We start from the raw sequence: 72,089 nt of genomic DNA, 5'->3' as shown, positions 1-72,089 counted from the left end.
AACCAATATCGGGACACTAAAATCCCCTCATCCCAAAGGGAGAGAATAGAGAGTGAAAGAACATCTGTGGAACACTGGAGTGGGTTGCCATTTCCTTCTCCAATGTATGAAAGTGAAAAGTGAAATTGAAGTCACTCAGTTGTGTCAGACTCCCAGTGACCCCATGGACAGCAGCCTACCAGGCCCCTCCATCCATGGGATTTTCCAGGCAAGAGTACTGGAGTGGGCTTCCCTGTGGCTCAGAGGGTAAAGCCTCTGCCTACAGTGCTGGAGACCAGAGGTCGATCCCTGGGTCGGAAGATCTCCTGGAGAAGGGAATGGCAACCCACTCCTGTATTCTTGCCCACCCCACTCCCCCCAAAAACAAGGGGCTCAAAGAAATCGGCAGCTACTGAATCACCTAATCAGAGGACTGATAGAATAAATTTCAGGAAGTTCACGTCAGCAAAAGTTTGGAACATGGGCTAGGGAGAAGCAGCCTGGAAGGTAAGGAGAGAAGCAGTTCACAGTGGTTCCCAGCTAGCTCCGACATGCACCTGTCCTTTAGAACATTAGACTGGGTGTTTAATGGTGTTCCCCACCACGGTGTTCCCCCGGGTATTCCCCACCTCCACTACTACCGTGCTTTTTTTTTCATTTTTTGTGTACATCTCACCTTCTAATATGCCACACACTTTACTTGTTATGGTTATTGTTTCTTTTTTAAAAATTTATTTGGCTGTGTTGGGTCTTAGTTGCGGGATACAGGCTCTTCACTGCATCACGTGGGATCATTTGTTGAGGCACACAGACTCTCTGGCTGTGATGTGTGGGTTCAGTAGTTGCAGCGCGAGGCATATGGAATCTTATTAGTAATTCCCAGCTGATGCTTTTGAACTGTGGTGTTAGAGAAGACTCTTGAGAGTCCCTTGGACTGCAAGGAGATCCAACCAGTCCATCCTAAAGGAAATCAGTCCTGAATATTCATTGGAAGGACTGATGCTGAAGCTGAAACTCCAATACTTTGGCCACCTGATGTGAAGAACTGACTCCTTGGAAAAGACCCTGATGCTGGGAAAGATTGAAGGCGGGAGGAGAAGGGGGCGACAGAGGATGAGATGGATGGCATCTCCGACTCAATGGACATGAGTTTGTGTAAACTCTGGGAGTCGGTGATGGACAGGGAGGCCTGGCGTGCTGCAGTCCACAGGGTTGCAAAGAGTCGGACATGACTGAGTGACTGAACTGAACTGAACAGACCAGGGATTGAACCAACGTCCCCTCCATTGCAAAGCGGATTCTTACCCCCTGGACCACATGGACCACCACCCATGTTTATTATTTATTTATTTGTCTGCCCTACTAGAATATTAGCTCCTTAGAGAGAAAGGGACTTTGTGTGTTGGGTTTCATGCTTTCTTCCAGTGCGTGGCACGTAAGAGAGGCTCAAGGAAATGAACTTCATAGGAGAGCTCACCCCTTTTGCAAAGGCTGGTCCTTTCGCCTGGGTTCTCTGCTCCCATCCCACCTCTCAGACTTTGCAGATTTAACCAAGGCTTCCCATTCCTGACATTCTTCCCTGACTCTCAACCATGAGTGACCACTATCTGCTCCCTGTGGTCCCCTGGCGTCCTCTTGTCACAGTGCTTTGTAATTGCTGCATCCTCTCCTGCCTTTCCCATAAACTCCCATCTCCTAGTGGGCAGGACAATGTTCTCCATACGACACAATGCCTGATGTGTTAGAGCATCCATATAAAGTGGTTGAATTAGTGAGCTGATGAACAGTTATAGAAATGAGCAAATATTGCTCAATTAATACTTGTTACATGAAAAAACAGGCTTTCCAGGTGTCACTGGAGGTAAAGAACCTGTCTGCCGATGCAGAAGACATAAGAGATGCAGGTTCGATCCCTGGGTTTGGAAGATCCCCTGGAGGAGGGCATGGCAACCCACTCCAGTATTCTTGCCTGGAGAATCCCATGGACAGAGTAGCCTGGTGGGCTACAGTCCATAGAGTCGCAAAGAGTCGGACATGACTGAAGCAACTTAGCAGGCACACACAAATGAAGAAACAGAAAGCAAAACACAAACGTCTCGGAGAGTTGGTTTCCTATGTCGCCATCCGAATACTCCGTAACAGCAAACAGAAAAGATGACACAGCTTCACTGAGTCCTCCCTGGTTTACGTCTTGTGCCCACAGCCACTTGCTCTCTTGACTCATTAATGGCAAAACATTTCTCTTGAACTGTCATTTGAGAGTCTCTGACATAAAATCTGAGCTCTTCTTAGCCAAGATGCATTTGATGAAGGATGAAACCAAATCAATTCTCTCTGTGGCTGCAGGATGGTAGCTTCCATGGAGCCAGGTGACACCAGGCCCATGTCTGCAAGGACAAGCATGCTAAGCGGCCTCAGCGGGGCTGCCCAGGCTGGAGCCGCCCGCAGCATGAAGACCATGCACAGTACTTCGTTTCCTCACCCAGCTGTATTTTCCACAAATCCCTAGGGTTTTGTTTCTTTCTTCAGACTGTACCTAGAAAGCCCATCTGGCAAGGCCAAGGGCCCTGGGTCTGTCTTCCTCTCAGGAAATTTTCTTTTCTCATGAAATTACAGATATTTTACAGCTGGAAGGAATTTTCAATACCAGGTCAACCATAATTTGTCACATGTAATAGATAAAAAACACTGAATTGGAGGGTTTAAGATGGCAACACAGCATATTATCAGTATTTCTGATTACCAAGAAACTCTCTGGTTTGTGGCCTGAATTTTATCCCAGAATTCTAAGAGTAGAAGTTCAGATGGATCATAAAAAGAAGACTGATCCTGGATGGGGGAAACCGTTCTTTCCAGACACCAAAGCAGTAGGTGCGTTCAAAATCCTGCTCAAAGACATGCTGCCCCAAGAAGCCTTCCCCAATCATTCTAGCCCACAAGGACCTTCCTGTCCCCGAAGTGTTCAGTTAGAACCAATTTAAAATGTCGTAATGTCTGGCATTTCAGCATTCTCTGCTTCACAGGCATGCCTTCTCCTCTGTCTCCTGAGTCGAAGTCTGAGCTTTCTGAGAACAGAAACCATATAAATATTTATTATAATTCTCACAGTGTACAACACAGCTTCTGACACAGGATAACTGCTCAATAAATACATGTGGATTGATCATCACTGGGGGAATAAAACCCCATGCAATGCCACGACCTGTCTGTGATGAGGCAGCCCCTACTCTCTTTGCACAAGGACAACATTTTAATAAATGATAGTGCACTCAGTACTGAACTTGATCTGTATTCAATATCACAAATGATCTGAGACCTCTGAACAACTTCCTCTACTGTTTTCTTTGGATTTTGTTTTATCCCCTAAAGAGTCAGACAAGATTTTTTACTTTATTAAAGATAATTACATTTTACTCTTTAAATGAGCAAACCTTTGTTGAATGCCTTCAATTTGCAAAAAACATGGTTTCAGGTAATTTGGGGATACAATGAGAAATACCAACTAACCTCTGCCCTCAAAGAATTTAGTCTACCAGAAGAGACAAATGCATACATAAATCAACACAATAAAAGGCAGAATAAGATAAACTGCTTGAAAGAAGTTGAAGCAAAACACATTGGAAACAGAAGAATCATGAGAATATAGAATTCAGGATTTAAAGGTCTTTAAAAGTTACCTAATCTAACTCTTCAAAGGCTACTCAAGTCCCTCTATGATATAATCAAATAACCATCTATTTACCCCAAGTGTGAACAGCTCCAGGGATAGATCTCATTACCTCCCAGACTCATAGTTCTTTTTTGTGTGTGTTTTGCTGGGTTTTTGTTGCTGCTCAAAGGGGCTCCCCTCTAATCATGGTGCATGGGCCTCTCACTGTGGTAGCTTCTCTTGTGGCGTTTGGGCTCCAGGCCGCACGGACTTCAGTAGTTGTGGTGTGTGGGTTAAACAGTTGCAGCTCCCTGACTCTAGAGCACAGGCTCAATAATTGTGGTGCATGGGCTTAGCTGCTCCATGGCACGTGGGATCCTCCCAGGTCAGGGATCAAACCCAAGTCTCCTGTATTGGCAGGCAGATTCTTTACCACTGAGTCACCAGGGAAACCCCAAGACTCATAGTTTTAAGCCTAATAATTTTTTTCTCCTCTCAGTGGATACATGTAAGATCAAATGTCTGACCGTTGGGGTGATTACTGGGGTGCAATCCACTGGGGTGCAAAGTCCTATTCTGTATAGCCTGGGGCACACCTGTCAGTGGGTTTCCCAGGTGGCTCAGTGGTAAAAGGATTTGCCTACCAATGCAGGAGATGTAGAAGACATGAGTTTGATTCCTGGGTTGGGAAGGTGCCTTGGAGAAGGAATGGCAACCCACTGCAGTATTTTTGCCTGGAGAATCCCATGGACAGAGGAGCCCGGCAGGCTACAGTCCATAAGGTCGCAAAGAGACAGACATGACTGACGTGACTTAGCATGCACACACGGATGTGAAAAAAAATTTAATATCTAAAATGTCTAACTACTATTGGAGTCAGAGACCTATCAGATAGAGGAAGCATTAGGAAATCAATGGGCCACTCAGGATCTCACAGGGTGGAATCATCATTGTTGAGGATCTTCCCCTTACATTTTCATGTCCAGCAACTCGGTTCGTTCTGTGCTTTCATGGTGAAGCGGGCCTGGGCATTGTGAGTGACATTAACAAAACTTAGAAAGGAATGGTGTATCAATAAGAACACCAAGTACAAGGGTAAAATACAAATCAAAAAAGAAAGAATAATTCCGTCATACAAAAAGCAAGACCCGCCAGCCCTCTCCTTTTTGTTTCAGCACTTACTTTAGAAAACATAAATTCTTTTTCTGCCTCTCTGAGATGAGTGTAAATTTTTTTTTTTTTTTTTTAAGCTGAATAAGCCTCTTGCCAGCTTTAAGACCCAGGAATACTTTCTCAGGAACCTGGGAGTCATTTCTGAAATGTATTCATCTAGGAGGACAAGGCAGCCAGTTTCTGTAGGAGGGTAAGAACCTAATTTTAGTGGGCCACCTGACTCCCCAACTTGCAAACCTACCTCCTGTCACAAGGATGTGAGAAGTTTTATAAGTCCTGGGGATGTAACATAGAGCATGGTGACTGCAGCTAGCAGTACTGTGCTGTATATTTGGAAGCTGCTGAAAGACTAGATCTTAAAAGTTCTTATCACAAGAAGACAAATTTGTTACTGTGTGGTCACAGATGTTAACTAAACTTATTGCGGTAATCACTTTACAACATATACATAGGTCATTTTGCCATAAACTGACACAATATTATATGTCAGTTATATCTCAATAAAACTGGGAGGAAAAGGAGATAAGACATTTATTTCTCCTTTGGATAAAGCCAACATAGGCAGTCACTGCAATTACTAGCTAGCAATTATTATGTGTGATAAATAGCATGCAAATAATGAGCTGCATCTGCTTAACTATATAGGCTGAGATGTCTCTGCAATCTCTTAGCAGATTGCTTGTGATACGCATCACATCCTGATTGAATGCTTAGTGATAAAAATGTTTCCATTCTCCTTTACTCTTGTGGACAGGTTTTTTTTTTTTAATTGGAGGATAATTGCTTTACAGTATTGTGATGGTCTCTGCCATACATCAGTGTGAATCAGTCATAATTATATATACATAATTATGTATATATATATATTACATATAATATATATGTATATAATATATAATACATATAATTATAGTTTTTTTAATATATATATATTTCCTCCCTCTTAAGCCTCCCTCCCCTGCATATCCCACCCCTCTAGATGGTCACAGAGCACCAGGCTGGTGTCCCTGTGTTACAGAGCAGCTTCCTGCTAGATACCTATTTCACATGTAATAGTGTATATATGTCAATGCTACCTTCTCAACTTGTCCTAGCTTCTCCTTCCCCCTCTGTGTCCACAAGTGTGTTTTCTGTGTCTCCTTTTCTTCTCTGTAAATAGGTTCATCAGTACTATTTTTCTAGATATCATATATATGTTAACATATATATTTGTTTTCCTTTTTCTGACTTCACTCCGTATAACAGGCTCTAGGTTCATCCAACTCACTACAACTGACTCAAATCCATTCCTTTTAATGGCTGAGTAATATTCCATTCTATTCTCATCAGGTGGCCCAAGTATTGGAGTGCAGGGGGAGATGGAGAGGAGAGAGAACAGCTGACTCGTTGGAAAAGACCCTGATGCTGGGAAAGATTGAAGGTGGGAGAAGGGGACAACAGAGGATGAGATGGTTGGGTGGCATCACTGACTCAACGGACATGAGTTTGAGTAAACTCTGGAGTTGGTGAGGGACAGGGAGGCCTGGCGTGCTGCAGTCTGTAGGGTAGCAAAGAGTTGGACACGACTTGGTGACTGAAAAACAACAAAAATATTCCATTCTATATATGCACCACAGCTTCTTTATCCATGTGGACAGGTTTTGTGGGTTGACAGGGAGTTTTGGTTTCTGTCCCCAACATGAGTCACTCACGGGCAAAGAGAAGAGCTCCAAGTGCTTGCTTCCCGTATTCTCTCTGCATAGGAGAACCTTCAGGGAAGCCAGATTTTCTCCAAAAGATCCCTTGGTGAGTATTCTGGTTTGAGCTGTGTATCCCACAGAAGATACACAATACAAATGTGTATCACACACACAATACAAATGTCCTAACCCCTATAAATAAGAGAAACAGAGTCTGTACAGGGGTAATCGAGTTAAAATGAGGTATCGAGATGTGCCCTAATACAGTGTGACTGGCATCCTTATGGAAAGGGAAGTTTGAACAGAGACAGGTACGCCTAGAGGGAAGATGACATGAAGAGGACTGCCGTCTATAAGACAGGAGCAATGCCTGGAACAGATCCCTCCTCCACAGCCCTTAGAAGAAAGGAACCAACTCTGTGAATGTGAAGTCGCTCGGTCGTGTCTGACTCTTTGCGACCCTACAGTCACAGGCTCCTCCATCCATGGGGTTTTCCAGAAAAGAGTACTGGAGTGGGTTGCCATTTCCTTCTCCAGGGGATCTTCCCGACCCAGGGATTGAACCCGGGTCTCCCACATTGCGACAGACACTTTACTGTCTGAGCCACCCGGTAGCCACCTTGGTTTTGCAGTTTCTAGTCTGTTCAGAACTGTGAGACGATGCATTTCTATTGTTCAGGCCACTTGGTTTGCGCTGCTTTGTTATGATCCTAGCTAAGTAACACAGTCGGTGTGGAGTCAGAGCAAGGAAAGATTATTGCAAGAGTTAAATGTAAAATGCAGTTGGGTATATGGTCTGAGGTCCTCACTTTCATGATGGGAATCCTCCTAGCCTGAGAAAAAGACAGGTCAGGTCACTGTCCACCACATGGCCTCCATCCTCACCCCCAAAGTACTGAGACACTGTGACTCATCTATGCTTTATGGGATCCTTTTTCTAGCTCCAGCAGACCACTCCCAGGTCATTTGCTCATTTATATACAGGTGTGAATTTGTTACAAGTCCAGTGCAGAGCCGTAACTGCCAATATATGACGATACCTTGATAAAGAGTTCAGATTTGTGCTTAGAGATGGCAAGAAACTGTATTCTGAGGTCTGTGTCCCCAGACAGAATAACTTAGCTTGATCGTCTGCAAATAAATTTAAAATTCATAAAAATAAAAATACATAACACCCTTGAGCGCTTTGGGAGAATATACTTTTAAATGTAGTTACCTGTCCTGAAAATGAAATGGAATCATACTTCCCTGGCACCTGCAGCATGCAAGGGTCAGGCCAGTTCTCCTATCCTCCCAAATGTGGCTTTGTGATGGAAACAGCCCCGCAGGGGCCTATCTTAGTCAACTCCAGCTGCCACAACAAAAGACCACAGACCGCTAGTTTAGCTTAAGCACAAAGGGAGTTTTCACAGTTCCGGAGGCTGGAAGTCTGAGATGAGGGTGACGGCAGGATGGACGTCTGATGAGAGCTCGCTTCCTGAACCGGGGAAGGTGGCCGCCTCGTTGTGAGAGCGTGGGTAAAGAGTGAGGGTGCCTCTGCTCAGAAGGGCAGTCACGCCATCACGAGGCTCCACCCTCATAACCGCATCACGGCCCAAGGGCGCATCTGCGTCTGCGCCCCATTGACCGCGGGAGCGTCCACGTATGAGCTGAGGGGTGCCAGGATGCCGCTGAGACCATCGCCGCGCCTCTGAGCAAAGAATGAGCCTCCTCTTCCGTCTGGGCAGATGCAGTCCACCCCTGAGCGTGGCCTTGTGAGCCACGTGGGGGCTAGGTTCGGGTCCCCTTTGTCCCCCCAGCCCCCACCCCTGGGATGCATTTGGGCAGTGTGCAAATTATACCCAGACTGAAAACTGCCAGCCTCCGTAAAAAGAGGTTAATCCACCGTAGCGATCAGTCCCGCTTTCAGTAACAGAAATATGGGAAAGAGAGGGGTCTCAAGGTAAGTCAACTCTTCCTTGAAGGTTTTTTTTCACACTGGCCAGGCTGTTTCGTAAGCCGGGTCTCCATGAGGTACGCTATAGGCCCCAAGGCCATTTGAGGAGATTCCCCAGGCCTGGCCTTCCCCGCTTACGTTCACAGGTTCCTGTTCTCCGTCTGCCTCTGCTAGGATTTTGTCTCTCTTCAACCCCCAGCTCTTGGGGCGTGACCCTTTGACTCGCATGCACTTCCTCAGTGGGGCCTGAGGGTTTCTCTGGGATACTCCGACCTGACGCGTCACTCAGGGCGGGAACTTTCCAGTCCCAGCCCCAGTTTCCACAATCCACATCCGGTTCCGGGTCACTCAGTCCGTCGGAGGTCCACGCCCAGCCCCTGCGGCCTTCCTTTCTCTTCTCTTCCCTCCAGGGTGGGAGGCGATGCCCATCGTCTCCAGAGGGAGTGGAGTGGGGTGGGACACTTGGGAACTCGGGCTGGTAGCTCCGCAGCGGGAGGTGCCTCTGCCCTGTGCAGGTTGTCCAACCCTGAGATTCAAACACTACGTGTGAGCAGTCCTTTTGTTTTTAAAACTCTGTTAGCTCTAGCACAATCACTATTGTGTTTTTCTGTATTTTTTACATCAAATAGTTCGATACCTGATCACTGCCTAAAAGTCTTAAAACAGTGATATATTTTGAAAAGTGAGGGGGAGAGGGATAAGTTAGAACTTTGGGATTAACATTAAAAAAAAGAAAATTTAAAGTCCTTTCACATTTGTGTTTTTTTTTTTAATTTAATTTTTTATTTAATTTATGTAATTATTTAATTGTCATAAAGTCTTTGGGAAGAAGGTATTATTGTTCCCAAAGGAGAAACAGGTGCTGCAGAAGGGGATTTATAACTCCCACCCAACTTGAGGTTGCTGCCTTATTGAGGCCCCGGAGTTTTGACCTAAAATTCTGATTTAGTTCCCCTAAAAACAGCAACAAAATCACTGGTAGAGTAATTTCCCCTTTTGTTTCAGGGGAACATGTGTATCAAGCTCTACCTTCTGAATAACAAAACTGATCTTTATGAAGGATGTATTTCAGATGAATCAGGAAAATGCAGTGTCCAAAGCTATTTCAGGTAGTCCTTCCTTTTTGCTTATTTAAAATTTTTTCTAATATTGAGATGTAGTCAACATAACATTATATTAGTTTCAGGTATACACCATAAAGATTTGATATTTGTTATGTATTGCAAAATGATCACCACTGTCGACAGAAAGAAAACTTGCACAACGTGAAAGCTGTGAGTTAAATTTTATTTGGGTATCTGACTAAGGACTATAGCCCAGGAGACGACCTCTCAGAAAGCTCTGAGGAACTGCTTTAGAGCAGCAAGGGAGAAGCCAGGATATATAGGAACTTTTTTTGCTGGGAGAAGCATGTAGTCAAGCTTCAAAAGTACTGCTAATCACTAAAAGAGGCATCTCAAGTTAATAATTTTACTGATTTTCTATGTGTAAGAAGATGTAAAACTCTGTGGTCATTTGAAAATTTTCCTTAGATAGGCATCTTAACTGTCTATAGGCAAGTATGATTATGGCTTTTTTGGGGCTGCTCCTCACAACTTGCATGATCTTTGTTCCTCCGACCAGGGATCAAACCTGTGCCCCTAGCAGTGGAAGTGGGGAGTCCTAACCACTGGACCATCAGGAAAGTCTCAGGGAAAGTATATCCAAAAAACAGAATATTTCCTGTTTTTCTCCATCCTGACTTCCCTTAAGGGCACACTGTCGGTGGGCAACTGCAGTGACTAATGGCTTTATCCTTGCAGAACTGGAATGGCAGGCAACATTTTTTTCTTAACAGTACAATAACTGCATTTAATGTCTATCAACATACGTAGTTACAAATTTTTTTTCCTCATGATGAGAATTTTCAATGCCCCCCGCCCCCCCGGCTACTTTCAAATATGCAATACAATATTACACACAATAATACAGCATTCATTCACCATGCCGTATACTACATCTGCAAGACTCAACCATTTCAAAGTTGGAAATCTCTATCTTTGACCACCTTCACCCATTTCACCCACCCCCTGCTTCTTAGGTGGTCTTTCTCAATTGTTATCATTTACTAAACACCAAGTCTATTTTAGAGGACTAGAGTACATTTTTTCATATAAAATTCATTATTTTAATGGATTAGCTCCATAAATAATACCAGGTATACTACATTTACCTTTGGACTCTTCTACATGAGTGAAAAGTAAACTTCTATCTTCCTTAAGCTTCATTATTTGGGGATTTTTTTTTTCTTTTGTATTCTGTTTTGCATGCTCAAACTTATTCCTAATTAATAGTTTTTAGGAATCCATATGAATTGTGTTCCTGCTGAGGAATGTAAATCTTTATGCACAAGTTCTTCTGAAACTATTTATTTTAAAAAAATGAATGATGATTGTCTGACTTACAAAGTAGTGGGTGGTTTATCCTAATAGATTTTCTGGAATTGTATGGATCCCTTCGCGATTGTTCAGTGCCGACTCTGAGAGGGTCTCCGTATTGCATGAGAGGAAGTAGGCAGAGAAAAGAAACCCCCTGCTTTAGGAGCACTTATGGTCTAGCTCTGGAAGCAAAGGTGTAAAAATCAAACTGTGAAATATAGTAAATATTATAATAGAGAAGTAAATGTGTTACAAGGACAGTTAAAAGAACAATTCATTCTGCATGGAAGAATCCAGACAGCTTCATGGAAGTTGCATCATTTCTCCTGCATCTGGAAGGATTAACTAGTGTTTCATGGGGACTAAGCAAAGTCACAAAGTAAGAAAGAGCCCAGCAACAGTCCTGTGTGGCTGGAACATGTGGAAACTAGAGAGGATGACAAGATATGTCTGGAAAGGGCCCAGGAGCCGGATTCTGACGCCTCCTTAAGGAAACTCAGGAAACTGTTGGTGGCTGGGGTATGATGGGTGATTTTCTGTGTCAACTTGACTAGGCCATGAGGTGCCCAGATATTTGGTTAAATATTATATTTCTGAGGGTGCCTCTGATGGTGTTTCTGGATGAGATGAACTTTGGAATTGGTAAGCTGAGGAACACAGATGGCCTTCTCTGTGGTTGGTGGGCCTCATCCAAACTAGTGAAGGCCTGAAGAGAAGAAAAGGCTGAGGAAGAGAGAATTCTCTCTCTGCTTGTCTACGAGCTGGGGCATTGGTCTTCTCTTGCCTTTAAACTGGGACTTACATCACTGGCTGTCCTAGTTCTCAGACCTTGAGACTCGACACAATCTTGTGACCCAGTTCCTTACAACAAGTCTCATTACGCACATGTGCACGCACACACACACACACACACATGCACACACATGTACCTACCCCATTGGGCCTATTTCTCTGGAGTATTCTGACTAACACTGGGGTAACCCTGTCACCCTGTCCTTCTCATTGTCTTCTCTCCTTGCCAGTGACTTGGTATTTCTAGCCAAGTTGTGTTTCTAACATGTACCAAAGCAGGCCTGGCCCTCTCTTGATATTCTCTAGCTCCTACCTACTTAGAGTTCCCAGTGCCTCAGTTCAGTCGCTCAGTCGTTTCCAACTCTTTGCGACCCCATGAACCGCAGCACGCCAGGCCTCCCTGTCCATCACCAACTCCTGGAGTCCACCCAAACCCATGTCCATTGTGTTGGTGATGCCATCCAACCATCTCATCCTCTGTCGTCCCCTTCTCTTCCTGCCCTCAATCTTTCCCAGCATCAGGGTCTTTTCAAATGAGTCAGCTCTTCACATTAGGTGGCCAAAGTATTGGAGTTTCAGCTTCAACATCAGTCCTTCCAATGAACAGCCAGGACTGATCTTCTTTAGGATGGACTGGTTGGATCTCCTTGCAGTTCAGGAGACTCTCAAGGGTCTTCTCCAACACCACAGTTCAAAAGCATCAATTCTTTGGTGCTCAGCTTTCTTTATAGTCCAACTCTCACATCCATACATGACTACTGGAAAAACCACAGCTTTGACTAGATGGACCTTTGTTGGCAAAGCAATATCTCTGTTTTTTAATATACTGTCTAGGTTGGTCATAACTTTCCTGCCAAGGAGCAAACGTCTTTTAATTTCATGGCTGTAATCACCATCTGCAGTGATTTTGGAGCCCCCCCAAATAAAGTCAGCCACTGTTTCCACTGTTTCCCCACCTATTTGCTATGAAGTGATGGGACCGTATGTCGTGATCTTAGTTTTCTGAATGTTGAGCTTTAAGCCAATTTTTTTACTCTCCTCTTTCACTTTGATCAAGAGGCTCTTTGATCAAAGTTCTTCTTCGCTTTCTGCCATAAGGGTGGTGTCATCTGTATATCTGAGGTTATTGATGTTTCTCCCGGCAATCTTGATTCCAGCTTGTGCTTCATCCAGCCCAGCATTTCACATGATATACTCTGCACAGCAGTTTTTTTTCTTTTTTTTAAGATATAAGTTTATTTATTTTAATTGGAGGCTAATTACTTTACGATATTGTAGTGGTTTTGCCGTACATTGACATGGATCAGCCATGGGTGTACATGTGTTCCCCATCCTGAACCCCCCTCCCACCTCCCTCCCCATCCCATCCCTCAGTGTCATCCCAGTGCACCGGCCATGAACACCCTGTCTCATGCACTGAACCTGGACTGGCGATCCTTTTCACATATGATAGCATACATGTTTCAATGCCATTCTCCCAAATCATCCCACCCTCGCCCTCTCCCACAGAATCCAAAAGATTGTTCTATACATCTGTGTCTCTTTTGCTATCTTGCGTATGGGGTTATCATTATCACCTTTCTAAATTCCATATATCTGCATTAGTATACTGTATTGGTGTTTTTCTTTCTGGCTTACTTCACTCTGTATAATAGGCTCCAGTTTCATCCACCTCATTAGAACTGATTCAAATGTATTCTTTTTAATGGCTGAATAGTATTCCATGGTGTATATGTACCACAGCTTTCTTATCCATTCATCTGCTGATGGACATCTAGGTTGCTTCCATGTCCTGGCTATTAAAAATGTATTCTTTTTAATGGCTGAGTAGTATTCCATGGTGTATATGTACCACAGCTTTCTTATCCATTCGTCTGCTGATGGACATCTAGGTTGCTTCCATGTCCTGGCTATTATAAACATTGCTTTGATGAACACTGGGGTACACGTGTCTCTTTCAATTCTGGTTTCCTTGGTGTGTATGCCCAGCAGTGGGATTGCTGGGTCATATGCAAGTTCTATTTCCAGTTTTTTAAGGAATCTGCACACTGTTCTCCATAGTGGCTGTTCTAGTTTGCATTCCCACCAACAATGTAAGAGGGTTCCCTTTTCTCCACACCCTCTCCTACATATAAGGTAAATAAGCAGAGTGACAATATACAGCCTTGACGTAGTCCTTTTCCCAATGCCTACTCTAGAGTAAAAAGTACTTCAGACTCTAACCCCAGCCTACTGGTTCAGCCTTCGTTCCTCTCTTTCTCCAGTACCAACACAACCATTTAAACCAGTTATGGTCTCTGAGGCATTTGTGCCTCTTGCAACCACTGTTCCCATTGTCTGGAGGGTCCCTTCCCCTTTCTCTCCCTTGCTGGTTGACCACTGGTTAGCATCCAAGTGCCACCTTCTCAGTAAATCCATCCCTGATTCCCCAGAGGTACACAGCTGAGCCCTGTTCCATTTTGTACCTCCCTTCATTGTGGCAGGCATTCCATCACACTGTACTGGTTCATGAAGGGTCTATTTCTACCAATGGACAATGCTTCTCAAGAGCATGAACCATGACAGTTAAAGTTTCAGATCCTGAGGGTCTAGCATGCAGTAAGGACCTGAGTCCGTAAGTGTGGAAACATCTGGGCATGAACATCTGGATAAAAGGATAGAAGAGACAAAGAAAGCAAGCGTGACAGTGTAGACCCCAGATTTCACAGCTCATCCTCCTCTTTAAATGTCCTAATAAATGAACATCGTGAACTCCTTTCCTGTCAACATTTTACACTGTGTTCCAACAACAGCCAATAATCAACTTTGGGATTGTTTTCATAACATTTTTTTTCTTTTATTTTTATCAAATTTCATCCAGTTTCCATTTGGGCTTGAAGAACCTTGGCTAATTTCAGACACTGCTATTATCTCTCCTTCTCTCTTCTTATGCTTTTATTTTGTACTGGAGAAATTTCAAGAACTCATTCTGGTGTTTTGGGAACATTCATACATAGCATTGTTTAGTGTAAAGTTAACATTTTAGGGAAGGCAGAATTTCTGAAAAGTGTCCTTTGATATTTTGAGTAAATACATGTTGGGAGTTTTAAAATTCAAGCTCTATAACTTGTGCCAGATTGAGGAAGTTATGCTTTTAATGAAAGTTGGAAAAATAAGAAAACAAGATTAAGGAGCAGGCAAATTTCTTGTGAGTATAGAATCTTTAGAATGAAACTGCAGCAGGGGCAACAGAAATTGGTTTAATGATTTTAAAAGCCACACTAAGACTGAAAAATGTTTTTAACATTCCTAGCACGCAAAAAGAGTTGGCCTCAATGTTTTGCTCCTGAGCAATTGGGAAAATGAGTATTTCCATTGTGGCCAAAAGCCTGCACATTTCTGTTATGACTCATCTTGTGTCTGAACTCTAAAAGCCTGACATGCAGAAGAATGGGGAAGTGCCACACCCTCATTTCCAGTTAATTCCTGTCAATATAAAGTCAGGCACACTTCAGGAAAAGTTTTGTTCTGAGCTGACAATTCAGTTCAGAATGTATTTTCTAAGGCCCTTGATATTTGGGATAAGAAATAATTTTCAGTTCTAAATTTTAAAAAATGGAGACATTCTGTCGTATGTAAGCAAACAGCACCAATCCTTGACACATATACCCCTCTTGCTCTCTATGCTGTGGACTGATTAAACATCAGTATCCTGACCTTAGGGAAGTAATTAATATTTCTGACCTTCATTTTCCTCATCTGTAAAATGGGACCAATATCCACCTCATTAGTTTGTTGCCAGAGTTAAATGAGTGAACGTATGTAAATAGCTTAGCACACTCATTATTCAATAAACAGTAGCTGTTGTGGTTGTTGTTGATATTATTAGCAATGTAATGGAAAGAACATTGGCCTGGAAATCAGAAAAAGCGAAGTTTTCCCGAAGTAGCTGCTTAACCAATAATCTATTTTAAGCCATATTTTCTCATCTTAAAATGAAAAGTTTGGCCCAGATAACTTTCCAAATTTAGTGTTTATGACTCTATGAATAAACTGGTCAGAATAGTAAAGTCCTCTCAGCTCTATCCCTTGAAGTTCCTGCATCTTTTCTGAAATATTCTTCAACTACATGTTAGTTTTATGTCTGAAATTCCTCGGAGCTCTTGGGTCTGAACTCCGTGCTGGCCAGTTCTATGTGGGTGCGCAAAAGCTCTGCAGAACTGCAGAGGAAAGAATTTTTAATCTAATGATTTTTAAATCCAAGGACATAATGTTTAGAAAAGTTTCTAGTACTAGTGGGTACACAGATAACATTCAGACTTGTCTCCAAGAGATACTGTTTATTGTCAGTGAGAGTGGAAGGTCGATGCCTTTATGCCACAGTCCTTGATGAAATTTAACCATTTTAACTTGGAAGCAAAGAAATTTTCATCTGGGGAAATAAAGTTCTCCGGAATGACCCCCAGTGAGGGTAGACAGCCGTAACAGCACAATAACTGCCTCTTGCAGCTCTATGGTTTGTTGCCTCTGGAAAGCCCTTTGTCATACATTCTGTCATACATTATGTCATGCACTATGTCATACATTATGGCCCCACAACAACCATATAAGGTAGATATTGATGGTCATGAGTTTGAGCAAGCTCTGGGAGTTGGTATGGACAGGGAGGCCTGGCGTGCTGCAGTCCACGGGGTCGTAAAGAGTCGGACACGACTGAGCGACTTAACTGAGAGATGCAGTGATTATTCCCATAGCTAAAATAAGGAGGTAATATCCAGAGAGGTCATATGACTTTCCTGGAGTTGCATGGCTCACTGGGCATGTGCTATGCCAGAGAGAACTGTGGCTTACTGGATGTGGAAGGCACCTAGACACCCCCTTCCTGTTGCATCTGAAACATAGTAATTCTGTCTTCCCCACTGGTCTTCTTGAAAACTGGCATCTCTGTCAGATAAAATTAAGCAAAGCAAAGATCTACTTTGGTAGATCAAAGAAAGATCTACCAGATTGGCTTCTCCAGGTGTGTTGGAGGAATGCAAAGGGCAAGAGGTGGGGAGACGAGGCCCTGCTTCTTGTCCGTATATCATATAATCCTGATCAATAAACACTTTTAAAAGGGCTATCAAACAACTTGCATTCCAAAATGCACAAAAATCACCCATGGAGAGTCACACTCAGTTTGAAAGCATTTAGGACATTTAATGGAGAAATTTGTCTGCTTATTATAAAGGAAAAATAGCATTTTATTAATTGAATAAATCAAATGCTACAAGAAGAAATTCAGGTTCATGTATCAGGAGGAAGATTAATCTTGGCCTGTTCATAATTCTGCTTAGTCACTTCTGCAGATACAAGATAATGGCATACAATTTGCTTCTTTGCTTGGCTTTGAAAATGAAATGATTCCCTTCTGGCTTGTCTTTCTCACATTCCTGAGTTTGCCCTGTTCCCCCAGGACTCGGGAGTGGAGAGCAGTGGCTGACAGGTCTGGGGTGGTGCTGGGCTTGCCCACCATTTACTCTGAAAAGAGACTGCAGACAAGCATTGTTGGGTCTTGAGCCTTCGAGAAGCTGGACTTGATGACCCCAGAGGACCCTTCCAGCTGGAAAGGCAGAGATGTTCCTTTCCCTTTCCTGGGAATGGGCCAGCTGAGAGTGTCCAGATCATCCTTTTGCTTCTGGCAAGGATTGTATAAGTCCCATAAATAAAGAGAGAGAAAGGTGAACCCCCCAGAGAACCTCCCTCCATTTCCCCCTCACCTTGTCATAGTCAGGCCCAACAGTCTGATGAGTTGGTATGCACATTTCGTTGTTTGTGAGTAGGTCTCTTAATTCCCCAGAGGGAGCAAGGTTTGGGACAGGCAGAATCACCCCTAAGCTTTGTCTCCCAAGGTACACCCACTTGGGAGGACCCTCCCAATGGTGTCAGGCCCAGAGGTGCACAAGAGTACGAACGGCTCCACAGCTGGTATATCCCTGAGCCCACTTAACCAGCTTGCCAGGAATCGGGATCCCTTTGTTCCAGCTCTAGAGAAAGCCCTCAAACTGGCTCTTTTTCACTCCTGATTTTAATCTGTTCATCTTTGCAAAGCCTAGCTTATCAAGATCTGAAGGCATCTGAACAAGAAGCCTACAAAAAGATTGTGGACACGCCACTGTCCACCAAAGGGCAGATTTTTCAGGGGATCTTGATGTCCGCTTATCCAGGACTGATCCTAGGCAGGAGTGGTCCTGCACTTAACCTTGAGGAGGTGTGAATTCTATTCCCACTTTACAGTTGAGGAAATAGACTCAGATGTGTAGGCTATGTTTACATGGGTAGTAAAAGCCAGAGGCGCCTGCCTTTAACCACTGAGCAGCATTGCCTCTGGAAGGACTAGAAGAAGGATCAGAGTTTCTGAAACTTGAGACCAGCTCATCGGTGTACTTGAGCACCTCTTCATTCACTTACTTTCTAGTGCCTCCCCATCGACTTGGAACTGTATCCCATATGCTACAAATGCAGTAGCCCCGTGACTCCTCTTAGAGACATTAGGAAATGAAACATGGGCAAAACCTGGAAGGAAGAAAGTTTAAAAGATTCATGGGGTGGGATGGGGGTCAGTATGACAATGTGTGTGTGTGTTTCATGGGGGTCTTGGGGGTCAGTATTAAAGTGTGTGTGTGTGTGTTGATGGAAATGTGTATGTGTGTGTGTGTGTGTGTGTGTGTGTGTGTGTGTGTGAGCCTGCAGTAGGGACTGGCCCCTGTACGCACGAGGCAGGGAGCAGGTCCAGTGAAGGCTGCCCAGAATAGCCTTGGCCTGGCTCTAGCCTCATCACGTTACAGAGCAGCATCTCCATCCCACCGTCCGCCCAGTTGCTGTTCAGCCTCTCAGCTGTCCTTTCTCTCCTGACCTCTCTACCTTTGCTGTGGATTAGCTCCCCACGGCTGGATGGGTTTGTACTTCCCCAAACCGAATCCCAGTTCCTCCCCTCCCGCTTGCCAGCAGCGCCTTTGGACGTCTGCTCTGGTTTCCGCCTCTGGTCTTTGAAGCACCTGCTGTGCCTGCTCTCTTCCAAGTTATTAAGGAGAGATGTTAACTGAGGACAGCCTGGACCAGGTCCGGCTTGATACCTCCCTGGAGGCAGCTCCTAGCTCGTCCCTGCGATGGGCACCAAAATGCCAAGACTCAGCCACTCAGGCACGCTCTGAGTCCCCAGCTCTGCCACCTGGCTAGTGCTTTACCTCCTGAGCCTCAGTTTTGTTATCTGTGTTATGGGTACAGTAATTCCCTCCTCGAAGACTTGGAAGTAGTTAATGAGATAATGGTATACAATCCTCAATATGTGACAGCTACTGAAAAAGTTCCAGCTATCGTTAATGGATTCATCATTACTTGACATGTTCCTCACCACTCAGGTGACACAGATCTTCCTCCGTTTTCCTGTCCCTTCTCCAGTATCTACAGTTGAAAAAAATACATTGTCTCAATAACCTTTACAAAGGGATGTTATCAGCCCAATTTATAGGTAAGGAGTCAGATCACAGACAGGTTGCACCGCTTTCCCAGGTCGCATCATGTGGTAACGGCAACTGGGATACTTTAGTTCCCTCTCTGACTCCTTCAGGAAATGTTTACTGGGAATTTCTGGTGCCAGGAACAGTGTTTGGGGTCGCGGAGACTGTGGTGATCGGACATGGGCCTGAGCGGGGACCCAGCAAACGGAAAAGCGGTCAAGTACTTGAATAATGACAGAATCGTAGACAAAGTTGTCCAGACAAGGAGCCAGGGACCCAGGGCACCCCCCAGGTAGCAGGGCTCCAGAGCCTGTGGCTTTTTTCACCATCTCAGAGTTGACACGGTGCCAGCTGGACTGTGTCCTGGGGTCCGGCACGATGGGGCACACTGGGGGAGAGAGTCGTTCAGACAGGGGACAGAGGGAGCAATCTAAGAGACCCCACGGGGCAGGCAGCCTCATTCGAGATGGGCTCAGAGGTCAGGACTTCAGCAGCATTTCTGAAGGCAGCTCACCCTTCACCCCGTGCAGCAGCCGCCTTTCTTCAAGGACAAGGAGACCCTCCCCTGGAGCCCCCTGAAGACCATCTCTCTCAACTCTTTGGCCAGAATCACATCACGACCCTGTGGAATCACCACAATTGACTTAGGACAGCAAAACATACTCATAGGCTATGGGGGGGGGGGCCTGTGAAGGGGAAAGCAAAACGGGGGTTCTGTTAGCAAGGAGGGGGGGCTGCCTGGTAGGTGACTGGCCAGGGGTCTGCTGCAACTATCCATTATTAGTAGTCTTATTTTGGTTTTTGATTTAAATGTTTGGCTAATTTTTCTCTCCTGTGTTTTGGTTCATATTCCTCCTTTTTGGTGACTGGGGATGTTGAATGCCCCCAGTTCACTATTCTGAGCATCATTTTTTTTTTTTTTTTTTTTTGTTACATTGAGTTCTAGAATTAGGAGCCCTTGAAAAATGGACTGAATTGATACTGGTTACTGGGCTGTATCTTGGAAAGCACATTTTGGATAAATTACCAACCTTGTCTGATTTATCTTTTAATTCTGAAAGCAAAGTGCTGAAAAATGTGATAGTCGCTCAGTTGTGCCCGACTCTTTGCGATCCCATGGACTGGAGCCCACCAGGCTCCTCTGTCCTTGGAATTCTCCAGCAAGAATACTGCAGTGTACTGCCATTTCCTTCTCCAGCTGAAAAATATTGCTGGCCAAATTGCCAGCCTCCTGTTTTAGTTGTTTGGCCACTGGTCACACTCATTTGGTTCTCTAACAGGCTACAGAGTAGGATGAGGACTAGACCTGTAATTAGTATCAGACAGGTGGAGGGACTTTTGTAAGGCCGCCGTAGCAAGTTTCAGGCTTTCTGGCTGCAGACTTGTCATAATTACAGGGTGATGAGCAAAACAGTCTGAAAATGACTATGGCAGCTCACTCTGGTTGCCTGGCCAATGAGGTAGCAGACCTCAGAGACGTCTTTCTTTCAGCGGAAATGCTACATCCCAGCTCAGTTTTCCATGGGACCAGTAGCATCCTTTCCCTGCAGCCTCCTATGGAACGTGGCTGCTGGCTTTCTCAGCACCCCTGTAAACAGCCGGCCCCCAATCCAGATTGCCTTGATCAAACTGCCTGAGTTTTCCCCCACTGACAAAGTGGCTGTTTTACACTTGCTTTATAGAAAAGGCAGAATAAAGAGAGATACTGTTCCTCTACTGGAACGTAAACCCACACCACATTTCTCACACAGCACCCTTGCCCGTCTCTCTGTTGGACAGTGGGAGGCAGGGAACCTGGTCTTCTTTCTGTGTAACCTGCCTTATAAGTTTTCCCTTTCCCCAATGAAGTAAGTAAGTATTAGTCGCTTAATTGTGCTCGACTCTTTGCAACCCTATGGACTGCAGCCCACCAGCCTCCTCTGTCCATGAGATTTTCCAGGCAAGGATGCTGGAGGGGGTTGCCATTTCCTTCTGCAGGGGATCTTCCCAACCCAGGGACTGAACCCGAGTCTCCTGCACTGCAGGCAGATTCTTTATCTACTGAGCTACAGGGGAAGCCCTTCCCCAATAAAGCCTATTCCTTAACCCAAACTGGGTGAGGTTGTAGAATTCATTCCAAACCTGATGCACAGTAGGTGGTGACTCAGAAGGGATCCAACTTGTGCACAATTCAGACACCTGCTTTTTTTATGTATGTCGGAGGAGGGAAGTGCCATTCAATTGTCCCCACAAGTTCTAAGCTATTAATATAACAATGCAGGAAAAAAAAAAAACTTATGCAAAAATTATTTCATCCTTATTTAAAATTTATGCTTTCAAGTTATATGTATGTAATACAATATATAAATGTATTCATTTAAGTCACCCTAACTTTCTTCTGCAACAAAGTACAGTGTGTATAAATAAATACATATGAATAAGGGGGTTATATGTTATTCATCATTTTATCTAAGACTTCTATGTTCTTTCTGCTTTCTCTTGTCCCCACACGTGCAAAACATTGACATTACTGCTTTCAACAAAATCCGAGCCCTGGCTCTCGGCCTGAGTGTGTTAAGCCCAGCAGCCAATAAAGACCGAGATTCCAAACACACACACACACATACACACACACACACACACACACACACTCATTTATTCTCTGACAGCAGTTCATCAATGCCACTGCTTAAGAAACTTGATTTCCCTAGTGATTCTAAATATTGAGATTCTAGGGGCGTCTGGGAACATTATTCCTCCCCAATTCCTCTGATCCTACAACTTCTCTCGTGTCTCCACTGAAGTGACCCAAGACAAAGTAGTTTTTAGTAAAAGAGCAGGTTTCTCAGTGAAGTATTAACTGCCCTCATGAGTGCGTTACTTTGGAACGTTCTCCAGCTTAATCCTCTCCTGAGTCCTCCCGTACCTGCAGACCTACCTCTGGTCTTAGCCCTCCCCTGCAGTCTCTCTCTGATTGAGGGCTCCTACATCTCCTCTAGCCCTGTTGCTCGCGTATCAGTGTGGCTTATACATCATCACTGAGTAACACATACACACTCACATTCTGGCTTAAAAGCGGGAGCGATGACTTACACCTGAGTATAGGTATTGAGTTCCCTCAGTGTCCTCCAGTTCATCCAGGAAAGGGCGTCTTGTGTGCTCTTGCAAGTAAATCTCTGCTGCTTTGACCTGCTGAGGCTGTGAGTCCCTCCTGCACGTTCCATCAAAGCCTGTGCCAATGGCCTGGTTGCCATCCCAAGCCAATTTCCTCTCCCATGTCAGCTCTGGTCCAGGAGCAGACCGAGTTCAGGCCAACACCCTCCATCCCCAGGGGAGACCAAAATGAGGAAACTCCCTTCATCCTCTAAATCCCCATATCTTCCCTAGAAACGTCCCTGAAACTCTGTTCTGTTCTTTTTACTGCAACCTCTTCTCCGGGTCTTGGGTACAGGTCGTGGGGCAGGGTTGGGCCATCTGAGGGTACAAATAAGGGCTGTACTGAGGTGGAACCACCCGCATCACTGACTCAATGACCTTGAACAATCTTGAACTCTCCTGTCTCTTTTTAAGATGAATTGTCACTTCCTTTAGGAGTGGGCTGGGCAATGCACAGCGGTCCATAACTCTCTCTTCCTTTCTCAGGCAAGACTGAATACTAGGGAGATTTCAGCTGATGCTATCAGGATGGCATCCCAGTTTCCAAATAAAAACAAATGGAGGCCTACTTCCCTTCTGTTATCCCTTCCATTGAGAGGTGGAGCCTTATCTCTTCACCTCTTTGCACTTGAGCCTGGCCAAATGGTTGGCTTTGGCTAATAAGAAAAGTTATGACCAACCTAGACAGCATATTAAAAAGTAGAGACATTACTTTGCCAACAAAGTTCTGTCTAGTCAAAGCTATGTGTCTAGTAGTCATGTATGGATGTGAGAGTTGAACTATAAAGAAAGCTGAGCACCAAAGAACTGATGCTTTTGAACTGTGGTGTTGGAGAAGACTCCTGAGAGTCCCTTGGACTGCAAGGAGATCCAACCAGTCCATCCTAAAGGAAATCAGTCCTGAATATTCATTGGAAGGACTGATGCTGAAGCTGAAACTCCAATACTTTGGCCACCTGATGTGAAGAACTGACTCGCTGGGAAAGACCCTGATGTGGGGAAAGATTGAGGGCAGGAGAAGAAGGGGACGACAGAGGATGAGATGGTTGGATGGCATCACCGACGTGATGGACATGAGTTTCAGTAGACTCTGCGAGTTGGTGATGGACAGAGAGGACTGGTATGCTGCAGTCCATGGGGTCACAAAGAGTCGGACATGACTGAGCGACTGAACTGAACCAAACTGGATGACATATTGGCAAAGGTGACACAAACAGAGGCTTGAAAAGAGCTGTGAATTGGGATCTGCTCTCATTGGCTCCTCTTGGAACCCAGTGGCCAGTGAAAAGTCTGGGGTAGTCAGTTGGATGTTGCAGACATGTGTCACAGTTGCCTCTGAGCCATAGTCAACTGCTAGATATGTGATGAAGCCATACACATTCAGTCAACTCATGGCTGAACTGCCAGATGAACTGAAGCCACATGAGTGAGCCGAGGCAGGACCAGCAGAAGAAGTATCTCGCTGAGCTCAATTCAAGTTGCCAATACCCAGAATTGTGAACTACTCAGTGATTGTTGTCTTAGCCAAAACACACATTTTGAGATTGTTACACATCAATATATAACTGACCTATTAATAGAAGGGCAGAAGAGGGAATATGGAACTGATGGAATAGGTATCCACAGCTGATGGATTAAAGAAGCTCTGAGGTCTTTTTCAGTTCCTTCCCTGGTGGCTCAGAGGTTAAAGCATCTGCCTGCAATGCGGGAGACCTGGGTTCGATCCCTGGGTCAGGAAGATCCCCTGGAGAAGGAAATGGCAACCCACTCCAGTACTCTTGCCTGGAGAATCCCATGGACGGAGGAGCCTGGTGGGCTACAGTCCATGGGGTCACAAAGGGTCAGACACGACTAAGTGACTTCACTTTCTTTCTTTCTTTCTAAGGTCTTTTTCAGATACTGAAATTCTAAGATTCGTTGAGAAGATCTCAATGTCAATAACAAGTAAAAGGCACATAATTTAAATTTGCAATTTCAGACCACATCCGCTCTTCCCTCTGTTTTATATTATAAATCTCAGAGATACACAATGTGTGACCATAAAGAACTATGACTGATAATCACCGCAGTGATCTCATTACTTCCTTACCATGCCTTGCTCTGCTGCTGCCAAGGCAGGGCCTTTTCTGAGTTGTGGACTTTGTAAATGTTTACTTCACATGATTCATGCCTCAATCTCGGATAAGAGCTATCCGCATCAGAAAAAAACGAGTTGAGACTTACGCATGAATTAATTTTTTAATAAAAAGATATTGAAATCACTTGCACAGTCACACACACCCATAAAAGACTGCAGCCACTGTAACACTAAAGGAAATTACCTCCAGGCTCCCATCCAGGACAATGCAATTTCAGCAACTAAGACAGAAGCCTTGAAAACAAGAGCTAACAACGGAAACGCTGACAAATCCATAACGCCCATTGCTGAAAAGCGGCAAAGGAAGACCGGAGTAATAACGACACAGTGTGAATTCCAAGTGTTTTTACCTGGCCCTGGCAGCAAGCGACAGAACCTGCTTTCATAAAGACAGTATAATTAAATCACCCAGGGTTTATCCAAATGATTTCTGAAAGCCAGGAAAAGAAATAGCACGATTGAATTTTGGAGAAGATTCCCTTTGACTGAGGTTTTCGTTTTGTGCCCACAAGTCAGAGATTTCTAATAGATAGGACACAGCCCTGTCCTGATTTACACATCTGGTGTCCACCTTCGGTCACGTGTGGGGAGATGCAGGAGGGAGGCAGACCCAGCTCTGTACATCCGTCACGCTGAGGACTATGGGTCCTCTTTCAACTTTGCCATCAGTGCTTTCCCCTCCTGCGGCTGTGACACAGTTTTCCCTTTGAAGCAGAGAGACATCAGGAGACTGTTGATGGTTCTCATCTCCATTTACGCTCCCCCCACCCTCCTCCACTTGCCATCCTCCACCCCCCGCCCCCAGCCCACCTCCTGGGCCTCAAAGAGAGTCCTCCTCCAGACACGCAGGGCTGACCCATCACGAGGCACAGCCACCCTTACTCATTACAGAACGTTCTCTCTTCTTATCTTGCCTTTTTTTAGCCTGAAGGACAAAGACGGAGAGAGGAGTCTTGATTTTCCTTGTTAGTCTGCTCCAGCTGGCAGCCTCGCCAATCTCTAATATCAGTTGTGATGTGACAGTTATTTTTTTTTTTAACTCTAGCATCTCACTAGATCTAGCAATTTTATGGGTAACAGGATGGGAATTCAGCTTAGAAAACTTTTGACCAGCAATCATTCAATAAATAAAAATGAGGACAAAAAGGATGACTTTGACAAGCAAAATAAAACAGCCCCTGCTTTGCCAAGAATGTACACGAATCATGTTTCCAAAGGACACGCTTGTTATCTGTTTAACAATGGTCCGGAGCCTCCTTCTCATCACGTCTCTCTTGGGCTCCTTAGTTGCCCGAAGCTGACTCATGTCTGAACTGGGAACAGTGGACACCCAGAGCCTCAGACGCTGAGCTGAAGGGGCCTCAGTGTGCATTCTGGTTGATTGGGTCCACCGCGTCCCCCACTCATGTTGGGAGTTGGAGAAACAAGAATGGAGAGTGTTATGGGTTGAACTGCATCCCCTGAGAAGATGTGTCAAAGTCTTAATCCCCCAGCACTTGTGGATGCACCCTTATTTGGAAATGCGGTCTCTGCAGATGTAGTCAAGCTTCAGATGAGGTCATTAGGGTGGCCCCAATCCAATATAACTGCTGTCCTTCCCAGAGTGGGAGGGATCCTGGGACACACACAGGAGAGGAGGACGCCGTGTAACAGACGGCGGCAGAGAGCGAAGGGCTGCAGCCGTGAGCCTAGAGAGCCAAGGACTGCTGGCAACCCATCCGAATCCAGCAAGAGGCAAGTAAAGATGCTCCCTTCCAGGTTTCAGAAGGAGCCTGACCCTGCTGATACCTTGATTTCAGACTTCAGCCTCCAAAATGGTGAGATGAGGGAGATATCTCTGTTGTTTCAAGCCATGTGGTGTGTGATTCTTGTTTCAGCAGCCCTAGGAAACGGATACAGACAGTCAGGCAAACTGCCCATGATTCCAGGGCAGGTGATGGCTGAGGACACACCAGAGCACAACTCTTGTGAGTCTCCAGACTTGGTCCACTGTCCTGGCCTTTATTCCTCTGAGGCATCACAGCTAAGTTGTATGCAGTGTGTTTTCTTACATCTTGTTTTTGTTCTGGATTTGTATAATAATTTCCCTCAAATAGACTTCCCTCGTCTCTCCCTTTTTTGTTTTGAAAAACTTGAAGCTGAAAAGTTGAAAGAATAACACAAGAACACATGTATTTCCTACACCTAGACTCACCAATTAACATTTTGCCATGTTTGTTTCTCTGTCTCCATGTTTACCCTTGTCTTGATCCCCTTGAAAGTTGCAGACCTCAGGACATTTCACACCTAAAATATTTCAGCACGAATCTCCTGAATTCTGAATTCTCCTGACCAAAGACATTCTCCTTCATAATGCTCAGAGGCAAGGAATTTAGCATCAAAAGGATAATCAAACACAGATTGTATTCAAGTTTCTCCAGTTTGCCCCCAAATGTCTTTTATAGGTATTTTTTCCTTCCTCCCCTCCTTTTTCCCCCTCTCTCTCTCCTTTCTTCAGTGTCCTTCAGTACCATATCCCCCAACTGCCAGGTCCCTTTGGTCTCTTTTAATTTAGAGCATTTACCCACCTAGCTTTTTTTCTTTTTTTGGTCTGGCTTTCATAACGTTGACATTTTTGAAGAGTCCAAGCCAATTGCCTAACAGAATGTCCCACAATCTGGATTTGTCTGCCTGTTTCCTCATGATCAGATTCAGGTTAACCATTTCCTGGCAGGAATATTCCCAGGTGAGGCCATGCATTTTCCACAGCATCTCAGGGAGAACCTCGTGGCAGTCAATAACTACTGTGGCTGAAGATGCTGGGTTTACTGGTGATGGCAGGGGCCCATCTGGTCACCCCACTGGAAAGGTACCATTCTTTTCCTGTTGTCATTAATGAATTGTCTCTGGGGGTATTTGAGAGAAGACTTGTCCTTAACTACTTAATACAGTACATCCAGAGTTAACAACAAATGCTGACTTGGTATTAGATGTCACTCCACAACTGAAATGCAATACCTAACATGCCCTGCCTGATTTACCACAAGCTTTTCATTAAGAGTTGAAGTGGGGGTTAAGGTTAAAACTAATCCTCCTCCTTTACAAACTGCCTGCCTACAGAAATCTGATGGTCATTCTCATCGTTTCACCAACACGTACAATATTATCCAGGTATTGGCCTCAGGCAAGATCTCTGACTACCTAAAATCGACATTGAAAGTTAAGAAGGCATACCCTCCCAAAAAGTTAACTATATCAAAGAGTAAGGCCCTCGTTCGGTAACCTCAATGCTCAAACCTGAAAATTACATTGGGCAAATGAAAGATTTGTTTCTCAGCCCACCAGTATCGCAATAGTCCAAGTATCACGGATAACATGGATCTTACATGATTACACTTGTGGCAACGTGGTATTTTCTTTGTTGGCTATCACACAGGACATGAACTTGAGAAAGCAGGACAAAAATAGATCTCCAAAGCCATGTCAATCATTTTTGAGAGGTCAAAACTCCTCATGGCTTTAATTGAAAGTCACTGCTATGGTAAGTAGTATAACAGAAAAACACACCTACGTCTCTGCGTGAATATTAGGCAAGGTGATTACGAAACATCAGCCACCAAGGCCATCCTCAGGGGCTTTGTAAGCCACTAAAGATTGGTTCCGCTGTGAATTCCTGTGGGGTTTTTTCTGCAGTGGTTTCCCCCCCTGGATTGCAGGTGCCATGAGAACTGGGATTTGGTCCTGTTTGCCCTCCGGTGTTCAGAACGGTGGGCTTCCCCCATGGCTCCGCGGTAAAGAAGCTGCCTGCAATGCAGGAGCTGCAGGAGACACAGGTTTGATCCCTGGGTCAGGAAGTTCCCCTGGAGGAGGGCATGGTAACCCACTCCAGTATTCTTGCCTGGAGAATCCCTTGGACACAGGAGCTTGGAGGTTACAATCCATAGGGTCGCAAAGAGGCAGACACAACTGAAGCAACTTAGCATGCACTCATACTTTCAGAAGGAACAGTATCTGGGTGTCCAACAGTTACTGGTTGAATGAATGAATGACTCAAATAGTGCTCATCAAGGTTAGGTCAATTCAACACTGCTAAGGAACCAATGAAACTTCGTGGACCTTTTATTCTCTTTTTATCCGCTTAATTTATTTTTAATTGGAGGATAATTGCTTTACAATGTTGCGTTGATTTCTGCCATACAACATGAATCAGCTATAAGTATACAGGTGTCCTCTCCCCCTTCATTTATTTTTAATTACAAAATTTGGCACTAAGGTGTGGAAAGGACCCTTCTTAGCTTCTCTATCTCAACCTCCAACAGCTTCGCTGGTCATTTCAGTGTGGACAGCATACCTCTCTATGTGCCAGACTGGGTCACGATTCTACCCCTTGAAGCCCATGTTTCTCTCTCTGTTTTGTAAAATACAAAATAGGAGCCAGAAAGGACATGGAATATTCCATCACCTCATCCTCTCTTGTGTGTTTATCTCCTTCCAATATTTCCATTCCTGGGTTGCTAAAGGTCATGGGGAGAGTGAAGCCTATGGATTATTAAGAGAATGCATAATTTGCTTAAATAACATTTTTTTTCTCCACATGATTTTGTCTAAGAATATTGTGACATAAAATTTTGATTTATCTCCTTTAACGTTTGAGAGTTAAGCAAAATAAATGATCTGCCCTATAAACATAATTTCATTGTTGTTGTTCATGTGCAGATGCTTTAGTTTCAAGGAAGCTGAAAGAATCAATCAGTGCATGTGGTCACTTGAATCAGGACACTCCAGACTTAGACACGGGAGATGGTGCAGAGCCAGGGAGAGAACGGCCAGGAGACAGGCTCTCCTCACAGGAGGAAGTGACAATAATAAAAATTTAAATATAAGAGGAATAGTAATAGCTTGTGCTTATTGCATGCTTATTACTTCTATTTACAACAACCCTTTAGAGTAAGACTATTATCCCCATTCTAGAGAGGAGGAAATGAAAGCTTAGCAAGGTGGTGACTTGACTGCAGTAATGAGTGAGCAAGAATTTGAATCCTCTGACCTCAGAGCCTCTTACTTCACCACACACAAGGGCTGCTTCCAAACGCACAGTAGAAGAGCCTGCTATTTACAAGTGTTGTCTTGCAAAGTTTCAGGGAAACTTTGATCATTTTTTAAAGCATTTATGCTGGAAGGAATCCTGTAAGATCACTGCCCCAGAGTTCAGATAGGGAAATCCCTATAGTATTCTTCTTAAATCTAATACCTTTTGATATTATTCAGCCCTTTTATCATCTTTGTCATTCTCCTTGAATCCCTCTTCAAAGATGATACATTCCCTAAAATTATGGATATAGCTCAACTCCTGAGAGGCATCCATTTGCAAATAGATGAAAAGCTTTGCCACTGTAGGTGAGATGAACAAGGCAGACTGGCAACACGGCAGGTTAAATGTCCCGTTACCACTGACCTGCTCAGACACACAGACACAATGGCTCACTCTCCTGTCCCCTGGTGAAAAATCAGGGGAGCAAAGGGGCCCGTATATACAAAGGTTACTTCTTAATCCAATACCTGGAAAGAAGTAGAAGGTTTACAATCATCAAGCTTAATCTTATCTAAACTTCTGAAGATTTTATACAGGGGGTGGAGGTTGAGGGGATGGGGGTGGGAATCCTTCTAGAACCAGTATTCATGTTGGCAACAGCAGCTCTCCAAAGCTACAGTTCCAATTCTAAGTGCCCACCACTATGGGCGCTTTTTTTTCTCTCTTACACCCACCCCCCTCCACATTGCCCCAGACACATACTAGAGAAACATTCAAAGCCAGTTTTTAAATGAAAGCATACATTTTTTCTTTCTCGCAAATTCGTTTCCCCTGAATGTAGGTATTGTTAAACCACTGATAGGCAAACAGCAAGAATGCCTTTACATGAGTATCTGTTTCTTCCAAACCCAGCACAAATATAACCATTCTCACAAGGGCTTCTAGCCTTTTAGGTTTCAAGGACCAAGAAATGAATGCACACAAGAAAATTTGGATGATGCTAGGCTGCCAAGTTTTGTTTTGCAGTGAAAAAAAACAAATAGTAATATTTATTATCATCCTGTCTTCATGAAGTGAAGGACATCACAGGAAAAAGAATCAGTACATAATTTCATGATAAAGAATTTTTTTAAATCTTAAAATTAGCTTATGGAATTTAATTTCATTTTCTTTCTCACTGCCACAAGTCAGTGAAAATTCTATTAAGAGTAGCACGGGCCCTGAGACCAACATTTGGGGGCCACCGATCTAAGAGAGGTCTTTCCTGGTAAAATCTTCTTCCTCCACCACTGGGTAGAACTAATCCCCTTCATTCTCTTCAAGCATTTTGTGAATACTTCTGCTATCTCACATGCTTTCATAATTGTTCCTGTTAATATTTACCTAGCAGCTAGACCACAAGTTTTTAAAGGCACAAAGACTGTGTCTTAGCTTTTTATCCACTTAGAGGACATAGCTGGAGAAGGCAATGGCAACCCACTCCAGTACTCTTGCCTGGAGAATCCCATGGACGGTGAGCCTGGTGGGCTACAGTCCACGGGGTCGCTAAGAGTTGGACACGACTGAAGAGACTTGGCGGCAGCAGCAGCAGCAGCAGAGAACATAGCACAAAGCCTAGAACACTCTAAGAGAATTTAACAAATTAATTTGTACCTAAATCAGTCAAAGCTAAAGAGAGAATCCTCTCCCTAGACCAAACTGATCATCTCATTTGCAAACTGGCATAGCACGAAGGCCTGGAGGGAGGTCACAGAGATGTAACATTCAAATACCACTGGCTCACAGCGATGGCTTGCAAATTTTCTTTGAAGTTCAACACCACTCTTCTGAAAAACAATCTCAGGTAAGAAATCAGTTTGGGGCTATGTTTAAACATGGAGAATGACATCAAATGAAAATGGAATTGCCAGATACAGAACAGAGTTAAGAATCAAGAGGCAGGACAATAGTCCACAGCAGTTGAGATCCTCTGTGTTCATTTGTCCAGGTGGTTTATTGGTGAGTCGTGGATCTGAGGTCTGAATACCAAACACTGAGCTGGCAGTTTCCTGAATCCAGGAAAACAACACTTCCTAATTTATCACCCTGACAAAATTTGGCCACCGATCAGCAATGCAGTAAAAAATATGTTCCATAAAAATATCTTTATAGATTTTCTCATTACACTAACAAATGAGGGGTGGAATCACCTTATGGGGGGTGGAATCACCAAAAACTTCCATCCTTTATATACCCATATCTTCCATAAAGCAAAGAATATAAAAAGTGGGAGGAATTACAATTACTATCAATTGTTTCTTGCACTACCAAAGTCAGAGGCTGTCAGCCTATATAGTGTCATGTTAGCTATTACTCTCCACTTCTTAGTGGGACCCGACAGTTAGATCATTTAGTGTTGTCTTATGGATTAAAATTAAATTTACTTTTAGCAGCAATTAAATAGTTATGAGGCAATACAAAGCTTTACGGATGAAACTGTGGCAGCATTGGCAACCTGTAAGCAGGATCAGAGGAAGAGAACTGAAACCCAGAGCCTCCTCACTTATGCTCACTCACCTGTTCTTCAAGCTGAAAAGAAAAAAAATGAAAGCAGCTCTGGGGACCAAACTTGAGCATATCCAGAGCCAGTGCTTTTGCAGAAGCAACATGCCGCAGGCTCACCTATGCTATTTCCTCCCCTCGAGTGGTGGCTTCCAAGACGGCCTCCAGCAATCCTATCCCTGGGACTCACGCCCTTGCGGACTCCCTTCCCTTGACCAGGGTCGGTTTGTGTGACTGGTGGCACACGGGAGTGACTGTCCCTTCTGAGATTAAGTTATAAAACACTTTGCAGCTTGCAGACAGTTCCAGCCCCAGCAGACGGCTCGACTGCAACCCCACCAGCCCCCGAGCTGGAACTACCCAAGTGAGCCACTCCCAGACTCCTGACCCTCAGGAACCAACTGAGAAATTATGGGTTTGTTGGTTTAAGCTGCTAGTTTGGGAGGGGATTTGTTACCCAGCAAAAGGTAAGTAGTACACCCACTGTGATCTCGGGCAAGTTAAATAAATTAATTGAGCCTCTGCTTCCTCATCTATAAAGTGGGGACTGACGTAAATAGAAATATATTTATACTTATTGTCCTTTGTTTTGGAATTTAGGACTGCCTTCAGAGACACCTAAAATACAAGGCAGCATAAATTAAAAGTGGAGGGAGGATAGAAAAACAAGGGCAGTGAAAAAATAAGAAACAGGAAAGAGGCTAAAAAATAATACATTACACACAACTAAAATTGGGCCAGAATGCTGGATCTGAAACAGCATAACTCCTCCAACTTCCTCCTGCCTCTGCCAACGCCACCACACACACACACACACACACAGGGTCACGTGTTAATTCCATTCAGAGTCCAAAAATTTTTTAAAGAAATTCAATTATTTAAGAGACATATAATTACCCTTGGAGCTAATGTGAATGAGAATTTTCCTTGGGCACTCCCTAAAGTAGATACTGCATGGGGTAGAAGCTGAGGCCTTCAAACGAGGGATAATTTAATGAAGTGGGATGATACACACAGTGTCTCGTATCAGGCTGGCCCATCGTAGGGCTTGTCCAACAGTGCCTGTTGTTAATACTACCATTCAGAGCAGAGTTTTATCAGTACTACAGCTCCCCTCCAAGAAAAGTTTGCTCTCCACAGACTAAAACTCTTGACTTGCCATTCTCATCAACATTAAAAATAGCCCAATTTCAGCCACGAACTTAATGGAAACAGTTGCAGGAAATCCTGGATATTCCAAATAGTTTCTCATCTTCCTTCCATTGTAATAAGAAGCTCAGTGGACATAACTGTCTGCCTTCATGTTCACAAAGCTGTGGGCCTCCCCTTTAAACCCTTCTTGTTATCTCACTACCAAGTCTTAATGTTTTCAGTAATTTCTTGTCCCATCTGATTTCCTGTACATTTTTGTGCCACTGCCTAGCGCTGAGTTCTAACTCATTACTCCCAGATGTAGGCAAGAGCCCTGTATTAGTCAGCTCCAGCAGCCCGGTCAGCGTAAACAGGAGATGCTTATTTCAGTATTTCTCACAGTTTTGGAGGCTGGGAAATCCAAGAGCAAATGGCTGGTTCTGCTCCCTGGTGAGGGTGTTCTTCCCTGGCTTGCAGATGGCTCCCTTCTCCATGCGTCCTCACATGGCAGAGAGAGATGGAGAGGGAGAGAAAGCTCCCTGGTATCTCTTCTTAGAAGGGAACTAATCCCATTATGAGGGCCCCATCCTCATGACCTCATCTAAACCCAATCACCTCCCCAAAGCCCTACCTTCTAATCCATCTTACTAGGAGTTAGGGCTTCAACATAAGAATCATGGGGGACATTTCAGTCCATAGCAAGTCCCCAGTCTTTCCCAGCAGAGCCAAAAATGCATGACTGTAAGAGCACGTTTTCTGTCTTCTTTCATAAGGATTTAGTTGAGCATCAGCCTGGGTTCAGACTGCAGGATGAGAAAGCCTGACATCCGTGAAATTAAAGACCTTCAAGAACCAAGACTCAACCTTCTGCCCCAACTCTAATTCCTGTACTTCACCCAACATAGCTCCTCCACTCTCTTGCTCCCTCGTCTCTGAGCTTTTTCTGTACTGTGAAACCTAGGATGCAACACCACCACCCCCTTTCTGCAACCAATTCCATTCTTTAAACCAGTTCAAATCCTAGCTGAGAACTGAGAGCCTGAGTTGGAAGGACTTAAAGGTCACTCTGTCCAACCCTTAATCTCATTCATGCATCTATTCACCAACCCAACATTCATTTTGTATCTTCTGAGCCAAGTTAAAATGAATATGATAGATTCAGACCAGAAAGAGGTCACTAGTTGCACAGGGAGACTGGAATGCAAATGATTACAATGTAAATACAATGTTCAAGGCCTGAAGAAGTGCTTTGGGAGCACCTTCTTTGACACTTGTCTAGATTCTATTTGAATACCTCCAGGGACAGGAAACTCAGGTAGCTCATTCCATTTCAGGAAACTATAACCATGTAAAGTTACCACATTGACTTTAAATCTAACTTCTACACACTTATTCCAGTGGTGGCACTAGTGGTAAAGAACCCACCTGCCAATGCCGGAGACATGAGAGACTTGAGTTTGATCCCTGGGTTGGAAAGATCCTTGGAGAGGGAAATAGCACCCCACTCCAGTACTCTTGCCTGGAGAATCCCATGGACGAGGAGCCCGCTGGGCTATAGTCCATGGGGTTGCAAAGAGTAGGACACGACTGAAGTGACTTAGCAGTTTAAAACTCCAGAGATTTCAAAGATAAATCTAGATTTCTTTTCATATGTCTGTCAGTTAGGTATTTGAAGACCACACCATAAACATCCCCAAACTTCTTATACTTTCTGATTCTAGGCTCCTCACCCTGTTGGCACTCTCCACTGGCTCCACTGAAGACTTTTTAAACCCTTCAAAATCTCCAGGGGATTCACCAAGGCGAGCCCCTCCTTTGTTCTCATCTTAACGCAGCCTAAGATCACACTGTCCTTTTGTGGAGGGAAGGAGATGACCTTATTACTTCTGGTGGATGATCAAAAAAAAAATTTTTTTCTCCCTCATTCATCTAAGTGATCTCTCCTCTTGAATGACTCATCTTGGGGCTTGTTCATGCTATCTTGTATTATCGGCTAATTTTTTTTTTCCGACAGAATACCAAACAATATTTACCACTGACAGTAGTACAGGACAACAAATAATGTACAGGGTGGGGAATAAACACAGCAGAACCAGCAGACATCCCACCCGTGCACGAACAGCAAGGTACAAATGAAGGGCAGACTTCTCCAGCGAGGTTTCAGGTGGGCAGGAGATGACAGTGGTCATCTTGCCCAGGTGACCCAAACAGGCAGCCAGGGGCTGCCAGACAGGAGTGAGTCCACACGGAAGGGCAACGGGACACCCATTGGAGGCTGACCAAGACAGACCCCAAAATGCTGCACAGAACCGAAATCACACCTAACGTCTAAGCTCCATACCAACTTGGGGAGCAGAGCACGGTCCTCGGAGAGAACCCGGAGGCATCTCTCACTTGTAGCCACACTTTGAAGCAGCTCTTTTGCACAAAGACATAATGGCAAAATCAGCAGTATTCTATCTTCCTAGTTTACATATAGACCATCGTTACTCATCAGAAGCAAATACTGGAGGAAATCTGAGGCCCTGGCACTGTGACCACAGCAGATGTGTGGGACTTACTTCCTTCTCTGTTAAGAAGAGGGGAAAAGCCCATTTTCATTGTGTCCGAGCAGCGTCACCAGCCGTTGATGGCAATGGGTCCAGGGGCCCCATACCCTGCCCAGGGCCGTGTTACTGCAGAACTTCATACCTTTAAGAAACATTCCAGTCTTTTCCCTTCAACTTTCCTATATTCTGGCAAAGCTTACATTTCTAATATTTAGTATTAAAAAAAAAAAACTGTGCCCCCAAGAAACAGTAAGTGAAAGTGTATCTCCCATACCGACCGTGACCCCAAAACTGGCCCCATAGACGCACCCCCCAGAGTGGTGACAGTTCTCTCCATGATTGGAATGAGGGGGGCTCAACACCTGGGGTTAAGATCCCCATCTAGACAGAAAGCAGGCATTCAGGTCACAAGTTGGGAGAAAATGTCATAGGAGGGAGAAAAAACAAAAAAGTAAAAAAAATAACCCAAGTCCCCCTTCACATGGGCATTTTACCCAAACAAAGTTACCAGGGGACAGGTCGAGGAAGGCTGGGGACCATCGCCGCAGTGGTGCTGAGTGCATTAGAGCAAAGTCCTCCTGGCGAATGTCCTCGGTGTCCGAGCCTGCCTACCGACAGGCTTGGCCACACGTGCACTGTTGGACAGCAAACACGGCCCGGCGCCACGAGGGGACGGGGGCTCTAGAGGCCGCCCCCTCCCTGGAGAGGCAGCTGGCTACGCTGGAGCCCCCCCCCTCAATCCCCCGTCTGCTGCTGGAACACATCGATGGTGTTCTCATCATCCATCTCCAGCTTTGCTGGGGCGTCTGTTTCATTAACTGGTTGTCCATCAAACCTGAATCAAATCTGTCTCACGGACAAGCCCTGGCGCTGGCAGGAGGCCTTCATCAGCTTGCGGAGCAGTGCGTGTCTCTTCATCTTGAACTGGACCCCAGAGCCATCCTGCCCGGCCACCTTCAGGTTGATATGGTCCTTCTCCCTCTTCACTCTCTCCTTGGGCTTCTCCTGGGACATGGCTGCGCTCAGAGGGCAGCGGGACAGTGGGCAGCGCCCAGGCGAGCGACTCATGCTCTTGGCCCACCGCAACTGCCTCAGCTAATTTTTTAATGTATAAATCTAAGCACTTTATAACTCAACATTCAGAAAACTAAGATCATCTCACCCGGCCCCATCACTTCATGGCAAATAGATAGGGAAACAGTGGAAACAGTGAGGGGGATCCAAAATCACTGCAGATGGGGACTGCAGCCATGAAATTAAAAGATGGTTACTCCTTGGAAGGAACGTTATGACCAACCTAGACAGCATATTAAAAAGCAGAGACATTACTCTGCCAACAAAGGTCCTTCTAGTCAAGGCTATAGTTTTTCCAGTAGTCATGTATGGATGTGAGAGTTGGACTATAAAGAGCTGAGTGCCAAAGAATTGATGGTTTTGAACTGTGGTGTTGGAGAAGACTCTTGAGAGTTCCTTGGACTGCAAGGAGATCCAACCAGTCCATCCTAAAGGAGATCAGTCCTGGGTGTTCATTGGAGGGACTGATGTTGAAGCTGAAACTCCAATACTTTGGCCACTTGATGCGAAGAAGTGACTCATTTGAAAAGACCGTGATACTGGGAAAGATTGAAGGTGGAGGAGAAGGGGACGACAGAGGATGAGATGGTTGGATGGCATCACCGACTCGATGGACATGAGTTTGAGTAAACTCCAGGAGCTGGTGATGGACAGGGAGGCCTGGTGTGCTGCAGTTCATGGGGTCGCAAAGAGTCGGACACAACTGAGCGACTGAACTGAACTGAACTGAAGTGCTTTACCCAAACAGAAGAATTCTTGGGAGGTAAAGATACTTATACTATATTATTCGTATTTTCCTTTAGTAAGTATATGAATGAATGAACAAATGTCAAGGGTGAAAAGCACCGTGGTATGCACAGCCACAGCCCTGTCTAAAAGATGTCCACACCACAGTCCCTTGGAACTGTATGCTGTGTGCTCCATGGCAAAGGGGGATGAAGCTTGCAGATGGATGTACTGTTGCTAATGAACTGACTTTAAAATAAAGAGATTATCCTGGATTATTGCCCAATGGGCCTGATGTAATCACAAGAAGGCAGAAGAATCACAGTGAGAGTGCCCTGAAGATGCTGCTCTCACCCTTTGAAGGTGAAGAAAGGAGCAGTTAGCCAAGGAATTGTAGCAGCTTCTGAACACTGGGTGAGACAGGAAAACAGATCCTCCTCAAAGCCTTTAGAAGAGAATGCGGCTCTGCTGACGCACCTTGATTTTAGCCGAGACCCACGTTAGACTTCTGACCTCCAGAACTGCAAGATCTGTGTGCCATTTTAAGCCATTGAATTTGTGGTAACTTGTTATAGCAGCAATAGGGGACTCATTTTGGTGCTACCACTTTGAACTATTTGCCAGCCATCATTTCACGTTTTCTTTTAGATTATGATTAATTCTTACAACACTGTTTAGATTTTTAAAGTGTTGAAGCTATTGGATAAATTTGGAAAGATTAACCAGCTAGTAAGCAGCAGAGCTAGGATTTGAACTCAGGTGTCTCTGGCTCCAACTTATGTTCATTTTATAAAATCTCAATGCCTTAAGAAGGGATAAAATCACAACCCAGATAACTGTACTTTAGTATATTCTGATTAGACTTCTGGAGTCCATTATTCCTAGCAGAAACTGGACACATAATTCAGTAACTCTTACTAACATTCTTCTTGTCTTCTTTCTCTCCTTAAACTTTCCCCTGTCATGTGGATACTAAAGTTAATAAGTGCTTTATTTTAAACTGAACATATAGCTTTAAATAGATTAAATTATTTACTTTGCATATCAACTATAGTTTATTAGCAGGGTGTGAACTGAATACATTAGGTGGTGATATTGTTCAGTTACTAAGTCATGCCCAACTCTTTGTGACCCCATGGACTGCAGGATGCCAGGCTTCCCTGTCCCTCACTATTTCCCACGTTTGCCCAAGTTCATGTCCAAATTGAGTCAGTGATGCTATCCAACCATCTCATTCTCTGCTGCCCTCTTCTCCTCCTGCCTTCAATCTTTCCCAGCATCAGGGTCTTTTCCAATGAGTCGGCTCTTCACATCAGGTGGCCAAAGTATTGGAGCTTCAGCTTTAGCATCAGTCCTTTCAATGAGTATTCAGGGTTGATTTCCTTTAGGATTAACTGGTTTGATCTCACGGCAGTCCAAGGGACTCTCAAGAGTCTTCTCAAGCACCACAATTCAAAACATCAACTCTTTGGTGTTCAGCCTTCTTTAGGTATACATTAGGTATTCACCTACAAATATTTACATCGTTTCCAAGGAAAATATGCTTTTATAGCTGATGTCATGGAATAACGGATGCAGGAAACGTGTCTTCTTTGAAGAAAGAATTCAGCAAAGAGACAGACTGTGAGGCAGAGAAAGCATTTATTAGAGGCAAAGTAGTGTGGAAGAACACAGGCGGAGATGGAGTGAAGTGTGGAATGAGGACTGTTGACATGGTTTATGTATGGACAATGTTCCAGATTGTCTCTGAACAGCCATCTTGCTTGTCTCCATATTTGGCCTGACTCAGGGCCCTCTCTGGTGGATGTGCACTCATCTCTCAGTCAGGATGGATTCCAGTGTGAAGGTTTCTGGGAAGCTGGTGGGACATACTGTAGGCTGGCTCCCTCTCCCTCCCTTGAATCCTGAGGACCTTCTCTGTGCCTGTGTGGGCTGGGAAAGCCCCCTGACCACAAGAATGAGAAAAATGTGGTTGCTTTGTCTTTCACTTTGTCAACCAGGGCCCGATGCTCCTGCTAGTATCTTGAGGTGTCAAGCAGGGAACCAGCTGTGGCTGCTCAACTAGCTACAACTGTTCTTCCTGAAAAACCATAACCAAACCCTGCAGTGCTCTGACAAGAATGGCTGTTCAGTGATGACATGCTTACCTGTGCAAAACTTACTGCTAGTTATAGACACAGTAACATGGGTGGAAATCCTGCAATTATAAAGATATAGTTTATCCTCAGGTACATAATGAAAATGTGAAACTTTCTGTAGTTTGACATGAGTTCATTACTGGGCATCTATTTTGTGCAGTGGTCACTAAAACATAGTGCCTCAGAATGCAAGATGGATATTCTACTACTTCCTACTTATGTAAACAGTGCAAATCACCCTCAGTGAGATTCTTCTTCTGTGAAATGCATATAATGGTAACACCTACCGCTTATGAGTGTTATGAGGATACACCCAGACAATGCACTTAGAATAGAGGACAGTATACAGTAAGCATTCACTACCCATCAGTTCTCACTATTATGCCAAGCTGTGGGTGTATATGGGTATATAAGAGAGACATGATCCCTGTCCTTGGGAAGCTTATACTCTTATAGTTATGGTGTCCAGGTAAGCAGAGAATTATAGTTTTTAAGAAGTGTGTAGATCAGCAGCTACTACTTTTGAGTTCATAGTGTGGGGGCTTTTGCTGAAGTCTGCAGATTGGCGTGGCCTGCTTCAGGGGCACTCATGACCTGGTACCTACTGTCAAGTGCTCTAGATCCACCCCCAAGGTTTCAGCTCCCCTGAAACCTTTCACCTTTTACCTTCTGTATTCTGGAGAATCGTCTATAGAACACACTGAACGAAAAAGTGTAATTTTTTACAGCCTAGCTGTCTGATGGCTAGACAATAAAACCCTTCCCCCACGCACATCATCCTTAATAGTCAAAGATAACCCCATTAGCAGGGATTGCTGAAGGAAGGCAACCCCAGATACCCACTTTCCATATTCGTTGTCATGTTAAGTCAATGCAGGAGATTTTTGTTTCTAATTTGGCAAGAGAACAATGATACATATATTTCCCTCAAACTACTACTACTTCATGAATTCTGATGAGAATGGACTACTTTTTAAAAAAATATTAAATTTAAGTCTGAATGCATCTATAACCTCTGACCCACAAGAAATGAGCCACAGTACACGATCTGCTTCTTTCTTACAGATGATTTGTTGATCTCAGCACGTAACTCCAAATAATTTAATTTGAAAGCAATTCTCACCCCCAGGATGATAATAAAACAAGTACCTAATGCTTAATAATAAGTACTTGCTGATTTCTTATCCAAGAGCTGGAGGGAAGAAGGAGCTAAAGACTGTCTAGCAGCCTCTCTTTCCTTTAATTGTTGATTTTGGCAAAGGCCACGGTTAACTCACTAGCCATCAGGCGAACAGCATCTCAGACCCACTTGCAAGTCTATTTTAAGCTTCCTGTCTGGCACCACTGAGATTCTACTGGACCATCTCCATGTTGTCACAGCTAGCCTCCAATAACCCAAGAGTTTATATCATCCACCCATAAGAATACCAGCCCAATCTGGCTAAGTACTTGCTCATTTCCAGGTTTATTCTAGGGCAAGAAAATGACTATGTATTAAGGGTCTAATTCAGGTACTGACTTTCATTTTTGGTGTCACAAAAAGCATTGTGTTAACAAAAATAGGTATTTTTGCACAGTGCTTTCTTTGTACTGGAGTATTTGGGAAGCCCCCTCCTCCTTTCTCCTTGCCCGCCTTTACAAAAATCCTGGGTTGTTTGGTGCTGTTTTTCCACACCTTCCAATGTTAAAAGTGTCAACAGGTATTCTGGTGGCTAAAACAGTCTGTGAGGTCAGAGCAGCAAACCCACAGACCTGCTCTGGCCTTGGCCAGATGGCCATGTGATAAAAGGCGCACTTCTGAAGCATTACTTTGCCAACAAGGGTCCATCCGGTCAAGGCTATGGTTTTTCCAATGGTCATGTATGGATGTGAGCGCTGGGCTGTGAAGAAAGCTGAGCGCTGAAAAATTGATGCTTTTGAACTATGGTGTTGGAGAAGACTCTTCAGAGTCCCTTGGACTGCAAGGAGATCCAACCAGTCCATCCTAAAGGAGATAGGTCCCGGGTGTTCATTGGAAGGACTGATGCTGAAGCTGAAACTCCAGTACTTTGGCCACCTCATGTGAAGAGTTGACTCATTGGAAAAGACCCTGATGCTGGAAGGGATTGGGGGCAGGAGGAGAAGGGGACGACAGAGGATGAGATGGCATCACCGACTCTATGGGCATGAGTTTGAGTCAACTCCGGGAGTTGGTGATGGACAGGGAGGCCTGGCATGCTTCAATTTATGGGGTCGCAAAGAGTCGGACATGACTGAGTGACTGAACTGAACTGAACTGAACTGAAGCAAGCCTATTCACTGGGTGACTAAAAGGAGTTCCATCTAGAGACAGGAGGAAAGCCAGGCCAGAGGGGAGACAAGGCTGAGATACTAAAGAACCTCCCCCAGTGGTAAGTAGTTGGTTCCTGTGCAGAAGGACTATAACTTTATTTACAACATACATGTCACAGAATCATATAACTTTGTAGCTAGAGAACAAAACTTACACCTCTAAATGACTTTATTGCAAAGCCATTGCTTTGGGGGATCCTTTATTCTGATTCCAAAAATACTTTGGCGTTGCCTTCAAGTTTCAGGACAAATTCTTTTGACTGTATTTAGTGGTGGCAAATATCAATTTTTTGAGAGTAGGTGTTATTTTCAGAAATAAGTTGTTCAAAACTAATATTACCAAGAGGGAATCAATACTGTTTTGGAATAAAAACCAAGGTACTAGTTATAGTAAAATAAGTTGGAGTTTCCTGTGCAGATCCAAAAACAATTTGAAAAGGTAATTTTTAAAGAGCTCTGAATAATGGCAGTACTGGTGTGGAATAAGGTATATGCTACCAAGGTGATCTAAAGAGGTCATTGCTATGGCTATATATATATCTTGGAGTCTCATGACTATTTTCACAACAGAAAAAGTTTTATAGACAGCAAACTAGCCTAGTGTAAACTTCATTTCTGAGTCCTCAGGCAGAAACTCTCAAAATAAAAATCCACTTACATTCAACTACCTGGTCTGTAAAGTACGGGCTAAGAGGCAGTGACATTCCTCATGTAAATAAATCACCTTAACTTGATATCCTAAGGTTGTAAGACTCTCCACTCTATTAATAACCGCTTAGTATTTAGCTGTAGAATATATTCTACTTGAGTGTATTCATCTCCTACCTCCAGTCTTTAATAAAACAAACACACTCACCTGGACTTGTCTAGAATATTAATAATAGCTGATACTTAAACAGCCCTTACTACTTGCTTGTACTTACTCAGCATGATATATATATATATATATATATATATATATATATATATATATAGCAACTCACTTAATACAAACCTGTGAGGGTAAAAAGTTTTTAAATGTTACTATTTTTATTCCTATCTTACATATGAAAGAACTGAGCCAGGAAGAAGTTGCCCAAGACCACATAGCAAGAGGCAGAGCTGGGACTGGAATTCAGGTAGTCTAGCTCCAGCTGTGTTCTTACTCACTCTGATATACCACCCTATACTGCCTCTATGAGACTATGGAAAACATACATAAATCAGATACTCAACAGAATAAAAGACCATGAAAAAAAATACTTACCAACTTATGGGAAGCTCATTTGAGAAGTAAAAAAGAGGGGCTGATGTGAGGCAGATAGACCCATGTAAAATGGATGAAGGCCACATAAAAATAGCCACAAGAGTTCCGTGGGCAGCCTGGGGCTGGGCCAAAATATTCTCTATTTCAAGAATAGAGGAGGCAGATGGAAAGATCTAGGAGCTATAAAGAACCAGTTCCTGGCACTGTTTTGTGTCTATAAACTTTTTCCTTTATTACATAAAATCAGATAGTGCAAATTAACAAAAACAAAACTCCACAATACTGTTAATATGACAGCTTTTATAGCCTGCGCACATCACTTTGGGAATTTTATCGGCTAGTACGCAGATATGCTTAATAAGTCAGTTAACTGTTTTTAACAGTAGGCAGGGTAAGTGCAATGATCTACCTGATACCATCTCCAAAGAAGTTTTCAGAAGCCACTATCAATGACTCGGTTAATAAAGAGGGGATTACATGTGGACAGAAGCAAGTGAAGCAGTCCCGGCCATGTCTACCCTTTAACCAAGACTGCCAACGCCACCTCAATCCAGCTTACAGAAGTGGAAACTGAGTCTCACGGAGCGGAAGTGACTTGGATGATGGTCCTGACACAAGTCCAGGGCTTTTCCCATTTTCGTATTGTGCGTTCTACCCTTTTCCTATTCACGGCAAATAAACACTGATTTCAAAGCCCTTCAGAAAACGTGGTGTGCCTACAATGCGGGAGACCCGGGTTCAATCCCTGGGTCGGGAAGATCTCCTGGAGAAGGAAATGGCAGCCCACTCCAGTACTCTTGCCTGGAAGAGTCCATGGATGGAGGAGCCTGGCAGGCTATACAGTCCATGGGGTCGCAAAGGGTCTGACACGACTGAGCGACTTCACTTTCTTTCTTTCAGAAAATGTGAGCACACACACCTACTCGACAGAGTCAAGAATTCTTTCACCACAACCTCCTCTGGCTGCTGTTCAGACCGCCTTTCTCTCCGTGGGCCCTGAGACGTGTCCAGAAAATGACAGAAAACATGCTCCAAAGTCAACGCTCCGAAAAGAATCCCATGAACCAGGCCTCAGATACACCGGGATTCTCTCATGCCTCGTTATTCCAGGTAGGGCCGTCTCTGGGAATTTAGCTTCCCGTTGGGAAGGGAGCCTCCCCTCGCAGCCTAAACCTACGAAGTCCCAGCCCACCCCCGTAAGGAGGGAAGAAGGCTCGCCGAGGTGCCGGGGCGTCGTGGAAGCCTGTCTGCGGGAAACGCCAGTTCACAAGCCCTGCCCGCTCGGGGACGCTCGTGCGGACCCCGTGCTTCCTCCCCCACGGCCCTTCAGTCAAGCCCGCGGCCGCGCGCAGCCCCGCCTCCACCCGGCTATAGTGGGTGCGGGAGCGGGCGCAGTCACGTGAGGCAGGCCCCCGGAGCCAATGGGCAGCTCACGCGGAGTGGATGGGCGTGGCTGACCCTCGTGACGTCACAAAGCGGGCGGGGAGCGCGCGGCTCTTCCGCCCCCACGCGCTGAGCCGCGGCCCGCTCTGCTGCGCCCCGCCCCTTCGCCACTGCGCACCCAATGGGAAGGCGGGAAGAGCTCGGGCCCGAACTCGCGGGCGGGGCAGGGCGGGGGCCCGGCTCGGCGTTGGGGGGGGGAGGGGGCGGGGCGGAGTGGGCCGGCCTGGGGCCCGGGGCTGCGCTCCCGGGAGTCGCGGCGGCTCTTGAGGAAGGACCGCCGGGAGGTGCCGCCGCCTGCTCGTTGAGAAGAAGCGGCTCCTCCCCCTGCCGTGCCCGGTTCGTATTCCCTCACCCCAGCGCCGAGCCGCACCGTCCGGAATTCTCTTCCGCCCGCCCGAAGTTGTGAGGGGGGCGGCCGGCGGGCGTGAGGAGACGAGCCTGGGGGCGCCAGGTGCGCGTTCGAGGCGCGTCGGGGCCGCGGCGGGCGTGACTGCGCCAGGGGGCTGCCCGCGGGGCTCCAGGTCCGGGGCGGGGCGGTGGGCCCGCTGGCCGCGCCCGGGGCGCCGTGAGGGCCGGCGCGAGGGTGGATTCCGGGGCAGGTGCGGCTCAGGTGGCGCGGAATCGCTTTGCCTGAGGATTCCCCGCCTCACACGCACACCCCGGTTCCAGGGTGACCCCGCGGGCAGACCTTCGGTTTTCAGGTCTGCGGCCGTCGCGGCGTGGGCGTGCGGAGGATGCCGCGCTCCCGTGAGCTCCGCGCCGGGGCTGGATGGACGGGCCGGTCCTGGGGCGCGCCTCCGCCGGCGTCCTGGCCCCCGCCGCCTCCAGCTGTAGCTCCGCGGCTCCCGAGGGGTGGGTTTGTTGGTTAGGTTTCCGCCCTCCTCCCCACCTCCTGTCTTGCGCCTCCATCCTCTTTCCCCAACCCCACCCCACCCCACCCCACCTCCTAGCCCCATTCACCCGGCTGCAGCGAAACCTCGCCCCTCCTCCTCTCGCGCCTCCCCTGCCGACGCCTCCTCTAACGAGCATCTCTGCCTTGCTTTTCAATGGGCCGGTGCCGCTGTCGCTGCTGCTCTCCGCGCGGGTTGTGGATGTTGTCGGCTCCGTGTTGTGATGACAGGAGAATGTGTGTGTGTCCCGGGCCCAGACGAATTGGTAGGTATTCCCTTAACTACCTGGCTTTGGGTACCCAGGAAGGATGATGACTGATTTTGCGTGTGGATGGTCTTAGGTGGGTCTGTGTGGAATGAAGAGGTGAGGTAGGTAGAAAAGAGGGGTGGGTACAAAGGGATCCTGCACCAGGATAGCAGTTGATGCCTTAAGTGAGTGCCATTTTCAGGTAGGGTACAAAGGAAACTGATCAAACAAGTGCTGACTTGGGGCTTCGGAGTCTTAGACAGGCAGCTGGTTTCTTCATTCATGTAGAGATAACAGGAGCTATGAAATGGCTAAGCATTGCCCCAAAATTCTGAAAAATCGCAGAGTCTTTATGCAGGGTGTTTAATGCAATCGGATTACATAAACTGGGGTTCTGACACATTTAATGATTAGTATAGCTTTTTTTTTTTTTTTTTTTTTCATTTACACCAAAAGCTTTGCAGAGCTAAAGAGCTCTGGAGTCGGGGCAGTAATTGCATTCTCTAATTAGTTTGTTCTGAGAGTTTATTGATAAAGTGGAATCATTTCCTGGCACAAGCCCTGCAGAGTACATCAGTAAGAATGGATGGGTCTCTTTCCTGTTTCTCCTTACAGCTCATCTTGCCTTATTAGTCACTAGCAAAATCTGCCTAAGACTAAGATGCTGTACCTAAGGTGGCTAAGTCTGGATCATGGGATGGGAATTTTTAAGTGAAATTGTGGCCAGAAATAACTTGAAAATTTGACAGTGCTTCAGTTTACCACAACTGTACCTTGCTGCTGTTCTTACTGCTGCATCAGAACCCTTTAACTTTGTTAATTTAGCAAGTTGTCAACAAGAGTTTTGATTTCATGGAGTTTTGTTGTTGAATCACAGGATATTCAGAAGTATACACAAGAGTTTTTTGAATGTTCACTTATGGTTTATGAAAGCATTCGAAAGTACATTGACTTCTAGGAGTAACTGGTCTGATGAAGAGACTATGTCACTTGTACTGGTGGTGAACAAATGCTCCTTAATCACAGAGTAGGTAACTTCCCTAGGAATTTGACTTTTAGAGGCATGTTGGGAGTCTCAGTCCATATGCTAAACCCCTGAGTAATTGAAGGATCGAGTTAATAAAATTGACTCTGCTTTTTTTTTTTAATCTTGAGAATTTATGCCTGAGGGGAAAATGTATGTTACTTGAGTGCCTGGTGTTTGAATTTACGTATTCAAAGCATCTGCTGCATGAATCAGTTCTTTTGCCAAAATAGTTCATTTTGCAGTCAATTAGAAAAGCAGGAGGATTGTCAAAACAAAGGAATTTAAGAAAAGTGTGCGTTTCCCGGTCTTGTTATTTCTTCATCAGATGTCATATAGCCCAGTTCTGTTACACATCTGTCTCTCAAACCCTGCCTCCAAACACAAACAGTACTTTGATTGAATCTACATTCCATACAAAAACACAGGTATTTTTTGTCCTCTAAAATTCTTACATGTTAAAGTAAGCTTAAATGCAGACATATATAAACTTACAGAGAAAATTTATTTTCATGAAAGTTGGTATGTTTACATTTTTAATAATAGAAATAATCTTCATACAAAGTATGAAATGAGTCCATGTGCTTTCTGCATACAAACCTAGCAAGAGATATGGTTCATATCTGAAAGCCAGTATCATGTGGCCCAGTGTTTTAGCACATCTCCTGGCTCAGTCATGTACACTTAACCTTTGGATGACTTTCAGGTATTCAGTTTGAAGTGCTGTTATTTAAGTGGTTGTTCTTGATAGATTCCTGTTTTTCTGGAACTTCTGTCTTTCATGACTGCCTTTCAGATGTTATTTAGTTATTGCTCTTATTTCCAGAATTCTATTCATTACCTTCTCTTGCCTAATCTTGCTTTCAATTTTGTAAACAAATTTCTTCTTAAATAATGTAGTTAAAATAATGGTACATTCTATCACATGCAAAAGAGGTTCTATATAACTTGCTTACACAGTGCTTGTACCGAAGCAAATTCAGTGTTTGCTCCCTGCATTCCACTTATAATTTTTCTAACTGTTTTTCAAAAGAGGGTATGTGAAAATAATGTAATAATATAGCTAATACTCTATGATATTTGTAAAATTTTTTCTTAATGTGTTCAACCTTAGGAAGAAATAGTTGATATTAAGGCTCAGGTGATTTTCTATTCCTTATTCCTTTTTGTTTATTGCATTTGTTAACTTATTTAAGATACTTCTTAAGCCTATTTGTTTATAGGCCAGGTGAATACTTTGAGACAATACCTCAAGAATTCAGGGGAAATATGTGTTACAAGAGGGATTCTTTTCTTGTATACATTACCTGGCTTAATGGTACATGTTTATTACGTTTTCTAGATAAATGCTCATCAAAATATTTTCAGTGTTCCACTTCCAGATGTAAGTGGTACGATTTTCATTTTTTCACAAGTATAATGCTCTACCTTTCTAAGCCAAACCTTAGTCCATTAGACTACTGTTTCACTGTTTATTAATTTCCAAGGGCAAATAGGTAACCATTTTTTAAAATGTAAGAGAATAGTTTTCTAGGGGTAAATTCTACTTGGGGTCTGTAATAGATGAAGATCATATTTCTGTAGCTTTCTTTTACGGCTGATAGGCAGAGGAGAATACTAACAAGTAAATTAAGTTCCAGAACTGAGACCATTTATGTTACTAACAAAGTTTTAGAGCTACTAAAATACTTGCTTTTTTTTTTTAATCACACAAAATACAGTAAAATTAATGAATAAATGAAACCTGCCCGCTTTTCCAGGATTATTTGGTGACTTGGTGGCAGACCTGTGTCCCTAAACTTGCCAAATCGGCACAGTGGTCTGGAGAAGCATTGTTTGCAAGACCATCTCCTGGATACAAGGAGGGCATTTTGGAACTTCTATTTTTACCCATTATGTAAGATTTTTCTTGTACGTGTTAATTATAGTAACATATGTATATATTGTACCAATAATTCATGAATACACACAGGTTGAGGCTGCATCCCAACACGTTTATGGTGATACCCAGGTGTATCAAGTGCTAACCATTGAACATGGCTCTAGAAACAGGATCTTCATAAATGGGAAAAGTCCCTGTGCAATATGGGAGACCCATGGCCTTTTTTAAGGATAAAGAGAAGGGTAATTGGCCAGGTCGACTGCCACTGCATAATGTTATATAACCTTCATCTCCTCCGCTCTTCCCAGCCAGATCTGTTGTACATTCTGCCCAGTTTGTGCTGCATAAAGAAATACAAAGAGAAAAGTAAAGCTAGAAGACAGTTTGCTCCTGGCTCCATTAAGTAATCAAGTGCGCTTGGCAGAGATCCTGTAGAGATAGTACATGGTATGTGTGTAAAATATAGTACCTTAGGAGGCACAGGGCACTTGTAAATTTACCTGCTAAATATCTGTTAGGAAAGCAAAAATAGATTAAGTAATCTGAATGTAACTTTTTTCTTTGTGCTTACCTGTGAAATTGCTGTCTAGGAATCCCAGTCAGAAGTTCCAGCTTGCCACTGTTCTCTGATGCCATGCCAGCACCAACTCAACTGTTTTTCCCTCTGATTCGTAACTGTGAACTGAGCAGAATCTATGGCACTGCGTGTTACTGCCACCACAAACATCTCTGCTGCTCACCCCCTTATATTCCACAGAGTCGCCCAAGATACACACCCCATCCGGCGTATGCTACCTTTTATAGGCCAAAGGAGAGCTGGTGGCAGTACACCCAAGGAAGGAGATATGCTTCCACGCCGCAGAAGTTTTACCTCACACCTCCCCAAGTCAATAGCATCCTGAAAGCTAATGAGTACAGTTTCAAAGTGCCAGAATTTGATGGCAAAAATGTCAGTTCTGTCCTTGGATTTGACAGCAATCAGCTGCCCGCAAATGCACCCATTGAGGACCGGAGAAGTGCAGCAACCTGCTTGCAGACCAGAGGGATGCTTTTGGGGGTTTTCGATGGCCACGCAGGCTGTGCTTGCTCCCAGGCAGTTAGTGAAAGACTCTTTTATTATATTGCTGTCTCTTTGTTACCCCATGAGACTTTGCTGGAGATTGAAAATGCCGTGGAGAGCGGTCGAGCCCTACTACCCATTCTCCAGTGGCACAAGCACCCCAACGATTACTTCAGTAAGGAGGCGTCCAAGTTATATTTCAACAGCTTGAGGACTTACTGGCAAGAGCTTATTGACCTCAACACTGGGGAGTCGGCTGATATTGATGTTAAGGAGGCTTTGATTAATGCTTTCAAAAGGCTTGATAATGACATCTCCTTGGAGGCTCAAGTCGGTGATCCCAATTCTTTCCTCAACTACCTGGTGCTTCGAGTGGCATTTTCTGGGGCCACAGCTTGCGTGGCCCACGTGGATGGCGTTGACCTTCATGTGGCCAACACTGGCGATAGCAGAGCCATGCTGGGGGTGCAGGAAGAGGATGGCTCTTGGTCGGCAGTCACGCTGTCTAATGACCACAATGCTCAGAATGAGAGAGAAGTGGAACGGCTGAAACTGGAGCACCCAAAGAACGAGGCCAAGAGTGTGGTGAAACAGGATCGGCTACTTGGCTTGCTGATGCCTTTTCGGGCTTTTGGAGATGTCAAGTTCAAATGGAGCATTGACCTTCAGAAGAGAGTGATAGAATCTGGCCCAGACCAGTTGAATGACAATGAGTACACCAAGTTCATCCCTCCTAATTATTACACACCTCCTTATCTCACTGCTGAACCAGAAGTAACTTACCACCGATTAAGGCCACAGGATAAATTTCTGGTACTGGCAACTGATGGGCTGTGGGAGACAATGCACAGGCAGGATGTGGTTAGAATTGTGGGTGAGTACCTAACAGGCATGCATCACCAGCAGCCAATAGCCGTTGGTGGCTATAAGGTGACTCTGGGGCAGATGCATGGCCTTTTAACAGAACGGAGAGCTAAGATGTCATCAGTGTTTGAGGACCAGAATGCAGCAACCCACCTTATTCGCCATGCTGTGGGCAACAATGAGTTTGGAGCTGTTGATCATGAGCGCCTTTCCAAAATGCTTAGTCTTCCCGAAGAGCTTGCTCGGATGTACAGAGATGACATTACAATCATTGTAGTTCAGTTCAATTCTCATGTTGTAGGAGCATATCAAAACCAGGAACAGTGAGTGGGTCTTACCAAGGCGATTCTCAAATAGATTTAAAGGGCAGATAGTTTTTTTTTTTTTTTAAAAGATAATACTATAGTAAATATTTCCAGTGGGTCATTCTCAGCATTTCTCTTTGATACTCTAGTCTGCCGGGTAGTCCAAATTCACTTTGTAGCAGAGTGATCCTGAGAGTCTTGTTCGGCTTAGTTTGGACCTCACAGCACCTGCAAGTTGAGGCCTATCAGTTTCTTGACCACAGATGGCTTAGGACATTGGCTGCTTTTATCAGTCTGAGAAAATCAGGATGACCTGGCAAACAGGGTTTTGAGTAGGCCCAAAGCAAGGAACTGCTGGGCGTATTCTTTTGGTAAAATGAAGAAACATTACTGTTCACACCTGCAGACCCCTTTCATCACCAAGATTCCAGTGTACGTGAGAACATATATTTATTGCATGATTTCCTAGATGTATAACCTGTGCATTATTCATGAACTTTATTTTAACCCAAAGTAGTTTTCAAATCCACTACTTTAAGCCATAAAGGACTGAGAACCAGGCAATTTGAATTTGTCAGTGTGTGTGATCATTTGACTTGGAATGCTTCTTAATGAGAAAACAAACACTATCCCTTATCCCGATTACCTAATGTAGTTGGAACATTTTCTATTTTGCCAAGCAGTTGAAGACAATAAAGGTGTTTTATCTTCTCTTATTGGTGTTAAATAAAGGGGAAAAAAAGTCTTAGTTTATACTAATGAAAAGCTTTATTTAGTTTGAAATAAAAGATCCATAATGAAGGGAAGAGACTGATATGGTCGTCTGCATCCACCAGCACATTACTCTTATCATGTAAACCCCTGAAGTGTGGCATGCTCTAAGTGTGTGGTGGGTAGACTGCTGCTGAGAAATCATACTTCTAATTAAGTAGTGGTAAGAATTTTTGTCATGTTTGGAATTTTAAGGATGACATATTAAAAAAATTTACATAATTTGGGGGAGTAAAGTTTAAATATTACCTTCAGGTGTTGAGATGAAGTTTTTTGTTGTTGTTTTTCCCCACTTAGGTGTAGGTCAATTTAAATAATTGGTTTAAAGATTACTAAATGCTTTAAACATATTGTAGCTTATAAATAGAAATGTTAAGGTACATACATGAGAAATTCTTTAACTATTGTGCATGCCTGATGCTTAATGGGACACTTAATAGCATCAAATATTGTTTGCAGCAGTCTCCGTAATTATATGCAGACCCTTCCAACGCTGTATCAAAGTAAATGAAAATAAATATATTCAGATTGGCTTTTGGGGAGCTTATTTGATATGCATCAAATGGTGTTTTGTTCTTGTGTTTAATGGTGATTCGTGTACAGCTGTGCATATATATCATCACTTATTCTAGCATCACTGTTAAAAGAATGACTATGACTATGTTCAATTTTCACATAAGTTTTAATACAGAACATGATCCGTTTTCCCTTATGTAATTAGTTGAGGGGTGTTTAGGAGTCCTCGCAGATTTCTGTAGAATACTGAACTAGATATTCAAGGACTCTGGACTGTGGACACCGAAGCAAGGTAGAATTGGCTGCAGAATTTATTCCAATTGAAAATAGACTCTGGAAGATTGCCGCTTACAAGACCATATAATGATTGTTTTCTGAGGTCTTTCCCCCACCCCCACCTTTTTTCCCTCCTTGGGTCACCTTGGAAATTTTCTCCCATCTGGTATTTTGGAGGGGGAAAAGCTATTATACTATATACTTATTTATAAATGATTTGACAGAGACTTCATTTTTTAATGGAATGTATGTAGAATACAGTAGCAGTTAAAACTCATTTTCAGGCTACTATTTGAATATCTCTTGAACACCTTTACTAAAGAGTTCCATATTATACTTTAATGTCTCATCTCAATATAGTACAGTATATATAAATTTGGTTTCTTTTGGTCATGATCAAGATAGTAATTATTATTACACAAGAAGCTTTGTTCTTATTACACAAAAAACTTGGTCTGCGGTCTAAAAGCTGGTTGTGTTAAGTCTGTAGTATTAACAGTGTGGAAATGAAAATAATTGGATGTTACTTTGAATGTATTATCATCTCAAGTTTTGATTTTATTGTAATTGGTTGTCACTGTGATGTGATACCTAGAATTAAAGAATACATGTAAACTTTCATTGTATTCAGCCTTTCTTAAGCATTTTTAATTTATACTTTCTAACGTGTCATTTTCTGTATTTAGTCAGTGGCTCATGGTATTTATAATATGTCCTTAGCTAGTTAAATGCAATGGTGTTATGGTACACAGTACTTGGAGGGAAAAAATGTCTTATAAAAGATTTATCTGTGTGAAGAAATGTGAAAAGTTTATGTATTATATAGTGAATAGTCAGAAATGCCCACAGTGAATTAAAGCTTCGTATCTGCTTTGTGAATGAACGACCTGTGTTGTTTTTTAATTAATAGGCTCATTAGATGCTTTCTATGGTGATAGGTTATACTTAACTTTAGGATCCTCTAGATAGATAGTACTTTTAAAAAAACTGGGGTATACTTTACATTCAATAAAATGCACAGATTTTAAATGTGTAATTTGAGATTTGGTAACCACAACCCCAGTAAAGATACAGGACTTTTGCATTACTCCAGCAGAAAATTCCCTCATGCCCCTTTCTGGTTAATCCTTCCCCATAGAACTGTTGTTCTGACTTCTGTCACCATAAATTAGTGTTACTTGTTCTAGAAATTCATATAAATGAAATCATGTAATATGTACTCTTTCGTATATGACTTTTCATTTTTTTTGAGATTCACTTATGTTGAGTGTATGCAGTCTCCTCCTTACTACCAAGTAGCATTCCATAGTATTAATAGAGCAGTTTATCTACTGCTGATGGGCATCATCAGCCCCTTCTTCTCCCCCATAAAAGCTAACTTAGGTTATCAATTCCCAGGGATATTATTTGATTGAAGTATAGATTTAACATCAGAAACATGATTGCAAACAAGTTTATGTTCCATACCTTAATGGTAGGACTTTTTAAAAAATGCCCTTTAAACAAGCAATGAAAATGAAACTTGGTGAAAAATTTAGGGGAATTGGAGAGCATTCCTTCGCTAATGACTTCTCTGTACCTCTCCCACTGATAACTTTATTGAGTTAAAAGTTCATTAACTGATTGAGCTAATGACTATCCTATAAAAAATAGACAAATTATACCTTGGTTTTTCCTGTTTGTTTGCTTTTCTTTTTTTCTTTGTTTATCTTTAATTGAAGGATAATTACAGTATTGTGTTGGTTTCTGCCATACATCAACATGGATCAGCTATAGATATATATATATGTCCCCTCCAGTTTTTGATGGTCTTGGTTTATTACTCCCATCACCCATAGCTAGGATTGGGATGGGAAAGGAAGTGGAGTAAATGCTGACTGTTAAATTGGGACTAGAATAATGTAACTCACTTGAATATCTCAGCTTTTTAAAAAAATTAATTCTTAGACCAAGATTTCCTGCTCACTAGTCAAACACATGCCTGAATATGCGTTATCGTTAGCTTTGTCTTTGGGTGTAGTAAGAGGGTCTAGACAACTGCTATCCTTAGTCTGTTCGTTAACATACCTTAATTCTGACCTTTTTCATAAATAATAAAACAACTACTATTTACTGTAGCTAAGACCTGGACATGCTGGGTAAATGGTACCTAAATAAACTTGTTACAGTATGAAGGTCACTTTTTGTTCCTTTCAGAAGTAACTTTGAAAGCCAAGCTTAATCCTGTTAAATCCAGCCAGCCTGGTTCTTATGGCAAAATTTATACCGTGGATTGAATCCTAACAGTATGCAGCATTGTCTTCTAAATAGCTTTCAAATTTTAAGTCTTCAAAGTAAATATATCAAGAATGATGAAATTCACACATTTCATGTTCCATTAATAATCATTATTCAATGCATATACTCTAAGGACCACACAATTTAGGCTCAGTAATGTAGCCAATATTTAGGTTCCTAAAATATATACATGTCTGGTTTTAAATTGTTCTAATAATTTTTTAACTTTAACTTGTTTGTCCATCAGGGTTTTCAATTAAGGTCAGGGCCTGTGGATTTTGTTTGTCTTTCTGAGCCAACACAATATTGAATAAAGAATGTTCTGCATCTACTTTATTTTACATTAGAGATGTATAATCAATTTTAAAAGAAGCCTAAGTGAACTTTAAGAAGTTCTCTTCTTCGTTTGTCAGAAGTTAACATCTCAATCTAGATGTAGAGAAGTAATTTATTCCAGTAATTTCAGTTTTGTTTTATAGGTAAAAACCAATGATTTCTAAAACTTGAACTAGTTCCCTGTTGCAAAGAATATTCAAAAGAAAAAATTAAAGTACCAGGGTACAGATAGGCCCATCACGAGTTTAGCCCTCTAGAGGAGAAGGCTTCCTGTGTTCACTGGAAGAGGCCTCAAAAACTCAATTTTCAAATGAGTCAATTGGACCCCCAAAGTCAGCTTATTTCCCCCAGTAAAACTTTGCAAATGGTCCCCATCTAACCCTTGTCCCCTCTCCCAGCTCCTTTTACACAGGTTGGGGGAAGTGTTCCTTTGAGGATCTGCCAAGCACTTTAGCAGCTGTTTGGAAGTACCTGGTACCTAGCTCCAAAATAACTCAGTATTTCATGTTGGTTCACCGTCATACTCTGAGGGGTGTTTAAGACTCTGTCCTTAAGAATCACACCTCTCTGCTTTTCTAAGCTATACCAAGGTCACTGACTCACTTTCTGTCTTCAGCACACACTCAACCAAACTGAACACTCAGACTACTAAAGTGCATGGAGGTTCCTGGAGAAGGAAATGACAACCCACTCTAGTATTCTTGCCTGGAAAATCCCACGGACACAGGAGCCTGACCATGTTGCAAAGAGGCGGACATGACTGAAGCGCCTTAGCATGCACGGGTGCAAGGAGGTTAGTCATCACATTCAGCCCTTTAGAAACCTCACACCTGGAGTGCGAAGCCACACCAAGCAGCCAAGAAGAGTCAAAGAACCAAAGATTTTTATCTTCACCTGTGGTGATTTAATCAGTCCATCTCCTTGAGTGACAAGACCAATTCGATTGGCTGGCAGTGTTGACTGAGAGGCCAGCCTTGAAGCATGAAAACTGAGAAGAGTGGGAAATGTGAAACAAGATCTAAGGGGAGAAAAAAGGAAAGGTGAGGAAAGAGGGGCGTGATTAGAGGCAGTGAAGGGGGCAAGGAGCATCAGATCGTCTGACACTCTGGACCAGTGACGGGGACAGAAGCAAAATGGGAAGGACTGCAGGCAGCCAAATAGTGGTGAGGTAAGGGAGTTTAAAAACATTTTTAAGCCCTTATGAAACCATGGATTTTATGCATGGGGTGCAGCAGTTGGAGTGCAAAGCAGTTTCCATTAGCGTGACCATTTCGTCTTGGCTCATTAGATAAGAGGGACAAAGCAAAGTCTTAGGCCTTATGTAAGGGGATCTGTGGTACCCAGATGGACAGATTTCTCAAAAGAACTTTGCTCAGAAATTAATTTTTCTTGCTCCAAATCTGGGGACAGGTTTAACAGTCTAATTTCACCTGATGAAAACAGAAACTAGATAGTTAAAGCTCTGGTGTTCGCAGACCAGAGAGAGTGCATTACTAACCCAAGCCTCATGACTTGCTTAGAGGGGCAAAGATAGCCTCAGGTATAACCAGAAACTCCAGTGACCCTGCAGGCTTAGTGATACTAACAATAACCACAATCACTCTTTGTGGAGCAGTTGCTATGTGCCAGGTCCTGTGGAAAGCATACTGTATATTTTCTCATTTAATCCTGTGCTGCTGGTCTCGTCTGGTTCTTCAGCCCCTTCACTAAACCCTCTGTGCCCCGCTCTGCGCGCCTGGAAGCCCAGCTCTCCAGCTGCACTGCCAGGCTCTCGTCTCCTGATTCCCATTCCATTCAGCCCACAGGCAGCACCCGCAGGTGAGATGAGAGATGCTGGGAAGTGTCTTCCTCGTTGTCCCCACACTTCAGGCTGCTCCTCCAGCCTTAGCCGTGCCTGTGGCTCCGCAGCCCCTCTTCCACAATTCTGCTTCTGGGTGGGCTCTTCCTTTCACCTTTCAGCTTTAGGGATGCTGATGGTTTCCTACTGCTGCTCGTCTCTGGGTGCCTCAACAACCCTTGTTTGTTTCCTCATCCTTGCTCGCACCTCTGTGAGTAATCCATTCATTTGAGTAACGGACGGGGAAATCCCTTTCCTGCCAGGACCTGACCAATATGATCCTTAAACTGAAGTATTATTTCCCCTATTTTACCTAACACAAAGAGGTGAGGCAGCTCATCCCTCATCACCCAGCGAACAAAGCCATATGTGGACATTCCAAAGTTCTGTGTGTTTAATCCCCACATCACACAGCCTGGTCTCTCCGTATAACCAGGGTGATCCCTTTGGAACTGAAAAGACTTGAGGGCTGTCAAATGGCCGATAGCCAAGTGAGCCCTTGGAAAGCAGAGACAAAGATGCTCAGAAGCAGCAGCAAGCCCCGCTGTAGCCGAGCAGTTAGTCTAACACGTAGAGGAATGGAGCCACCCACAGAGGGTGCCAAGCGGGGACAGGATCAGCCACGTGTGGGGGTGTCCAAGTATGCAGTTCCTCAGCTCCCCAGTTCACGTGCTGAAATCTCCATGGTGGGAGGTGAGGTAGAAAGACACGAGCCACAGAGACAGCCTTAGGTGTATATACATTAGAGCCTTGAATGAGGAGGGGACAGGGGCCCCAATCCTCCCAGCACGGTAGAAAATTCAGTATAAATTATAGTCAGCCCTTTATATACTCAGTTCACCCGCATCTACCCAGATCTGTGATTCCACGTCTACAGAGTTAACCAACCATAGATCAAGTAGCACTGTATTATTTACTACTGAAAAAAATCCACATATAAGTGGACTTGGGAAGTTCAAACCCTTGTTGTTCAAGGGTCAGCTGTACACAGTGACTGCAGCATCCTTGCAGCTAGCATACACTTCGAACTACTGGAGAAGGTGAAGACTAACTGAGCAAAGCATGGGCTGTTAGAGTTGGTAGGGGCAGGACTGGGAGAAAGGAGTAAACCGAGGTGAGCCCCAGCCAGAGCCAGAGCCAGAGCCAGGCTGAAATTTGGCTTCTAGCCAGTCAGGTGGGAGACTTGACTAATTCTAGCTGAGGAAGGGCTGGTGGTTAGGTAAGAGACATCTGTGTGATTTACATATTTCCATTAGTCATTCATGTCTGTATACTCACATTTAATAAACTGATAACGTTTAATTCAAACACAGTCAATATTCTCTCTCGATTCCTTTCTTACCGTAGTACATGACCACTGAGCTCTGCTCAGGTATGGGGTAACTTGACAGCTGAACTTGAGTGACCTAATCAGTCACTCATCAAAGTCTTGGAACATTATAGCTGGATTGAACTGCCAGTTAGTTCAGTTAGTTCAGTCCAAGCCAGTTAGTTCAGTTAGTTCAGTCCAACCTAGAAAGTGTTTATTGGGCTTGTTCATTGTTTTGGGAAGATAAGCCCCACCCTTCACAGATTGGAAGGTGTCCAGTATGCTACAGGGGAAGAATGGAGGGTAATTTAAATAGCTTCCAGAAAGAAAAAAGTAGCTGGGCCAAAGTGGAAATGATGCTTAGGTGTGGATGTGTCTGGTGGGGGCTGTAAAGAACAATATTGTGTAGGAACCTGGAACGTTGGACATGGTCAAGCAAGAGATGGCAAGAGTGACCATTGACATTTTAGGAAGCAGTGAACTAAAATAGACGGGAATGGGCAAATTTAATTCAGGTGACCATTATATGTATTACTGAGGGCAAGAACCCCTTAGAAGAAATGAAGTAGCCCTCATAGTCAACAAAAAAGTCCAAAATGCAGTACCTGGGTGCAATCTCAAAAATAATAGAATGATCTCAGTTTGTTTCCAAGGCAGACCACTCAACATTAGAGTAATCCTAGTCTATGTTCCCATCATTGATACTGAAGAAGCTGAAGCTGACAAGTTCTATGAGGACCCACAAGACCTTCCAGATCTAATACCAAAAGAAGATGTTCTTTTCATCCTTGGGGTTTGGAATGCAAAATTAGGCAGTCAAGAGATACCTGGAGTAACAGGCAAGTTTGGCCTTGGAGTACAAAATGAAGCAGGGCAAAGGCTAACAGAGTTTTGCCAAGAGAATGTGCTGGTCATAGCAAACACCCTTTTCCAACAAAACAAGAGACAACTCTACACATGAACATCATCAAATGGTTAGTACCGACATTGGATTGATATATTCTTTGCAGCCAAAGATGAAGAAGCTCTATAGTCAGAAAAAACAAGACCGGGAGCTGACTGTGGCTCAGATCATGAGCTCCTTATTGTGAAATTCAGGCTTAAACTGAAGAAAGTAGGGAAAATCCCTAGGCCATTCAGGTATGACCTAAATCAAATCCTTTATGATTGCACAGTGGAAGTGACAAGTAGACTCAAAGGACTAGGTCTGGTAGACAGAGTGCCTGAAGAACGATGGACGGAGGTTCGTAGCACGTACAGGAGGCAGTGAGAGGCAGCGACCAAAACCATCCCAGAGAAAAAGAAATGCAAGAAGGCAAAGTGGGTGTCTGAGGAGGCTTTATAAATAGCTGAGCAAAAAAGATAAGTGCAAGGCAAGAGAGAAAGGGAAAGATATACCCAACTGAATGCAGAGTTCCAGAGAATAGCAAGGAGAGATAAGAAAGCCTTCTTAAGTGAACAATGCAAAGAAACAGAGGAAAACAATAGAATGGGAAAGACTAGAGATCTCTTCAAGAAAATTAGAGATACCAAGAGAACATTTCATGCGAAGATGGGCACAGTGAAGGACAGAAACAGTTTTGACCTAACAGAAGCAGAACATATAAAGACGACGTGGCAAGAAAACACAGGAGAACTATACAAAAGAGGTCTTCATGACCTGGATGACCATGATGGTGTGGCCACTCACCTAGAGCCAGACATCCTGGAGTGTGAAGGCAAGTGGGCCTTAGGAGGCATTACTATGAACAAAGCTAGTGGAGGTGACTAAATTCCAGTTGAGCTATTTAAAATCCTAAAAGATGTTGCTGTGAAAGTACTGCACTCAATATGCTAGCAAATTTGGAAAATTCAGCAGTGGTCACAGGACTGAAAAAGGTCAGTTTTCATTCCAGTTCCAAAGGACAGTGCCAAAGAATGTTCAAACTACCATACAGTTACACTCATTTGCATGCTAGTAAGGTTATGCTCAAAATCCTTCAGCTTAGGCTTCAGTAGTACGTGAACCAAAAGCTTCTAGATGTACAAGCTGGATTTAGAAAAGGCAGAGGAACCAGAGATCAAATTGCTGGCATCCACTGGATCATAGAACAACCAAGGGAATTCCAGAAAAGCATCTACTTCTGCTTCCTCAATTATGCTAGAGACTTTGACTCTGTGAATCACAGCGAACTGTGGAAAATTCTTAAAGAGATGGGAATACCAGAGGCATCTGTATGCAGGCCAAGAAGCAACATTTAGAACTGGACATGGAACAACAGACTGGTTCAAAACTGGGAAAGGAGTACATCAAGGCTGTATATTGTCACCCTGTTTATTTAACTTGTATTCAGAGTACATCATCTGAAATGTGGGCTAGATCAATCACAAGCTGGAATTAAGACTGCAGGGAAAAATATCAACAACCTCAGATATGCAGATAACACCACTCTAATGGCAGAAAGTAAAGAGGAAATAAAGAGCCTCTTGATGAAGGTGAAAGAGGAGAGTGGAATGACAAAAACCACTACAATATTGTAAAGTAATTAGCCTCCAACTAATAAAAAATTTTAAAAAAATTAAAAAAAAAAAAGAGACACCAAAAAAACCCAAAAAGCTTAACATTCAAGAAACTAAGATCATGGCATCTGGTCCTGTCACTTCCCGGCAAATAGAAGGGGAAAAGGTGAAAGCAGTGACAGACTATTTTCTTGGGCAGAAAGAAAAAAATCTCTGCATACAGTAACTACAGCCATGAAATTACAGGACACTTGCTCCTTAGAAGAAAAGCTATGACAAACCTAAATAGCGTATTAAAAAACAGAGGCATCACTTTGTTGACAAAGTTCTTTCTAGTCAAAACTATGGTTTTTCCAGTAGTCATGTACGGATGATCCTTATTTCCTGGCATTTATACACTGTATAGTTTGTATACTCTGTAAGATTTGTTTGTGTGATCAATGGAACATAGCAGATGTGATGACATGTCCCTCCTCAGATCAGATTATAAAAGACGGTGCAAATATTGTCTTGGTCACACCTACTGTCTCTTGGATTACCCGTTCTTGGAGCAGCCAGGTTGGAAGCAGCCTTGTAGAGATAGCCACATCCTCAGGGACTGGTGCCTCCTGGCCACAGTCACATGAGTGAAGTTGAGGCAGATGTCACAGCTCCAGCCAAGACTTCAAAGTCGGCAACTCCAACTGTGGCACGTTCATAGCCTGAAAGAGATCCTGGGCTAGAAAAGCTGCTTCCAAATTCCAAACCCTCAAAATGCAGTGAGTTCTTTTACTAGCACAATAGATTCATTTGGGAGCAGCAAGAACTTTGCGTTTTAGGACATGCAATCTGTGGCACACCATAGGCGAATTTGGAGAATACAAGAGAGGAACTTTTTTTTTTTTTTAATAGAGGAGAAGTGGGAGAATCTGTTATAAACATTGGAGTCCACTGGAGAAAACTGAGAATTTGGAGTGTAGTGGATTTTCATTGGCTGAGTTGTGACTGTCTCAATGGTTGGGCTGTTGCCAGGCAAGGAGAAATTGTTCCTTCCTCCTACTGGCTAGTAATGCTGTAACTTTCTTCCTGTGGAGCTGCAAAGGTACAGCTCTTCCAGTTGGGTCTGCAGTTGAATTCCAGAGGTGGAGCATGAGAGTGCCCCTCCTGGAGCCACTTTAAATGAGGTTTCTATTTATAGGCAAACCTCATTTCATTGTTCTTCACTTTATTTTGCTTTGTGCTATTTTTTGTAGTGGGCTTCCCTGTGGCTCAGCGGGTAAAGGATCCGCCTGCAATGTGGGAGACCTGGGTTCATTCCCTGGGTTGGGAAGATCGCCTGGAGAAGGGAAAGGCTACCCACTCCAGTATTCTGGCCTGGAGAATTCCATGGACTGTAGTCCATGGGGTCACAGAGAGTCAGACACGACTGAGTGACTTTCACTGTCACTTTCACTTTTTGTAATATATACTGAAATCAGGAGGTGTGATGCCTATACCTTTGTTCTTGCTTAAAAAATGGTTGTGGCTACTTAAGATCTTTTCTGGTTCCATATGAATTTTAGGATTTTTTTTTTCTATTTCTGTGAAAAGCACCACTGGAATTTTGATAGGGATTGCATTGATTTGTAGATTGGGTAGAATGGAGATTTTAGCAGTGTTAATTCTTCCAATCCATGAACATGAAATACCTAAAAAGGTAGGTCAGTTGGTAAAGAATTTCCTGCAATGCAGGAGACTCCGTTTGATCCCTGGGTCAGGAAGATCCCCTGGAGAAGGAAATGGCAACCCACTCCCGTATTCTTGCCTGGAGAATCCCTGTGGACAGAGGTCCCTGGTGGGCTACAGTCCAAAGAGTCAGACATGTCTGAGTGACTAAGTACAAGTACATAAAGTGGACAAACAGGTTTCAAAATCAATATGCACAAAATCAGTACAATCTGATTTTATTTTAAATGTATGTATGCATGTCGAAAGATCTGGAACTATAATAGCAAAAATGACTCAAAAGGAAGCCTCCTCATTCAGACTCTAAACAGGCTCAAGCCCTGGGGCAGCTGCAACAAGAATCAGGGAAATGTGTCCTGAGAGAAAAGGACTGAACATGAAGGTTAGACTCTTACGTAACATATTTTTTATGCCACGATTTAAACTTCATACCATTCCCTTTAGTGTCTATATTTACTTTCGAGAGCACTGTATTTTAGAATCGCATGCTGTGCTGAATGGTTCTCCACCGGCTGTCTACTCCAGGACACTCTGACATCATCGGAGTGGTCGGCTGTGTTGGGTATTCACAAACACGGATGAAGTAACACAGCGCCTTTTGTGGAGAGACGTGGGCGGCGTGTTTCATCTCCCCTGGGCTTTTAGACAAGGATCAAGTCAGAGAGCAGGCAGGGAGCAGCATCTGGCAGGAGCCTCCTAGCCTTAGCAGCCTTTGCTCGTGAACATGGAGCTCAGTTTCTTGGTGGCTAAGGGAGGGAAAGGTCAGATTGCCCTTCGAGGAAGGAAATCCATGTCCCTCTGCAGAAAGTCCACTTCTTAGGTAACTAAAGGAATATAATTGAGCCAAGACAGGCCTCAGCAAGACAACTCTTCAGGGTATGGGCTACGGTGACCCTGATCAGAGAAGACACTGGATATAGAACAGAGTTGAAACCTTAGTTTGAATGATCTCCCGCAGTGACCAAACATGAACTTTGTCTCCAACTTTTGTGATGGTAGCCGCTTTCACCTGAATTACCCTCACTGCCCTTCTAAGAGACTGGTGTGACACAGAAGTTTTGCCACACTGAGCCACAAACAGAATCAGAGCAGCTTTCTCAAGCTCCTACTACATGCCCAACAGGCCTGCATAGAAAGGAAGCCTCCTTGCTCAGGCTCTAAACAGGCTCCAGCCCTGGGGCAGCTGCAACAAAGTCAGGAAGCAGCCACTCCCTTGCCCGCTTGCAGGCTTGGCTGCTGGTCTGTCTGCTCTGCCAGCCACCTGGGTTGAGGAGTTGTGAGAGGTGAGAGGCAGGCTTTTTTCCCAGAAAGGGAAATGAACCCATAATGCCAAGATAGTCAAACTCACATGCAGACGAAGGGCACCAGTGAGGCACACAGAAGCCATTGTCCACAGAAAGAAGACAACTTGCCAAAAAAACACCCACTAACACATGGTAATTCTTTTACAAACACAAATTTAAACAACATACACAAAAACACTATGATAAAGTCCAAAACCGCAGAAGCTTATTGTGACTGAAGTGCAACTGGGTAAAATCATTTGGGTGTTAGCTGTCCTGTTATCTTCCTCCTTTGCCTCCTCTGCCAACTGCATAGATGGGGGAGGTGTGTGTTAATCGCTTAGTTGTATCCGACTCTGTGACCTCATGGACTGTAGCCTGCCAGGCTTCTCTGTCCATGCGATTCTCCAGGCCAGAATACTGGATTGGTTTGCCATTTCCTCCTCCAGGGGATCTTCCCAACCCAAGGATCGAACCTGGATCTCCTACATTGCAGGCAGATTCTTTACCACTGAGCCACCAGGGAAGCCCCTAGATTGGGGAGGGGGAAGGGACAAAAGAGGTGGAAAGACTCTAGCAGACCTACTGGAGAGGAGGGCAGAGGGAAGGTATGGAGGAGACTGTGAGGCCTGAGGATTTAGTACGTTCTAGAGAAGAGCTGGAGAAGGAAATGGCAACCCACTCCAGTACTCTTGCCTGGAGAATCCCATGGAGGGAGGAGCCTGATAGGCTACAGTCCATGGGGTGGCAAAGAGTTGGACACGACTGAGCGACTTCACTTTCATTTTTCACTTTCATGCATTAGGGAAGGAAATGGCAACCCACTCCAGTGTTCTTGCCTGAAGAATCCCAGGGACGGGGGAGCCTGGTGGGCTGCCGTCTATGGGGTCGCACAGAGTTGGACACGACTAAAGTGACTTAGCAGAGAAGAGCTGGAGAAGGAAATGGCAACCCACTCCAGTACTCTTGCCTGGAGAATCCCATGGAGGGAGGAGCCTGATAGGCTACAGTCCATGGGGTCACAAAGAGTCAGACATGACTCAGCTACTTCACTTTCACTTTCAGAGAAGAGTTGAAAGTGAGTGAAAATGAAAGTGGCTCAGTCAAGTCTGACTCTTTGCAACCCCATGGACCATACTGTCTGCGGGATTCTCCAGGCCAGGATACTGGAGTGGGTAGTCTTTCCCTTCTCCAGAGCATCTTTCCAACCCAGAGATTGAACCCAGGTCCCCAGCATTGCAGGCAGATTCTTTACCAGCTGAGCTACCAGGGAGTTAAAAAGGATTTAAAGATTAATCACGAATTATGACTTAGATTTTTTAAAATTTTTAGAGAGGTGAATAAAGCTGAAATGCCGGTTTGAGCTGTGTTTCTTCAAATTAGTGTCCATTCTGAGACTAGACCACTTGAGCTGTGACCGTGTAAGAATTCTCCAAGCAGGATCACGAGGCTATCTTTTTGCCCTTTTGTGAGCGTGTGAAATTGCAGAAAATAGAGTCATTCTCTTTGACTATTTCAAGTACTTTCTCTGTGACCCAAGACCAGTTATGTGCCAGCTTCTTCATAACCTACAAATTATGGCAGAAGAATACATCCTACTTTTCTCTGGGGGCAGGGAGAGGCGGGGAGCAGTTCATAGCTCAAATGCCATAGATTCTCACAGTTCTTACTGAGATTTAGTAGGTTTTCTTGAATAAATGTTTCTTCATTGGCTGTATGCCCCTAGGACAATCTCTACAGACTTCAAATGGTTAAGTTTTTAAAAGTAACTGTCACCAGTTATGACTGTTTCACTGAAGAGCAGGTCTGAGAGGCTGTTCCTGCCACTATTCCAGAATTGGGTCTTTGGTATTTGAATCTGGGATTTTAGCAGAGAGGGAAAGCATAGTTCAAGTCAGGTTGGGAGCCAGAGAAAAAGAAAGGAGAACTTTGGAAGCCAAAAAGAATCCATTGTTCATGGTTACTTACCTCCCGGGAATTTCATGGTCCAGCTCACTCTGGAGTTAGAACCCTTCTTGGCTAAACCAGCACCAGCAAGGCTGTGGGCAGTGACATATGACAGCCTAGACACACTGTGAGGTGTGTGAGGTCATAGACAGGTTGCTCTTCTGAATGGAGATCAGAGAAGAAGTGTGCTAGAGAGATAAAGGCAAAAATGGGGTGGGGTGGGTATGAGACCAACTTCATTCTTCTACATGTAGATATCTAATTTTCCACGCACCAATTCATTGTTGAAAGACTGTCCTTTCAAGGGTGTTCTTGGCACCCTTCCTGAAAATCAGCTGACCATATACGCATGTTTTTATTTCTGTTTCATGGGTCTATATGTACGATTTTATGCCAGTGCCGTACCCTTTGGATAACTATAGCTTTAACCTCAAAGGATTTTTTTTTTTTAAAAGAAAAAAAGTTATGCCTTCAAAGGCAGGAAGAAACAGCAGCAACAGGCATGTAAGCTCTCCTGGTCTTCACAGGTGGGGTACAGGTGAATTCCTTGCTATTTGCGGGGATCTTTTCATGACAAATCTTTCTTCTAAACAATGGCTTCCGCAGCATGCAGACAGCTACAGGCCACTCAGTTGCTTGTATTTGGTCAATCATTCAACAGTTTTTAAATGCCTACTATTGATCAGGAATAGAATTTAATTCTAAAATAAGTTTAAAACATTTACTAAGGCCTCCAACATACTTGCCACTTCTTTCTCATCAGTTCAATGAACATAATGTCATCAGTACGGTAGACCAATGAAATATTTTACAGAATTTCCAGATAGCCTGGAGCCCTTGGGACTATCTTACGACATGAGTTAACCGAAAAGCTAGAGAGAAACTAACTATAAGTGTAACTATCGTTTGCCCCCACCGTGAGTGCAAACTGCTTCTACCACTCTTTTCTGGTGAGAATCAGTTCAGTTCAGTTCAGTCGCTCAGTTGTGTTCAACTCTTTGCGACCCCATGAATCGCAGCACGCCAGGCCTCCCTGTCCATCACCAACTCCCGGAGTTTACTCAAACCCATGTCCATCAAGTCGGTGATGCCAATAAACTGTGGAAAATTCTGAAAGAGATGGGCATACCAGACCACCTGACCTGCCTCTTGAGAAAGCTGTATGCAGGTCAGGAAGCAAAAGTTAGAACTGGACATGGAACAACAGACTGGTTCCAAATAGGAAAAGGAGTACGTCAAGGCTGTGTATTGTCACCCTGCTTATTTAACTTAAATGCAGAGTACATCATGAGAAACACTGGGCTGGAAGGAGCACAAGCTGGAATCAAGATTGCTGGGAGAAATATCAATAACCTCAGATATGCAGATGACACCACCCTTATGGCAGAAAGTGAAGAGGAACTAAAAAACCTCTTGATGAAAGTGAAAGAGGAGAGTGAAAAATTTGGTTTAAAGCTTAACATTCAGAAAACTAAGATCATGGCATCTGGTCCCATCACCTCATGGGAAATAGATGGGGAAACAGTGGAAACAGTGTCAGACTTCCATTTTTTTGGTCTCCAAAATCACTGCAGATAGTGACTGCAGCCATGAAATTAAAAGACGCTTACTCCTTGGAAGGAAAGTTATGACTAACCTAGACAGCATATTAAAAAGCAGAGACATTACTCTGCCAACAAAGGTCCATCTGGTCAAGGCTATGGTTTTTCCAGTGGTCATGTATGGATGTGAGAGCTGGACTGTGAAGAAAACTGAGCGCCAAAGAATTGATGCTTTTGAACTATGGTGTTGGAGAAGACTCTTGAGAGTCCCTTGGACTGCAAGGAGATCCAACCAGTCCATCCTAAAGGAGATCAGTCCTGGGTGTTCATTGGAAGGACTGATGCTGAAGCTGAAACTCCAATCCTTTGGCCACCTCATGTGAAGAGTTGACTCATTGGAAAAGACCCTGATGCTGGGAGGGATTGGGGGCAGGAGGAGAAGGGGGCAACAGAGGATGAGATGGCTGGATGGCATCACCAACTTGATGGACATGAGTTTGAATAAACTCTGGGGGTTTGTGATGGACAGGGAGGCCTGGCATGCTGCGATTCATGGGGTCACAAAGAGTCGGACACGACTGAGCGACTGAACTGAATTGAACTCTGAACAGGCTTAATGTATAACTGCTTGATCTTTTTCCTCCCTATTCCCCAATTCCCCCAGCAGGGACTGGAAACAGAGAGGAAGAGCATGCCCATCAGGAGGGGATCCAAATCACGACCGAGTCTCTAGAGTTTCCCTTTTCTAATCTTCTTGCAAGTCCTTGGTTGGTTCCCAAGCCCATCCCCCAGAACAGCTATTTCAAAACTCCATCACTTCTGCAAGCTCCCAAAAGTCCTCCTCTTTCTGTCCCCACTGGCTCTCAACAGACGGTTTGTCTCACACCGAGGACACTGAGGTGGTCAGGTGAGAACTTGCCTCATTTCCTACTCCCTGGCCAACAACCTGATCTGTTTCTACACCTCCCTCCTTCTTTCTCAGTTTAAGTCTCACCTCTCCACCAGTCTTGTTAATCAGATTTGCCTTCACCGTTTCTAGGTGGAATCGCATCTTAAGGTGGAGATTAGGTTCTTAAGTCTGCACAAGGACAAAAGTCACACACAGTCAAAATTACCCTAGAAGTTTTCTTAAATTACCCACAAGAACAGATCAAATGTGCCTTTGAGAATATAGTCCTGGAAAGTAATATGTAGGTGTGAGTATATCAAACAGACAGTAATATACAGGTATAAGGCATGAATACTATAAGGCTACACAGAGTACATGGTAATGTATAACGTGAAATTCCAAAGAGGGATTACTTTGAGAAAACTACTTAAGTAAGCTTTTTTGGAACCTTGAACAAACTAGTGACATTCTGTCTCCCCATATGCTGTCCCCACCCTAGTTTTCAGGGATAACTTTATCAGTTCCCCTCTAGTCCTTGGTTCTCCCGTTTCCTCTTCCAGATTGTAGTAAAGCCACCACTACCCACTCGTATGACACGCCATTTCATTCTCTGTATGTGTTCTGGAAAGTCCTATGTCCTCCATATCTCCATTGGTGGTTTCACTAAGAGGCTTCCCTGCCAGAATCCCTGCATTTAGGCACCTTCACTGAGTGCAGTGGTCCACTGGATTTCCAGCGTGCTTTAATAATGATTTCTCATTTTATCTGCCTCCTGCTCCATTAGAAGATTAAACTTGAGTGCACATCAGAGAAATCCAAAATAACAATGGCTTAATAGAGAAGTTTCTCTCCCCTCTCTCTCATAAAAGAAGCCCCAGAGTAAGTAGCGCAGGGCTGTTTTGATGGTTCGTCAAGGACCCAGGCTTCCTTTCTGCCCTGCCTTTCTATGAAAGTTCGCAGCTTCCATCCTTAGGGCTGCTCCAGCCCCTGCATCCACGTTCCAGATAGCAGGTGTTCAGGAAAGTTATCCAAAACCTAGAAATAAAGCTGACTGTGCTGTACTGAGTCACTCAGTCATGTCGGACTCTTTGCGACCAAATGGATTGTAGCCCGCCAGACTCCTGTCCGTGGGGGTTCTCCAGGCAAGAATACTGGAGTGGGCTGCCATGCCCTCCTCCAGGGGATCTTCCCAACCCAGGGACCGAAACCAGGTCTCCCGCATCGCAGGCGGAGTCTTTACCATCTGAGCCACCAGGGAAGCCTGTACATCCTGCCAGTGTCTTAGGAGAGCACTGTCACGTCCCCCAGGGGAGCTCTCACTTGGAGATGACCCTTTAGTTACTCTTGATTAGAATTCAGACTCTACAATTAGGTGTTAATTTGTTTAAAAAAAAGCAATAAGATGCAAATGAAGTTTTCTCAGGATAGATAGTTTTATTACCTTGAAGAACATTTGCTGCTTTTTTGTCTTAGTATTCTTATTCGAGGGTTTCTTTTTTTCCCTTACTGAACCAGCTATGTCATTTTGCTGGCTTCCCTCATGAATGAATCAATTACACTATGGCATGTGCTAAGATGACGTTTGGGAATTGCGTTTTTAACATTTATAGGTTTCAGTAGCAGAAAGGACGGAAGGGCTTTCTCCCAGCTGAGTCGGCGGTCTCCCCAAATGTCCCACCGAAAATCTCCACTTGTATCTCTTGGGCCAGAATTTAGTCACTGAGCTGCATCGAGCTGCAAGAGAGGCTGAAGAATGAGGGCCTTAGGCTAAGTACATCAGTACCCTGGATACAATCAGGGTTCTCTTACTAGGTAGGCAGAGATTGGAGAGCCAGACAACTAGTAATCTTTTGTCCCAAGAATATACATCTGTTGATTATACCTCCTTTAACCTGTGTCTTTGCTTCCCCCTGTCTTGGCTTGTTTTCAGCAGCCTAAAAGCATACTCAGAGAGCTCTGACCCCTTGGTCCTGAATCCTTCTCCAGCTATCATGATGAACTTCTCCTTTGCCCCCAGTCAGGTCCTGGAAAGAACAACCCCTTGTGGCTTCCCTCTCTCACCGCCTCTTCCTCCTTCGTCCACTTTCATCGGCTACTGTTGCCTGCACTGCAATTTCCCTGCCCTCACAGGCTTCAAACAGGTCCTCCAAACATCAGACTCAGATCCCCTGCATCTTGCACAAAGCAATATGTGATAAATGATGACTGAATTATTCAGTGTTGTTAGTCGTTCTTTCTCAGTACAGAGTTATTTTCTATTCTTCAACGCAAAAGTCATATTTTCATTTCATTACGGGCTAAACCGTTTCTTTTGACTTGTTCATGAGAAGTTAATTCTCAGACGTTGCTTTGGTTCTGTACAAAAGTGCATTGTAACTTCCAAAAAATTAATGGAACAGCACACTTTTGGAAATGACCTTTTTGTAAGCTTGGGGGTCTTTTTATTCAGTTCTCTTGAAGTTTTATTGTTCAGTTGCTGAGTTGTGTGCGACTCTTCTGCGACCCCTTGGACTGTAGCCCACCAGGCTCCTCTGTCCATGGGATTTCCCAGACAAGAATATTAGAAAGTGTCAGTCACTCAATCGTGTCGGACTCTTTGCGACGCCATGGACTGTAGCCCACCAAGTTCCTCTGTCCAAGGGATTTCCCAGACAAGAATACTAGAAAGTGTCAGTCACTCAATCGTGTCAGACTCTTTGTGACGCCATGGACTGTAGCCCACCAGGCTCCTCTGTCCATAGGATTTCCCAGACAAGAATACTAGAAAGTGTTAGTCACTCAATCGTGTCTGACTCTTTGTGACGCCATGGACTGTAGCCCACCAGGCTCCTCTGTCCATAGGATTTCCCAGACAAGAATACTAGAAAGTGTCAGTCACTCAATCGTGTTGGATTCTTTGCGACGCCATGGACTGTAGCCCACCAGGCTCCTCTGTCCATAGGATTTCCCAGACAAGAATACTAGAAAGTGTTAGTCACTCAATCGTGTCAGACTCTTTGCGACGCCATGGACTGTAGCCCACCAAGTTCCTCTGTCCAAGGGATTTCCCAGACAAGAATACTAGAGTGGGTGGCCATTTCCTCTTCCAGGTGATCTTCCTGACCCAGGGATTGAACCTGCATCTCCGCATTGGCAGGCAGACTCTTTACCACCGAACCACCAGGGAAGCACCCCTGCCCATCTATTGAATAGAAAAAAGAAATTGGATGTTTGGTGCTAATAAAAGCGTTTTTTCCTTTAGATTGCATCTAAGGCACATCAGATCTGTGACAAGTTGTTTACCTGGCTAACCCATAGAGGTAAACTACTCGTTTTGAAACCCCCAAGGGAAAAACACCAATAAGAGCCCAGAGAATGCCTTTTCTTCTGTTGCTGATCTTCCCTCTTGATTCTTCCAGAAAACATGGATCTAGGTATTTTCCAGTTCCGTTTTTGCTCTAAACCGGAGATAATGTCCCAAACAGATGCTTGGCTGCCTGTCAGCCTCTCCCTCCTTGTGGGTTTCATTCCCCGCGTGGGGCTCCTCAGGGATGGGGGGCTGGGACCGCGGCAGCCCGGCTGGCTAGGGATTGCTGGCACGATGTGGTTATACTGCCCCAATGTGGCAGATTTCATTCTATTTCAAATGCCGCCTCATTTTTTCTCTCATGCTTCCTGGAGAAACAACCCACTAATGAGGAATAATTTCTGAGTGAGTACATCATAGGCTATTGAAGAGTGGTGGTGGGCTTGAAGGGGACCCAAAGCATTTCTTCCATCCCTTCCTCAAAGGTTTTTTTGGGGGGAGGTCATGTGAAAGTGAAGTGTTAGTCACTCAGTTGTGTCAGACTCTTTGCGACCCCATGGACTGTAGCCAGCCAGGCTCCTTTGTCCATGGCATTCTCCAGATGAGAACACAGGAGTGGGTTGCCATGCCCTCCTCCAGGAGATCTTCCCGACCCTGGGAATCAAACCCGGGTCTCCTGCATTGCAGGCAGATTCTTTGCCATCTGAGCTACCAGGCAAGGCTTGGAACTTTAGTAGGCAACTCTCATCTGCTGTATCTGAAGAGTATCTGCAGCAGGAAG

At 44.1% G+C, this 72,089-nt stretch overlaps 1 protein-coding gene, 1 long non-coding RNA gene and 1 pseudogene across 10 annotated transcripts; 2 read left to right on the top strand and 1 right to left on the bottom strand.

Moving 5' to 3' along the window:
• The first annotated feature begins 8,049 nt into the window (after nt 1-8,049).
• LOC139038405 (uncharacterized) lies at nt 8,050-32,713 on the top strand. The gene is made up of 4 exons (XR_011491367.1): nt 8,050-8,422; nt 9,422-9,525; nt 31,079-31,229; nt 32,220-32,713. It is a non-coding gene; the product is annotated as an uncharacterized lncRNA (long non-coding RNA).
• A 3,502-nt stretch (nt 32,714-36,215) lies between these two features.
• Nucleotides 36,216-36,702, bottom strand: LOC110132988 (small ubiquitin-related modifier 3 pseudogene; annotated as a pseudogene).
• Nucleotides 36,703-44,809: 8,107 nt separating this feature from the next.
• PDP1 (pyruvate dehydrogenase phosphatase catalytic subunit 1) lies at nt 44,810-53,026 on the top strand. 9 transcript variants are annotated; one of them, XM_020886658.2, is made up of 4 exons: nt 44,835-44,901; nt 48,487-48,623; nt 48,917-49,055; nt 49,199-53,026. In XM_020886658.2, exon 4 carries the CDS (start codon nt 49,243-49,245, stop codon nt 50,857-50,859), a length of 1,617 nt encoding a protein of 538 aa, XP_020742317.1. In that variant the 5' UTR covers nt 44,835-44,901; nt 48,487-48,623; nt 48,917-49,055; nt 49,199-49,242; the 3' UTR covers nt 50,860-53,026. The 9 variants fall into 9 exon arrangements, with proteins under 9 accessions (XP_020742320.1, XP_020742312.1, XP_020742317.1 ...); XM_070477397.1 differs by lacking the exon at nt 48,487-48,623 and adding an exon at nt 45,686-45,720 and having other exon boundaries at nt 44,847-44,901; XM_070477398.1 differs by lacking the exons at nt 44,835-44,901; nt 48,487-48,623 and adding exons at nt 44,992-45,016; nt 45,686-45,720.
• Nucleotides 53,027-72,089: the final 19,063 nt, after the last annotated feature.

The sequence above is a fragment of the Odocoileus virginianus genome, chromosome 15 (assembly GCF_023699985.2).
Source record: "Odocoileus virginianus isolate 20LAN1187 ecotype Illinois chromosome 15, Ovbor_1.2, whole genome shotgun sequence".
NCBI classification, from domain to species: Eukaryota; Metazoa; Chordata; class Mammalia; order Artiodactyla; family Cervidae; genus Odocoileus; species Odocoileus virginianus.
This window is presented reverse-complemented; position numbering and strand designations above follow the sequence as displayed.

Excerpts from the sequence above, each read along its gene's own strand:
- PDP1 (XM_020886653.2), top strand. The coding sequence starts at position 45,690 with ATGTGTGTGTGTCCCGGGCCCAGACGAATTG. Across the intron at positions 45,721-49,198 it reads TCCCGGGCCCAGACGAATTG|GAATCCCAGTCAGAAGTTCC; the intron begins GTAGGTATTCCC and ends ATTGCTGTCTAG.